The 60948-nt window shown below is 43.4% G+C and overlaps 1 pseudogene; it reads left to right on the plus strand.

The window, feature by feature from the left end:
* The first annotated feature begins 27456 nt into the window (after positions 1-27456).
* LOC113176657 (phytanoyl-CoA dioxygenase, peroxisomal-like) lies at positions 27457-49836 on the plus strand (annotated as a pseudogene).
* Positions 49837-60948: the final 11112 nt, after the last annotated feature.

Below are 60948 nucleotides of genomic sequence, written 5' to 3' on the forward strand. Positions count from 1 at the left end.
ATGTGATGTTTAAATTCTTGGTCAGTAATCATATCACCTCTGCCCCAAAGCTGGCCCACTGTCTGAGCCAATAATTATTGGGATAAACAATCTGGAATCATTTCCCAGACAAGCATCCTGGTTATCTCCCTAGCTTTTTCAGGGCGGGTGGGAAAGTCTTCCACCTAGTCAGAGTAGGAACACACAAAAACCAAAAGTTACTTATAGCCCCGTGATCATGGAAGTTCATTGAAGTCTACTTCCAAGTCTTCAAAAGGTGGTCCTCATATAGTTTGGATTCCTGGTGGGAGCTCTGGCCCCTGACAAGGATTGTTGTGAGAACAAATGTCACATTGTTTTCAAAATATCCAGGTGAATTTTGTGAGCCAGGAGACATAGAAATGTTGACTCAGAATTGTCTAATGTGCTGTATGTCCAAAGTGTTCTCCTGTGGAACTCTGATAAAGGCTGGGGCTAGAATCTCTGGGATGACTATGCCAGCCATCACAATATCTACATCATCCTCCTGGGTGAATTTTTTTTTTTCAGTTTACGTTCATGTTGGGAGTATATTGGCTCAAATTCTGTTACATAGTCGGCCATGCAGAAGGGCAGCCTTTAAACCTGGAACAGGATTTTCTTCTCAATCCTTGCAGACAGCTAACCTGGCCTCACTGTCAGCTCTCCAGGTGCCTTGAGAAACCACAGTATTTCCCTTTTGATTACCTTGGCAATATATAATCACAACCTTCCTGGGAGCCCACAGTGGATCCAAAAGTTTAAGAATTTCTTGCCTGTACATCATGCCTTTTTTTTTTCTCCTGAGTTAATGAGCCCCTTTTCCTTACATAAGGCCCTATGAACATGAAGGGTAGAGAATGCATATTTTGAGTCTATGTAAATATCCACACAGACTCCTGCTGTCAACTGAGGTACTTGAGTCAAAGCAATAAGTTTTGCTTTTTGTGCTGAAGTTCCTTGAGGCAGAGTTTCTGCCTCAACTGTGGAGTCCAGAGTAACCATGCATATCTAGCAAAACATACCCAATCTTTTATAAAACTGCTTCCATCTATGAAGTACTCCACATCAGGGTCCCTGAGGGCTGTTCTGCCAGGTGTGGTCTGCTGGAGAACATTTCATCTATGACTTTAATACAGTTGTGATCACGTTGCCCAGGTCCAATGGGCAGCAAGTTTGCTGGGTTCAGAGTCTGGATGACTTCCTCATAGATACATGTGTTTTCACATAATATGCCTTAGTATTGACCACTAGTCAACCAATGTTGTCCTTTGTACTCTAACAATATCAACACTGAATGAGGAACCCTAAAAACCAATTTTTGTCCCATAGCCAGTTTATTAGCTTCCAACACCAGAAGATCTATGGCTGCAAGGGCCCATAAACAAGGTGGCCAGTCTTGGGCTACAGAGCCCAGCTCTTTGGACAGATGTCCATGTCAAGGCTCCTACAGCCATTCCACACTGTTGCTGGACATAAAGAAAGTAAAGCTTTGTGAGATTAGGAAGCCTTAGTCCAGATGCACTGGGAGTGCTTGTTTAATGACCTCAAAGGTCATTTGCTTAGGTGGCCCACATATTAGAGGATCCCATTCTTCTTCCTTTGTGGCTTCACAGAGGGGTTTGCTATAACTGAAAGTTGAGGATCCATGTATAGCTGAATCTGGTAGCCCCAAAGAATTCTCTAGTCTGATGGCAGGTTGAAATGAATGAAATTGAGCAGATTTCCTGTTTTTGTTTTTTTTTTTTTAAAGCCCAGTGGCTATTATCTGTTCTGTTGCTGAGTCAGATGGTAACCAAATTACTTGAACTTTTTCTTGATACATATGGGCTTTTAAGTCAGAGTCCAGTACTGTTCCAAGGGTGGTGTCCTCCATCTCCTGGGGGGGAACTGTCATTTAGGTAAGGGGAGCATACATAGTTCCTCTGGCACTTTAACATACAGGGATATTTTGTTATCTCCCAGTATAGAATCTTGGCTGCTGGGATTCTCCAACTCTCAAATCTAATGTAAATCTTAGCAGAGATTTACTTCTGCCTCTAGGGGTGAGTCCACTCTACCCTGACTACAGCCATATACCAGCTCTACCTGATACCCAGGTAGGAGGGGTCTCCTGCCTAGAGAGGTGACTCCCCTCTACCCTGGATGAGGGTGTGTACCAGTTCTTCCTGGCACCCAGGTGGGAGGGGTCTCCTGCTTGGAGGTTGACTCCCTTCTACCCTGGCTGAGGGGTATACCAGCTCTCCCAGGCACCCAGGTAGGAGGGGCTCCTCCTTGGAGGGGGAGTCCCCTCTATTCTGGCTGCTGTGTTATATGAGCTCCCCACCACAACCCAGATGGGAGGGTTCTCCCACCTGAAGGGGCAAATCCTCTCTATCCTGGCTGCTACATTATATGAGCTCCCCCAACACCCTGGTGAGAGGGGTCTCTCGCCAGGAAGGCAAGAACCCTCTAACATGGCTGCTGTGGTATATGACTTCCCCTGACACCCAGGTGGGAGGAGATTTTGTCCTGGAGGGGCAAATCCCCTATACCCTGGCTAAGGTGTTATACAAGCTCCCCATGATACCAAGTTGGGAGGGGACTCCTCCCTGAATGGGTGAGTCCCCACTACCCTGGCTATAGTGGTATATGAGCTCCCCCACCCACACTCAGGTGATTTGGTCTCCCGCCTGGAAGGTGAGTCCCCTCTACCCTGACTGGGGCAGTATACCAACTCTCCCTGACACCCAGTCAGGAGGGGTCTCCCGCCAGGAGTGGTGAGTTTCCCCTACCCTTCCAGTGGCAGTATAACAGCCCCTTGGACACCAAGTTGGAAGGAGTCTTGCCCCTAGAGTGGCTCATCCCCTCTACCGTGGCTATGTTGGTATAAGAGCTCCCCCTGATACCCAGGTGGGAGAGATATCCTGCCTGCAGGGGCGAATCCCCTCTACCCTAGCTGTTCAGGGATAGAAGCTTCCTCAGACACCCAGGTGAAAGGAGTCTCCCGCCTGGAGGGGCAAGTCCCCTGTACCATGGCTTTGGTGGTATAGAAGCTCACCACAGCAGCCAGGTGGGAGTGTTCTCCGACTTGGAGTGCAGATCCCCTCTACTTTAGCTTTTGCCATATAAGAGCTCCCAGGACACCCACATGGGAGGCATCTCCTGACTGGAGGGGTGAGTCTCCTCTACACTGGCTGGGAGGTATAGGAGCTGCCCCAGACACCCAAGTGGGAGGTATTTACTGACTGGAGGGGTGAGTCCTCTCTAACCTGGCTGCCTGGTATTGGAGCTCCACTAACACACAAGTAGGAGGGGGTCTTTCGCCTGGAGGAGCAAATCCCTACAAACCTGGCTGTGGTGGTATACGAGCTCCCCTAACACCCAGGTGGGAGGGGTCTCCCGCCTCCAGTGGGAGTCCCCTCTACCCTGCCTGTGACAGTATATGAACTCCTCTGACAACCAGGTGGAAGGTATCTTCTCCTGGAGGGATGAGTTCCCACTCCGATGGCCCTGACAGTATAGCAGCTCCCCCCCGACACCCGGGTTATGGGGTCTTCTGACGGGTGCAACCCCTCTACAATGGCTGCAGAGGTATATGAGCTCCCCTTGGCACACAGGAGAGAGGGGTCACCCCTACCCTGGTTATGGCAGTATACATGCTCTCCCAGACACCCAGATAGGAGTTGTCTCCCCCCTGGAGGGGCAAGTTTTCTCTACCCTGGCTAAGGTGGTATACAAGTGCCCCGCTACACTCAGGTGGAAGTGGTCTTCTGCATGGAGGGCTAGTCCCCTCTTCCCTGGCTGTGGAAGTACAGGAGCTCCCACACACACACACAGGTGGGAGGGGCCTCCCACCTGGAGGGCAGAGTCCCCTCTACCCTGACTGTAGCAGTAATCAAGTCACCCTGGACACCCAGAGGGGAGAGGGTCCCCTCTACCCTTGCTGCGGAGGGATAGAAGCTCACTCAGACAAGCAGGAGGAAGGGGTCTCCTGACTGGAAGGGCAAGTCAGCTCTACCCTGGCTGCAGTGGTGTAGGAGCTTCCCAGGACACACAGGTGGAAGGGGTCTCCCTCCTGGCCTGGCTAAGGCGATATAGGAGTTACCCCCATTCCCAGGTGAGAGGTGTTTCTCCTCTGGCGGTGCAAGTCTCCTCTAACCTGGATGCTAGGGTACACCAAGTCCCCCTGACACCCAGGTTGGAGGGGTCTCCCACCTAGAGGGGTGACTCCCCTCTACCCTGGTAAGGTGGTGTGCCAGCTCTTTCAGACACCCAGGTGAGAGTGGTCTCCTGCTTGGAGGAGCGAGTCCCCTCTATCCTGGCTGCTGTGGTATATTAGCTTCCCCCATACCAAGATGGGAGGGACTGTGGCCTGGAGATGCAGGGCCCCTCTACCCTGCCAGCAGTGGTATATGAGGTCTCCCCCTTCACCCATGTGGAAGGGAGGGGTCTCCCACCTCCAGTGACGAGTTCCCTCTACTCTGCTTGTGGGAGTATATGAACACCCCTAACAACCAGGTGGAACAAATATTCTGCCTGAAGGGTCGAGTCCCCTCTCCCCTGACTCTGGTGATATAGGAGCTCCCCCAACACCCAGGTTATGGGGCCAAAAGACTGGAAGGGTGAGTCCCCTCTACCTGGGCTAAGGCGGTATAGGAATTACCCCCGTCCCCAAGGGGTAGATTCTCTCACCTGTAGGTGCAAATCGCCTCTACCCTGGCTGCTGGGGTATATGAGCTCACCTGACACCCAGGTGGGAGGGGTCTTCTGCCTAGAGGGTGAGTTGCCTCTACCCTGGCTAAGGCAGTACAGGAGTTACTCCCATACCCAGGTGGGAGGTACGAGTTGCCTCTACCCTGCCTGCTGGTCTATATGAGCTCCACCTGACACCCAGGTGGGAGGGGTATCCTGCCTGGAAGGGCGAGCCCCTCTACTTTAGCTCTTACTATATAAGAGCTCTCAGAACACCCAGGAGGGAGGGGTTTTCTGCCTGAAGGGGTCTGTTCCCTATACCTTGGCTATGCCAGTATAGGAGCTCCCCTGACACCCAGGTGAAATGTGTCTCCCGCTTTTAGGGATGAGTCCCCTCTACCCTGGCTGCTGCAGTAATGAAGCTCTCCCATACACCCAGGTGGGAGGAGTCTCCTGACTGTAAGGGCAAGTCATCTCTACCCTGGCTTCCGTGGTATAGGCACTCCCCCTTACACCCAGGTGGGAGGGTTCTTCCGCCTAGAGGACGGAGTCCTCTCTACCCTGACTTCAGCAGTATAGGAGATCCTCAGAACACCCAGGTGGAAGGGGTCTCCTTCCTGGAGGGATGAGTCTCCTGTACCTGGCTGTGGCTGTATAGGTTCTCCCCTACATACACCCAGGTGGGATCTCCCACCTGTATGAGCACGTCCCCTCAACACTTGCTGTTGCAGTATACAATATTCCCAAGACACACAGGTGGGAAGGGTCTCCCTACTGGAGTAGGGATTCCCCATTACCCTGGTTGTGGAAGTATAAAAGTTGCCCCAGATACCCTGGTGGGAGGGGTCTCCTGCCAGGAGGTGCAAGTACTTTCTACCATGGCTGGGGTGGTATATGAGCTCCAGATGACAGCCAGGTTGGAGGGGTCTCCCACCTGGATGGACAAGCCTCCTCTATCCTGTCTCAGGTGGTCTTCAAGTTCCCCACGACACCCTAGTGGGAGGGGTCTCCTGCCTGGAGGGGCGAGTCCCCACTACTCTGCCTGCAGCCATATAGGCACTCCCCTGCGACCCAGGTGAAATGGTCTCATGCCTGAAGGAACCAGTCCCCTCAACTCTGTTTTTGGAGGTATTAAAGCCCCCTCCTACCCCCAGGAGGAGGGGTCTCCAGCCTGGAGGGGTGCCACTGCTACCCAGGGTGCAGGTATATAGAATCCTCCTTCGCCAGACACCCATGTGGGAGGGGTCTTTCCCCTGGAGGGCCGAGTCCCCTCTAACCTTGCTAACGCAGTGGTATAGGAGTTAACACTATTCCCAGGTGGGAGGTGTCTCTTGACTGGAGGTGGGAGTCACCTCTATCCTAGATGCTGGTGTATATGAGCTCCACTGTGATACACAGGTGGGAAGGGAATTCTGCCTGGAGGGGCTAGTCCCCTCTAGCCTGGCTAAGGCTGAATAGGATTTATTCCCATTCCCAGGTTGTAGGTGTTTCTTTCCTGGAGATGTGAGTTGCCTCTACCCTGGCTGCTAGACTATATGAGCTCCACCTGACACCTAGGTGGGCGGGGTCTTCCATCTGGAGTGGCGATTTCCCCCTACCCTTCCTGTGGTTGTATAGAAGCTCCCCTGGACACCCAGGTGAAAGGAGCCTCCCGCCTGGAGGGGCATGCCCCCGTAATTTGGCTGTGGCTGTATAAGAGCTCCCCCTGACACCCAGGTGGGAGGGGTATCCTGCCTGGAAGGGCGAATCCCCTCTACCTGGGCTGTAGCAGGATAAAAGTTCCCCCTGACATCCTGGTAGGAAGGGACTCCCACCTAGAGCAGGGAATCCCCTCTACGCTAGCTGTGCAGGTATATAAGCTTCCCCAGACACCCAGTTGGGTGTGGTCTCCTAACTGGTGGGGCGAATCCCCTCTACCCTAGTTTTGGTGGTATACAAGCTATACAAGACCCCAGCACCCAGGTGGGAGGGGTCTCCCACCTGAATGGGTGAGTCCCCTCTAGTTTGGCTGGTGCCATACAAGAGCTCCCAGGACACCCATGTGGGAGGTGTCTCCCAACTGGAAGAGTGAGTCCCCTCTACCCTGGATGGGAGTTATAGGAGCTTCCCCAGTCACCCAGGTGGGAGGGGTTCCCCTGACTGGAGGTTTGAGTCCCTTCTAACCTGGCTGTAGGGTATAGGAGCTCCCCTGACACCCAGGTGGGAGGGATCTCTCGCCTGAAGGGGTGAGTCCCTGCTACCCTGACTCAGCGGTATAAGAGCCCCCCCCCCAGACACCCAGGTGGGAGGGGTCTCAAGCCTGGCAGGGCAAGTCCCCTGTAACCTGGCTGCAGTGGTATACAAGATCGTCACAACACTCACGTGAGAGGGGTCTCCCGCCTGGAGGTGCAAGTCCCCTCTACCCTGATTGGGGCGGTGTACTATATCCCCAGACACCCATTTGGGAGGCATCTCCTTCCTGGAGAGGCAAGTCCCCTCTACCCTTCCTGTGGAGGTATACGAGTTCCCCCCAGACACCCAGGTGAAAAGGGTATCCCTCCTGGAGGAGTGAGTTCCTGTTACCCTGCTGCAGCTCTATGGGAGCCCCCCCCATACAAACCCATGTGTGAGGGGTCTCTTGCCTAGAGGGATGAGTCCCTGCTCCTCTGGCTGTGCCTACATACGAGCTTCCCCTGACACCCAGGTGAAAGGGGTATGCCACCTGGAGGGGCAAGTGCCTGCTACCCTGGCTCTAGCTGTACACGAGCCCCCCTCCCCACTGGGCACCAAGCTTGAAGGGATCTCATGACTGTAGGGATGAGTCCCCTCTACATGGGCTGAAGCAGTATACAAAGTAGACTGGACACCAAGGTGGGAGTGGTCTTTTGCCCAGAGGAGCCAGTCCAATCCATCCAGGCTACAGAGGTATAAGAGCTTCCACAGATAACCATGTTCATTTTCATTCACCCAGGCCCAGATGCTAGCACTTGGCTCTCCATTACTGGGCCCAGCCCTTTCTTGAGCCCCTGGCTGCCCTTCTCCAGGACCTGTCCATTGGTTTCAGGCCCCTTTTACTGGCCCCCTCCTGTAACTCCTCCCTGATTCCCTCATGATGTGGTATCCTGGCAATGCCTGGACCCTCTGCCCCCCCCTACTTCTCCCTAGACTATGCTGCTCAGATGGGTCCTGGCAGCCCAACCCCCCTCACACACTTCCACATACCAGGTATCCCATCACTGTACCTGTTTGGCCCCAACTTTGGTTCTTTTCCCTCTCTTAGGATCTACTCACCTGGGACAGAGGAGCAGAATTGGCTTGCCTTTGCACCCTGAATGCTCCCTATGGGAAACAGTCCTTCCACTCGCCTGAGTCCTCTTCACAGCATGAAGCTTGAGGCCTGGTATTCAACATGGACTTGCTTCAACCCAACCCTGAGCAATCCCTACCCTTCTCTCCCCTGCCCTCTAGCCTTCCATGCTGCCACTACCACAACCCAGCTCTCTAAAACCCTGACCCATTGTACTCCAGTTCCTGGGCCTGGGCGTTTGCTTGAGCCCCTGACCATGTTCCTCATGGACCTTGGCATAGCAAGGAATCTCTTCGTGTTGGGGCTGACCTGGGGGCCCCTTGTTTGGGCCCTCTTGTGGGCTCCCCTAGGTGCCCCTTGGCTTCACCTGGTCTTCACGCATCCCATTCCTCCCATTCCCTTTGTGCCTTTCTCTGGCACTCACAGGTCTCCTACTCCTTGGGTCTCCCATCATCACTGATTGGGTGGATCCCTTGCCTGGGCACCTGGCTTGGTTCCTGGGTCTCGCCCCTATCACACCCACCCTGAAAACCTTGCATGCAATCACCTCATCCTCCTTCAGGCCCCCTTCCTTTTCCTGGCCTCCTTTGCCAGGACCCTGACCATAGGTTCTCATCTGATCCAGGGTACCTTATGGAAAACAATGCCATGGCCCTCACCTGGGCCTCTTGCTCTCCCTGGGTGCTTGGTCCTGCACCAGGAACCCTGAAACTGGAGGTGGCCCTGGGGCTGGAGCTGGATTGCCCCCTATTAGATCCCCTGCCTTCATTCCCAAATGTAATACACTGTCCTGAGCCCCATGCCCAAGCCCTAACCCTTGACTCTCTGTTCCCTAGCCTGGCTTCTCACTTGAGCATATGGTGGCCCTTCTTACTCACTGCTTTTCTGGGCATTTTCTGAGGGCCCCTCACTGGGGCTGCTTTCCTTCTCCCCTTGGCATTCCTGGACTGAAGTACCCTACTGCAGCCTTCCTTTCCTGGCCCAGCATTCCCTGCTATTTCCTGGCCTGGGCCCTCTTCTAAGTCCCTTGCCTGGGCTCATTGATGGGGTTCTGGTCCCCACCCCACCCACACCCATCCTGCAGCCCATCAGAGTGTGCCCTGTTTCGGCCCTCCTGTCCTTTCTGTCTCTGCCACACCCGCTTTCCTGATCCTCTTCCCAGGATGCTCACCGGGCTAGGCAACTTGATTTGGCCTCTTGGGCCTGGGGGCTCCCCTTGGAAAATATAGCCCTTCCCCTTGCCTGGGCCCTTTGGCCTCCTTCAGCCAGGGCCCTGCTTCAGATCCCTGACACCCTGCTGTGGATCTGGGCCTCAAGCTGTTCTCCCCCTGTGCCACTGATGCCACTTTCTCCCCTCCTGCTGCTCCCCCTCCATGTTTCTTGTCATTTACCCAGGCCCAGATGCTAGAACTTGGCTTTCCATTACTGGCCTGGCTCTTTGCTTGAGGCCCTGAACCGTTCTCCTCCTTATTGAGGACCCTTTCTCTTTCCCTTGATTTCAGGCCCCATGCCTTCCCCCTCCTTTGCCTCCCTTCTGATCCCTTCATGCTGTGATATGCTGGCACTGCATGGACCATCCGCTCCCCCAATTCTCCGTACCCTGTCCTGCTGGAATATGTCCTGCACTCTCCCCCACATCTGCACACCAGGTATACCCTCACAGTATCCTCTTCGGCACCCCCTGCTTTGGTCCAGGTCCCTCTCTGAGGATCTACTCACCTGGGGCAGAGGAGTGGAATTGGCTGGCCTCTTCACCCTGAATGCTCCCTATGGGAAACACAGCCCTGCCGCTTGAATGAGTCCCCCTCACTGCCTGAACCTTGAGGCCTGGCAGTTAACATGGACTTGCTCCAACCCAGCCCTGAGAGATCACGTCCCTTCCCTAGAGGCTTCCATGCTGCCTCTACCGCAACCCAACCCTCCCTAACCCTGACCCTTTTTGCTGAAGTCCCTGGGCCTGGTCATTCATCTGGGTCCCTGACCATGTTCCTCATGGCCCTTGGCATAGCAAGCTGTCTCTTCATGTTGGGTCTGACCAGGGGACCCCCTGCTTGGGCCCACCAGCGGGCTCCCCTAGGATCCCCTTGGCTTCTCCTTGTACTCACGCAGCCCCTTCCTCCAGTCTCCTTTTTCTGGCACTCGCAGGTTTCCTGCTCCTTGGAGCCTCCAACACCATTGATCGGATGGGTCCCTTGCCTGGGCGCCTGGCTTGGGTCCTGGGTCTCACCTCTATGCACACCCAACCCACCACATAGCAGGCCCTCCCATCGCCCTCCTTCTGGCCCCCTTCTTTTTCCTGGCCTCCTTTGCCAGGACCCTGCCCATAGTTTCTCATCTGATCCAGGGCACGTTATGGGATACAATGCCCTGGCCCTCGTGTGGGCCTATGGCTTTCCCTGGGTGCTTGGTCCAGCACTAGGAACCCTGAAACCTGGAGGTGGCCTTGGGCCTGGAACCTGACTGTCCCCTGATGGATCCCCTGCCTTCCTTCCTAAATGTAATCCACTGTCCTGAGACCCCTGCTCAAGCCCTGGCCCTTGGCTTTCTGTTCCCTGGCCTGGCTTCTCCTTTGAGCCTCTGGTGACCCTTCTTGCACACTGCTTTTCTGGATATTTTCTGAGGGCCCCTTGCTGGGGCCACTTCCCTGCTCCCCTTGGCATTCCAGTAGTGCAGCACCCCAATGCAGCCCTGCCTTCCTGGCTCGGCATTCCCTGCTCTCCCCTGGCCTGGGTCCTCGTCTATGTCCCTTGCCTGGGGTCCTTGCTGGGGTCCTGTCCCCCACCTCACCCATACCTGTCCTGCAGCCCTTCAGGCTGTGCCCTGCTTCTGCCCTCCTGTCCTTTCTGTCTTTGCCATGCCTGTTTTCCTGATCCCGTTCCCAGGATGCTCACCCAAGCCAGGCGACTTGATTTGGCCTCTTTGGCCTGAGGGCTCCCTTTGGAAAAAATAGCCCTGCCCCTTGCCTGGGCCCTTGGGCCTCCCTCAGCCGGGGCCCTGCTCCCAACACCTGACACCCTGTAGTGGATCTGGGCCTTGAGCCGTTCTCCCCCTGTGCCATGAACTCCACTATCTCCCTTCCCACTGCTCCCCCTCCATGTTTCTTTTCATTCACTCAGGCCCAGGTGCTAGCACTTGGCTCTCCATTAATGGGCCCAGCTGGTAGCTTCAGATCCTGAACTGTTCTGCCCCTTCTTGAGGACCCATTCATTGTCCTTAGTTTCAGGCCCCTGATGCCTGCCCCTGCTGTGCCTCCCTCTGATCCCCTCATGCATTGGTATGCTGGCACTGCCCGGACCCTCTGCTTTCCCAGGTTCTCCCAACCCTGTGCTGCTAGAATGGGTCCTGCAGCCCACCCTCCCCACTTCCACACACCAGGTATCCCCTCACAGTATCCTCTTTGGCTCCCCCTCCTTTGGTCCAGGTCCCTCTCTGAGGATCTACTCACCTGGGGCAGAGAAGTGGAATTGGCTGGCCTCTGCGCACTGAATGCTCCCTATGAGAAACACAGCCCTACCACTGGCCTGAGTTCCCCTCACTGCCTGAACCTTGGGCCTGGCAGTTAACATGGACTTTCTTCAACCCAGCCCTGAGTGATCCCCTTCCTTCTGTTCAGCCTTCTATGCTGCCCCTACCACAACCCTGCCCTCCCTAACCCTGACAGTTTATGCTCTGGTCCCTGGGCCTGGGAATTCACTTGATCCCTTGACCACATTCCTCATGGCCCTTGGGATAGCAAGGAGTCTCTTCGTGTTGGGTCTGACCTGGGGGCCCTTTGATTGGGCCCACCAGTGGGCTCCCCTTGGTGCCCCTTGGCCTCTCCTGGACCTCAGGCAGCCCCTTCCTCCCCTTCCCTTTGCGCCTTTTTCTGGCGCTCACAGGTCTCCTGCTCCTTGGGAACCCCATCACCATAGATCGGGTGGATGCCTTGCCTGGATGCCTGGATGCCTGGCTTGGGTCCTGGGTCTTGCTCATGTGTGCACCCATCCCGACCCCCTTGTGTGCCCTCCTGTCACCCTCCTTCTGGCCCCCTTCCTTTTCCTGGCCTCCTTTGCCAGGACCCTGGCCATAGGTTCTCATCTGATCCAGGGTGCCTTATGGGAAACAATGCCCTGGCCATCTCCTGGGGCCCTTGCTCTCCCTGTATGCTTGGTCCTCTACCAGGAACCCTGAAACTTGGAGGTGGCCCTCGGCTTGGAGCCTGATTGTCCTCTGCTGGATCCCCTTCCTTCCTTTTCACATGCAGCCCACTGTTCTGAGCCCCCTGCTAAAGCCCTGGCCCTTGGCTTTCCGTTCCCTGGCCTGGATTCTTGCTTTAGCCTCTGGTGGCCCTTCTTGCCCACTGCTTTTCTGGGCATTATCTGAGGGCCCCTCGCTGGGGCTGCTTCCTGCTCTCCCTGGCATTCCTGGACTGCAGTACCCTAGTTCAGCCCTGCCTTCCCTGCCTGGCATTCCCTGCTCTTCCCTGGCCTGGGCCCTCTTCTGGGTCCCTTGACTGGCCCCCACCCCACCCACACCTCTCCTGTGGCCCTTCGGGCTGTGCCCTGCTTTGGCCCTCCTATCCTTTCTGTCTCTGCCATGCCCACTTTCCTGATCCCCTTCCCAGGATACTCACCCAGGCCAGGCAACTTGATTTGGCCTCTTTGCCCTGGGGGCTCCCTTTGGAAAATGTAGCCCTTCCCATTTCCTATGCCCTCTGGCCTCCCTCAGCCAGGGCCCTGCTCCCGACCCCTGACACCCTGTAGTGGATCTGGGCCTTGAACCGTCCTCCCATTGTGCCACTGACTCCACTTTCTCCCCTTCCGCTGCTTCCCCTCCATCTTTCTTTTCATTCATCCATGCCCTGTTGCTAGCACTTGGCACTCCATTACTGGGCCCACCTCCTTGCTTGAGACCCTGAGCCATTCTCCCACTTCTTGAGGACCCTTTCCCTACACTTTCTTCCTGCCTTCCATGCTGCTCTTACCACATCCCAGCCCTCACTAACCTTGACCCTTTGTGCTCCAGTCCCTGGGCCTCAGCTTTTGCCTGAGCCCCTGACCGCATTCCTCATGGCCCTTGGCAAAGCAAGGAGGCTCTGTGTGTGGGGTCTGACCTGGGGGCCTCTTGCTTGGGCCCGCCAGTGGGCTCCCCTTGGTGCACCTTGGCTTCTCTTAGTCCTCACACAGCCCCTTCCTCCCCTTGCCCATGCGCCTTCTTTTTGGCACTTGCAGGTCTCCTGCTCCTTGGGTCCCCCATCCCCATTGATTGGCTGGGTCCCTTACCTGGGCACCTGCCTTGCATCCTGGGTCTTGCCCTGATGCACACCAACCCAACCCCCTTGCATGCCCTCCTGTCACCCTCCTAGTGGCCCACTTCCTTTTCCTGACCTCCTTTGCCAGGAACTTGGCTGTAGGTTGTCATCTGTTCCAGGGAGTCTTATGGGGAAAAATGACTTGGCCCTTACCTTTTTCCCTTGCTCTCCCTGGGTGCTTGGTTCTGCACCAGGAACACTGAAACCTGGAAGTGGCTCTGGGCCTGGAACCTAACTGCCCCTGATAGATCCCCTGCCTTCTTTCCCAAATGTAATCCACTCTCCTGAGCCCCCTGCGCAAACCCGGGCCCTTGGCTCTCTGTTCTCAGGCCTGGATCCTTGCTTCAGCCTCTGGTGGCCCTTCTTGCTCATGGCTTTTCTTGGCATTGTTTTGCACAAGGTGCCCAGGCTCATATTTGAATCCAGGGCCAGGGAACTGCAAGGGAGGCCAGACAAGGGAAGGGGGCCAGGAGGAGTGGGATGAAAGGGCTCCATGGGGGGTTGTGGCAGGTACACTGTAGGGTGAGAAACATGTTCCATAAAAGGTCCCCAGGCAAGTGACCACCCAAACAACTGTGATGAGAGACCCAAGGAGCAGGAGACCTGCACGCACCAGGAAAAAGCACAATGAGAAGGGAGGTAGGGTCTGCATGAGGACCAGGAGACAGAGGGAAGCACAAGGGGCACAGAGGTGAGAATGCTGGGGGGCCCAAGTAAGGGGCCCCCAGGTCAGACCCAACATGAGGAGACTCCATGCTATGTCAAGGGACATGTGGAACATGGTCAGGTATCTAGGCAAACACCCAGCCCGGAGACTGGAGCACAAAGGTTCAGGGTTAGGGAGGGCTGAGTTAGGGTACGGGCAGCATGCAAGGCCAGAGGGCAGGAGAAGGAATAGTGGAGATTGCTCAGGGCTGGGTTGAAGCAAGTCTCATGTTAACTGACATGCTTCAAGGTACAGGTGTTGAAGGGGACTCAGGTGATTGGCAGGGCTGTGTTTCCCATAGGGAGCATTCATGGTGCAGAGGCTAGCCAAATCCGCTCCTCTGCCCCAGGTGAGTAGATCCTCAGAGAGGGACCTGGACTAATGAGGGGCAAAAGAGGGTAAACCTGTCATGTGGAAGTTGGGGGTTCAGTGGGCTGTAGGACCCATTTGAGTATCCTAGGCTAGAGCAAAACAGGGATAGCAGAGGCTCCCAGCAATGTCAGGACACCACAGCATGAGGGGAACAGAGGAGAGGCACAGGAGGGGGCTTGCAAAAGGGGCCTGAAACCAAGGGAGAGGGACAGGGTACTCTAGAAGGGCAGCCAATGACTCAAGCAAGGAGCCATGCCTAGTAATGGAGAGCCAAGTGCTAGCACATGGGACTGGGTGAATGAAAAGAAACATGGATAGGAAGGGGCAAGAGGGGAGAAAGGGGAGGAGCTGGCATAGGGGGAGAAGGGTTCAAAGCCTGGGTCCACTGCAGGGTGTCAGGGTTCTCGAGAAGGGCCCAGCTGAGGGAGACCAAAGGGTCCAGGCAAGGGGCAGCACTACGTTTTCCCAAAGGGAGCCCCCAGGGCCAAGAGGCCAGGCCAAGTCTCCTGACACTGGTGAGCATCTTGGGAAGGGGATCAGGAAACAGGCATGGAAGAGACAGAAAGGACTGGAGGGCTGAAGGAGGGCATAGCCTGAAGGACCACAGGATAAGTATAGATGTGCTGGGGGTCAGGACCCCAGCAAGGAGCCCAGGAAGGGACCTAGAGTAGGGCCCAGGCCAGAGGAGAGCAGGGAATGCAGGCTGGGAAGGCAGGGCTGCACTAGGGTACTGAGGTACAGGAAAGCCAAGGGGAGCAGGGATGCAGCCCCAGCAAGGGGGCCCTCAGACAATGCCCAGAAAAGTAATGAGCAAGAAGGGCCACTAGAGGCTCAAGCAAAGAGCCAGGCCTGAGAACAGAGAGCCAAGAGCCAGGGCTTGGGCAGGAGCTCAGGACAATGGACAAGATTTGGGAGGGAAGGAAAGGGATCCAGCAGGGGTCAGTCAGGCTCCAAGTCCTGGGCTACCTCCAGGTGTCAAGATTCCTGGTGGAGGATCAAGTTCCTGGTGGAGGACCAATGGGCCCAGACAAGGGGCCTCCAGGACAGACCCAACATGAGAAGACTCCATGCTATGTCAAAGGACTTGAGGAACATGGTCAGGGGCCTAGATGAGCGCACAGGCCCAGAGACTGGAGCACAAAGGGTCAGGGTTAGGGAGGGCTGGATTGGGATAAGGGAAGCATGCAAGTCCAGAGAGCAGGGGAGGGAAGGGAGGAGATCACTCACGGCTGGGTTGCAGCAAGTCCTATGTTAACTGACAGGCCTCAAAGTACAGGCACTGAAGGGAACTCAGGTGATGGTAGGGTTGTGTTTCCCATAGGGAGCATTCAGGGTGCACAGACCAGCCAAATCCACTCTTCTGCCCCAGGTGAGTAGATCCTAGAGAGGGACCTGGACCAGTGATGGTCAAAAGAGGGTACTATGAGAGGATACCTAGTGTGCATAAGTTGGGGGGTCCGTTGGCTGCAGAACACATTTGAGGAGCCTAGGCTAGAGTGAAGCAGTGGTATCAGAGGCTCCAGGCAGTGCCAGGATACCACAGCATGAGGGGATCAGAGGGGAGGTGAAGGAGGGGGCTGGCAAAAGGGGCCTAAAACCAAGGGACAGGGTCCTCAAGAAGTGCAGCCAGGAGCTCAAGCAAGGAGCTGGGCCCAGTAATGGAGAGCCAAGTGCTATCACCTTGTTCTGGGTGAATAAAAAAAAAAACATGGTTGTCTGTGAGAGCTACCTCTGTAGCCTGGGTAGAGAGGACTGGCTCCTCCATGAAAGAGAACCCTCCCACCTTGGTGTCCATGCTAGCTTGTATTCTGCCTCAGCCTGCATTCAGGGGACTCACCACTACAGGCATGAGATCCCTTCCACCTGGATACCCCGTGGGGAGGGGGCTCCTGTATAGCTGCAGTTAGGGTAGCAGGGATTTGTGCCCCAGGCAGGATACCCATTTCACCTGGGTGTCAGGGGAAGCTGGTATCTAGGCACAGCCAGAGTAACAGGGACTTGCCCCTCCAGGCAAGAGACCCCTCCCACATGGGTTTGTATGGATGGCTCCCATAGAGCTGCAGCTAGTGTAACAGGTAATTGCCCTTCCAGGTGGGAGACTCTTTCACCTGAATGTCTAGGTGAACTCTTATAACTCTGCCAGCATGGTAGTGGGGACTCACCCCTCCAGGCAGGAGACGCCACCCAACTGGGTGTTGGGGGAGCTAGTACACTTCCAAAAACAGGGTAGAGGGATTCGTGCCTCCAGGCGGGAGACCCCGCCCACCTGAGTGTTGGGGGGATCTTATATACAACTGCAACCAGGTTAGAGGGCCCTCGCCTCTCCAGGTGAAGACCCCTCCAACCTGGCTTTCGAGGGGAGATCATATACCACCGCAGCCAAGGTAGAGGGCACTCACCCTGCCAGGCTGGAGACCCCTCCCATCTGGGTGTCTTGGGGGGCTCTTATACCTCATAGTCAGTGTAGCAGGGACTCACCCCACTGCCGGGTTTCTGTTCTCTCGAATAAAAGGCTCAGGGATCACTCTAGTTAAACTGGGCTAACTGGGCTGCACAAAATAACCACACAAAAGACACAAATACCTTTTTCTTTGGGGTTGCTGTGACCGCTCCTCTGACCTTAAGGGTCCCCAGAAAGAGAGATAGAGAGGACGAGCTGACCCCTTTTATTGAGAAGAAGCTATTCAAATGAGGCAAGGGGTCAGGTTTCAGGGGGCTGAGTCTATCTTCATGATGTCCACTGTCAGCAGGTTGACTGACACCTGGGTAGGCCACACCCAAGGGTACAGTAAGAGAAGGGGACACACACAAGGCACTTCCATGGAAGATTCTATCCTAAACAGGGCAAGGGGTTATATTACAAAGGAACAGGTGAGCATAGCTTCACCCATGGGGCTGTAGCAAGACACACCCATTTCTGTGACTGAGCGCCTCAGCACCCAGCTGGGGAGTGTAACTCAGTCACCAGTAAGGTTGGCCTCCCACATATTTCCCCTTTCTTAATATAAAAAAAAGAATGTAACTGGGAAATTTTCTTTCAGTCACTTGGCTCTTGGTCCAAGGTCATCACAATCTGATATTGAAACACAAAAAGAATTAGTAGAAAACATATTATCTTCATAACAGTCAACACAATAATCTGGATTATTATTACCTTGCCAAACATTCATCAGAAGATTCTTAATCTTTTTCCAATTTTATTGGGATGCATTGTTTTTGGCCATAGTAACAGACATTTTCATTGCCATGGCATTTAGGCCTCTCCATAAACCGTAGAGCAAAGGGCTCACTCACATTATTCATTATATTGTCTTCTAGAACATCATTACTTAGTTCCCATCCTTCCATCAGCACTTATCTGACCATGAAGGAAGTTGGATGTAATTTAAGTCAAACATTAAGAAAATCCATACATTGTAAGTTTTAAGATATAGCCACAGAGGCTGAAATTGAATAAGCAAGGAATAATATTTAAAGTAGTTACTTTAGGGATTATGAGACCAGCAGTTTGTCTAGGTCTGGTTAATAGACATACACCTGTTTCAAAGCTTGAATATTAACTTCAGCATATTATAGTTCTGAAATATTAGCTGGCAATAATTAATGAGGCAATAAGTTGTATTCTTATACGCTACAGGATATTTATCATTTTCTTATCTTCACTCTCATATTTAAGGAGTTAATTAGGTCTGTCAGTAATACAAATACCCTTGGAAAAATTTATTTTAATAATCTTTCCAACAATTGTCCATAAAGGTAAATGTAGTCTTAGTCACTAAAGTCCAGCAAAATTGACTGGCTTGACTTTTTTAATCTGCTGTCTAGCATAAGTTTCTGTCACTGGTGTGGTCAATTTGTTGCTCTGCTATTTGGCTACCTCAGTCCCGGGAGCTGGTGATAATTGGCTAGTGACAAACCTCAAGTCAATGTCCAGTAGCTCAGTTTCTTTTTGGAATGTACACAACTGTTATAGGGTTTGAGTGGGGCGTGCCTGTCAATCTACATAAGCAAGATAATATCCATAAGCCAATCATCTTCTGCCTAATGTAATCATATTGTGAGACAACTCTATATGCTCCTAGCTGTTAGTTGCAACTGAAGGCTATTCTAACATTTTCTCCTCTTCTATTAAATTTATTGTCAAAGGAGAACCCTGATGAGAAAAGAAAGGAAAAGAAAAGGCATAGAAAAAAAAAAATGAGTACCAAGAAAGAGAAAAGCATCCAGACATGGGCCATTCCTGTAGCTGCATTTGTCTCCTGCTGTGGTGAGCAGGCAGTCACTGTTGACTAGGTCTCTGTCAGTAGGGTTCTGATCTGAGCTGGATGTGGGGAGCAAAGCAACCATGGGGCAAGAGACCTCTCTCAGAAGGGGAGAAGAATTAGACCTTTGCACCAGTGGGGGGGGTGACGTTCTTTGCCTCACCTTTGTTGGCCCCCAAATTTTCTCCTGATGGCCCCTCTGTGACTGTGCCTGTCTTAGGTTGTCCCTCCCTTGAGGAATCTTACCCGTCATTGGCTAACCAGCCATTCTCCCGGGCCAAACAGGGTGATGTGGAGTGTGCATGGCATCGTCCCCAAGAGGGCTTTCTGTCTCCTTGATAGATAATGCCCCCGTGGCCTCCACGCCAGCATTTACCCTAGGATCAGCAAACTCAGGTTTCTTCTCCATGGAGGGCCCAGCTCACAGCACTGGGCTGGTGGGGATGCGTTCAGGAAGGAAGGAGACAGGCCATAGAAAGACAAACAGTAATATAGTGACAAAGCTGAGAGAGAGAGATGAAGAGGAGATCCCTCATACACAACTGGCCCTTAATTGGTGTTACTCACATCTGGTCCATAGCTGCTATCCATACAGATGCAGAACAATCCGTTATTTCAACACTGTCTTTTTCTCAAAAGATACTTCCAGACAGTCTGTTTACCATAGAATCAATATATAGGTATAACTGACCATTACAGTCAGGACAATTAATTTAGTTTCATGGGTGAACTTTCCAGTCCACACTGCAAGACACATTAAAGGTGGACCTGTGAAATGGGTCCATACAAGTCTTTTCATAATTTTTATTTACCTGACAAGCCCGTGAAGCTGCATGGCTATAAACTCTGTAGCTGGAAATTTACCTTCCTGTGCCAGGTTTCTCAGTCATTATAATAATGACTGGTTTAAACTCTCCTTTGATATCAGATTTAATTTACTGAATCATGTTTAGTAACATTAAGACTCTCAATATTACAATTGAAGAAAAAACTTTTAAAGTATTTTGTAAAATCTAGTGTCTCTCTGTGATCCTCTATCCCCCCTTTTCCTTATTTAATAAAATTGAGTAAAGGCTTGGCATAAGTCATAGTATTATTAGTTTAAGTTATAGATAATAGAACAAGTATTTAATTGGAATTTTAATAGGAATTGCATTAAATCTCTATAAGAGTTTTGGTAGTATTTTGACAATATTATTTCTACCTATCCAAGAGCATAGGAGATCTTTTTATTTTCTATGGTCTCCTTCAATTGCCTTCTTTAGTGTTCTGTAGTTTTCATTGTAGAGGTCTTTCACCTCTTTTGTTAAGTTGATTCCCAAGTATTTTATATTTTTTAGGCTATTTTGAATGGGGAAGTTTTCTTAATTTCTCTTTCAGTGGATTAATCACTTCAGTACAGAAATGCATTTGATTTATTGGTATTGATTTTATATCCTGCTACTTCGCTGAATTCATATATTAGTTCTAGAAGTTTTCTGGTGGAATTTTCTGAATCTTCTAAATATAGAATCATGTCGTCAACAAACAGTGATAGTTTGAGTTCTTCTTTTCCTAAGCATATCCCTTTAAATTCTTTTTTAAAATGTTCATTTCTTTAGTTTTAGGTGGACACAATATCTTTATTTCACATTTATGTGGTGCTGAGAATCGAACCCAGTGCCTGACGCACATTAAGTGAGTGCACTACCACTTGAGCTACATCCCCAGCCCTCCCTTTAATTTCTTTTGTTTGATTGCTCTGGCTTGAATTTCAAGAACTATGTTGAATAGACGTGGTTAAAGGGGGCATCCCTATCTTGTTCCGGTTTTTAGAAGGAATGTTTCCAATTTTTCTCCATTTAGAATGATGTTGACCTTAAGCTTATCATAGATAGCTTTTACAGTGTTGAGGTATGATCCTGCTATTCCCAGTTTTTCTAATGTTTTGAACATGAAGAATTGCTGTATTTTATCTAATGCTTTTTCAGCACCTGTTGAGATAATCATATGATTTGACTTTAAATCTAGTGATGTGATGCATTACATTTATTACTTTCCGTATGTTGAACCAAACTTGCATCCCTGGGATGAACCCCACTTGATCGTGGTGCACTATCTTTTTGATAGATTTTTGTATGTGATTGGCCAAGATTTTATTGAGAATTTTGTGTCTATGTTCATCAGGGATATTGGTCTGAAGTTTTCTTTCCTTGATGTGTCTTTTTCTGGTTTTGGTATCAGGGTGATGCTAGCCTCATAGAATTGAGTTTGGAAGGGTTCCCTCCTTTTATATTTCATGGATTAAATTGAGGAGTATAGCTATTAGTTCTTCTTTGAAGGTGTTGTAGAACTCAGCTGAGAATCTTTCTGGTCCTGAGCTTTTCTTGGTTGGTAAGCTTTTGATGGTGTCTTCTATTTCTTTGCTTGTAATTGATCTGTTTAAATTGTGTATGTCCTCCTGATTCAGTTTGGATAGATCATGTGTTTCTAGAAATTTGTTGGTATCATAGACATTTTATGTTTTATTGGAGTATAAATTTTCAAAATAGTTTCAAATTATCTTCTGTATTTCAATAGTGTCCACCCTGATATTTCCTTTTTCATCATGAATTTTAGTAATTGGAGTTTTTCTTTCTCTTCATTAGTGTGACTAACTAAGGGTTTATCAATTTTATTTATTTTTTTAAAGAGCCAAGTTTTCATTTTGTCAATTTTTTGAATTGTTTATTTTGTTTTAATTTCTTTGATTTCAGCTCTGATTTTAATTATTTCCTGTTTCTATTACTTTTAGTGTTGGTTTATTCTTTTTTGAGGGCTTTGGGATGTAATGTTAGGTCATTTATTTGTTTTTTTTTTTTTTTAAGAGAGAGTGAGAGAGGAGAGAGAGAGAATTTTTAATATTTATTTTTTAGTTCTCGGCGGACACAACATCTTTGTTTGTATGTGGTGCTGAGGATCGAACCCGGGCCGCACGCATGCCAGGCGAGCGCGCTACCGCTTGAGCCACATCCCCAGCCAGAAGGTCATTTATTTGTTAACTTTTTATTCTTTTAATGAATGAGCTCAATGCAACAAACTTTCCTCTTAGCACTGCCTTCATAGTGTCCCAGATATTTTGAAATGATGTATCAGTGTTCTCATTTATCTCTAAGAATTTTTCTTATCTTCTGTCTGATGTCTTCTACTATCCATTGTTCACTCAATATCATATTATTTAGTCTCCAGGTGTTGGAGTAGCTTCTACTTTGTGTTTTATCATTGATTTCTAGTTTATTCCATTATGACATGATAGAATGCAGGGTAGTATCTCTATTTTTTTTATGTTGCTGAGAGTTGCTTTGTGGTATAATATATGATCTATTTTAGAAAAGGATCCCTGTGCTGTTGAGAAGAAAGTGTGTTTGCTCAATGATGGGTGAAATATTCTATATATGTCTGTAAATTCTAAATCATTGATTGTATTATTGAGTTCTATAGTTTTTTTTTTTTGTTGTTGTTGTTGTTTATCAGATATATCCAGTGGTGAGAGTGTGAATTAAAGTCACCCAGTATTATTGTTTTGTGATCTATTTGCTTCTTGAAATTGAGAAGGGTTTGTTTGATATACATAGATGCTCCATTGTTTGGGGCATAGATATTTATGATTGTTATGTCTTGTTGACATATGGTCCCCTAAAGCAGTATGAAATGTCCTTCTTTATCTCTTCTAACTTTTGTTTGAAGTTCCCTTTATCTGATGTAAAGAGAAAAACCCCTTCTTGTTTACATGGCCCAGGTGAGTGAGTGATTTTTTTTTCCCATTCTTTCACCTTCAGTCTGTGGATTTCTTTTTCTATGGGATGAATCTCTTGAAGGCAGCATATTGTTGGATCTCTTTTTAAAATCCAATCTGACAGTCTATGTCTTTTTTTTTTAGAGAGATAGAGGGAGAGAGATTTTTTAATATTTATTTTTTAGTTTTTGGTGGACACAACAACTTTATTTTATTTTAAAAATAAAGCATAGCAGCATGCTTTCCTGACATGTGTGGGGTGCTGGGTTCGATCCTAGCACCACATAAAAATATCAGTTGTTCACTCTGCAGAGACAATCCCCTGCCATTTCTCCAATGCCAATTGCCACTACATTGACATGAATGGAACCAGTCAAGAAAATATTGAAGAAGAAATTATAGAAAGAGCTGATTCAATTCTCCAGTGCTGAAAGTAGTATAGACTAGAAGGTACACTTGCATGAGATAACCAAGCAAAGATTTCTGAAGTTTCTTGTCTTCACATGCTTAATTAATTCCTGATTTAATTTGAAATGAAGGACATGGATCCTTTTGAAGGCACAGGAGCAAATACAAAGGTCTGAGACTTCAATAGGCCTCTTTTCTTGATAAAGAATATTTCCATGCCGCCCAGGTTCGATCCTCAGCACCACATACAAACAAAGATGTTGTGTCCGCTGAAAACTAAAAAAAAATAAATATTAAGTTCTCTCTCTCTCTCTCTCTCTCTCTCTCTCTCTCTCTCTCTCTCTCTCTCTCTCCTCTCTTTCAAGAAAAAATAAAAAAGAATCAGCCAGTTTCTTTCATGTCATTCTGCTCAGCACACCCATGTGTTTCCATGGGTGTTAGTTTATTGAGGGGGACACCCTTTTATTCTTAGCCCCAGCAGGAAATGAGCAAAGGCAAAAGAATAATTAAGAGGGCCTAGGGAAACTGGTCCTAGAATGATATGAACTAAATGTAAATAAAGGAAAGCCAGGGCAGACAGCATGCAGAGAGCACTGCTTTGATCTAGAACCTGTTTCAAACTACTTCCAACCTGGATTTGCTTCCCCTGCTTGGGCCTCCCAAGTTTCTGTGATTAAAGATGTACACCCCTGTGACCAACTCTTCCTGATTAGAAAAACCAAACTTCAGGCTGGGTTTGTGACTCAGTGGCAGAGCGCTTACCTAGCATGTGTGAAGCACTCAGTTCGAGTCTCAGCACCACATATAAATAAATAAAATAAAGGTCCATAGACAATTTAAAAAAAGAAAGAAAGAAAAACCAAACGTCACCAAGGAAAATGGCACAATTGTGAGTCTCAATGTGCATCTGTGAGTGAAAGCTAACTCTTCTGTCAGGAACATGCATTTCTCATCTCATCTGTGTCCCTTCTCTCCATTAGTTCACATAGCAATTTGCAGGCACCCAGTCTGTAGTGGGAAGGGGAATGACTAGGGCAGGAAAACTAGGGCTGCTTTTCACCCGTGTGCACCCTCCTTGTGAAGGGTGGGAGCAAACCTCTGCTGGAACATGAAGAGGTGGTACAGGAGGAGAAGGCTGGCTACTCAGTGGAAAGGGATCTGTTTGAATGGGGGTTAATTTCACCAGACAGTCATCTAAAAGTTTATGCTCAAAGCACAAAATGAAACAATAATTCCTTCTAAGAATTTTGGGACTCAGAGTTGAGGAAAGCCAGAGACCTTTGCTCACATAAATGTTCTTGGAGCTCCCCCACTTTACTCCTGTGTTCTCTTGAATATATAAAATTGAGATAAAAATATCTATACAATAAAATTACCCATCTTACGGTTTTGTCTGTTTGTGTTTTTTTCATCAAGGGAGGTTGAACCAATTCTTACAAACATCCCCCACTTTTTGCATTCTTTGTTTTAAAATATGGTCTCACTAAATTGCACAGGCTGACCTGGAACTTGCAATCCTCCTGCCTCTGCCTCTGTCTCTCCAGTCACTGGGTTTTAAAGCATGTGCTCCCACACCTGGCCATCTTGTCTATTTTTAAGTGAGTAGAGCAGTGACATTAAGTACATTCACACTGCTTTGCAGCCATCATCATCTATTGACAGAACTCTCTTCACTTTACTAAACTGACACTCAGCCCCAGTCAATGCCAATTCTCCTTTCCCATTCCCCTAACCAGGGCCACCACATTCTACCTCCTGGTTCTATGAATTTGGTTACTTTAGGGACACTCAGATACAAAGTATTTGTCTTTTCCTGACAGGTTATTTCACTTAGCACAGTGTCCTAGGTTCTTCCATGCTGTGGCATGTGTCAGAATGTCCATCCTTTTAAAAATTGAATAATATTCCATGGTATGTCTATATGGCCCTCTGCTCACTGACTTCTCCATTGTGGGTTCCTTTTCTCCTTTCAGTGATGGTGAACAGTGGGGCTGTGAACATGGATGTACACATATCTCTTAGAAAACCTGCTTTCAATTCTTGTAGTATCTTTTGCCTTTTAATTCCAGAAGCCAAATTACTGGATCATATGGAAGTTCTTTCCCCCCTCCCCCAGGGGTGGTAGGGTGGTGCAATTGAGTTCATTGGCACTTAATCACTGGGCCATATCCCCAGTCCTTTCTCTGTATTTCATTTAGAGACAGGATCTTACCGAGTTGCTGAGAGCCTCACTAAGTTACTGAGGCTGGCTTATAGCTCATGAGCTGGGATTACATTCGTGGGTCACTGCCTCCTTTTCATATGGGATTTCTATTTTTAATTTGTGAGGAATTGCCATACTGTTTTATCTAGTGTCTGCAACATTTCAAATTCCCACCTATTGGTGAAGCAGGCTTCCAGAGTCTCCATATCTTTCCAGCCACTGGTGACTTTCTATTTGTTTATAGTAACCATTTTACCCATCCCCCACCACATTGGGACCTCAACCAAGGATGTTTTCTTGTAAACAAAGTCTGGGACAATCATCTCACCTCCCCAAAGGGCAGATGATCCTGCATGTGGTTGCTTTGGCTGGGAGTGTTTCCATGGAAAGGTGAAAGGCTATTGCATTCTGGCTCTGCCACTTCCTAGCAAATTAACTTCTCTGAGCCTGTTTCCTCCTCTAGGAAACAGCAATAATTGGGCTACATGCTAGGATGATTGTAGGAAATCAACAGCACAATATGCTAAATAGATGAATAAATAAATGGAGGAGAGGAGAAAACCTCCTTTACAGAAGAATATTTGCATAGTCCATATTCCTTTCAGGAAAAAAGAATATATTCTCAGTGGCTGGAGATGCTGTTGGTAGATAGCCTTTAGGTGTGGCCTTGGCTTCCAAGCTGCCCTCCTGGCTATGAGTGTCATAATTTCTCCAAATTTCACAAGAAAGCAGGAGCTGAATCTCCAAACCTCAGTCCTTGTGTTCCACCACCAGCAATAACAAAAAAAAAAAACCTTAAAATTCAGGCAGCAAAAGTGAAACAAGGGAAATTTACTATGTGAAAGTGAGGTGAGAGTAGCAATGCTGTCTCCACATTTACTCCTGTTTGATGTTTACCAGGAGAACTGGGGACCTTCTCCACTCTTTGTCAATCAGGTGTTCAACTCTTGCTTCACAGGTGGCAGTAGAAGTTTTGACCTTAGTTAGTCCTCTCCAGAACTATCATGGTGGCCATCCTATTTAGGTGGGCTTCATCTACAAGTTAATACCATCTTTCTTTTTTTGGTGCTGGGGACTGAACTCAGGGGCCCTCGGCCACTAACCCACATCTCCAGCCCTATTTTGTATTTTATTTAGAGACAGGGTCTCACTGAGTTGCTTAGTGCATCGCCATTGCTGAGGCTGGCTGTGAACTCATGATTCTCCTGTCTCAACCTTCTGAGCCTCTGGGATTACAGATGAGCACCACTGCACCCGGCTTGCTTTCCCGTTTCTTAAGGATCTACAGGAAATATTTAGAATTTTTCTACAAAGGAGGTTTTCTCCTCTCCTCCGTGTATTTATTCATCTATTTACATAATTCATTGACTGAATCCATTCATTTAATCCTGTTTTTGTATTTGTAAGGACTCAGGGATATATATTTTACACTTGGGATCACAACACACTTTTAAATTTTTTTATATTTTCCAGTGCAAGGGATTCCACTCAGGGCCAGGAGCGTACTAGGCAGGTGCCTACCCATTGAACTACATTCCCAGCTCCCTCCCTTCTTTTGTGTGAACTTTTTTTGTCTGACTTTAGATTCTCTTCTATGTGTATTCCAGACCTGAATTTTGGAGCTTCAGCTCACCACTCTCCTGTAACACTGGTTTCTTCTGTGAGCAGGACTTTAGACTCTGGGACACAGTTGAAGAATATCATGGGAAAGGCATAAAGAACCCAAAGGTGAAGGACTAAGGGTAGGCCATTTTCCAGTGGCTGATGTTCCCTCTGAACAAACAGATAATATCTTATGGGCTGATGGTCACCATGTACTATGGCACTGTCACCAAATTACATAAAGACTCCATTAAAGACATGATAGCAAGTTTACAAGGAACAAAATTCTGGAAGTAACTCCATGCTAAAGAACCAATGAGAAAATGAGGGGAAGGAGAGAGCAGATGCAATGCCAATCATCTGCAGGTCTTACAGCAAGATGTTACAAAGAGATCTTTAAAAAGAACTTTAAAAAAAAAAAGTTCTGTAAAAAAAAGAAAAAAAATCAAATTTTGCTAGACCATATCACAATTTCCTGAGAGTCATTTATTTAATACATTTTAAAAAAGGGGGGGGGTGGGAACCAGCCAAACTAATGTTTTGGGCTGGATTCACACTAAATTAAATCTCTTTGGAACAGCACGATGAATTTTTAGGGGTAAACCTTTGGAATTTACTGGTTTAGCAGTGGAGAGAAGGACTGAAGCTATGAAGTTAAGAGGGTTGCTCTGGTCATCCAGGGAGGGTCCCTGTGGATTAGAAACAGCGCGCAGGAGAAGAAGGAGCCCAGGTGCCAGGGGACCCAGCTGACCCGGGGGCCCTGGGAGTCTCTCCGCCTGGCCCAGGAGGCGGAGCCCTGGAGTCGCGCAGGGCCGCTGCGCCTTCCCTCTCTCCCCAGGAGGCGGGGCGGCCCGGAAATGAAGTGGAGCCTGGCCCTGCAGGTGGGTGTCCTCGCAGCCTCCATGGAGCAGCAGTGCGCCTCAGCTCGCCTGGATTGTTCTGGGGGCACCTCTGCGGCCCTTCAGCTGGGGCCTTGGTATCCTTTGGGCTGGGCTAGGTCCAGATGGAGCACAGCAGCCTAGTCTTTGGGGGTGGCCCGGGCCTAGGTGGTGGCCTCCAGGGCGCAGGAGGGACACTCCACTTGCCCTTTTTGATCCTCTGAGCTGCTATCCCTGCAAACGTTATGTCTCAAAACAGGCCCCCGGGAGCGAGGTGGAGGCTGGATCTCCATGTTCTGGTGGCCCCCACCCCCTTAAAGGCTTCTTTCATGGCGATTGGGTACAGGACCATCCTGGTTTCCCTGGCAGCTATAGGTTCCCTCCACCTTTCTTGTCCTTCCTAGGGCTGGAGGTGGGTCCCAAAAGAGGCCTTGCCATAGTCAGCTGCCTTGTCAATTTCTGCACTGAGTGTGCACCATGTCTGCCAGGGAATGTCTGGAGACCAAGAAATGCCCCAGGACAATCACACTGTAAATAGAAGCATAGAGCTGACTGGAAGGGGCTTAGAGGACAGGTCACTAGAATCCCCTCTAGAGAGGACACAAGTTCTCTGAGGGGGTGGGAGCTGGACACACTGGTGCTGCTCTGAACCACCATCTGGAGGTGAAGCCCTCTCTCAGCCTGTGCTTCTGGTTACTCCCCTTGCTAGTGGAGCTCTGTGCTCTGTGGCAGCCTCTGGTGACCTGGGGACCCTGGCAGAGTATGCACTGATGTCTGGAAAAGGACTTAGAATCCAGCGCCTGGGTTGTCCTTGAGTCTTCAGAAGTGAATGCCAGCCAAGGTGTGTGTGCCAGGCTTGTAGAGGAGGAACAACCCAGAAATGTGGCAGTGTGAATAGGATCCACAATTCAAATCGGTTTCTTGAACTGCTTTTGCCTGCTCAGCTTAAGCCTTCTCATTAAGAAAGTGCTTTGGGAAGCTCTGTAGGAACTGCTTGGAGTTTTTCTTTAGGCCAGTAGCCTCTCTTCTGCTTTTTGTTAACATCCTGACATCTCTCCTAAGGTTGAGTCTAATAGCTGTGTCTTGGACTTTCAGTGTTGCTCTTCCCAGTGGGTTTCCAAGCAGCAACATGGAAGAACATTGCCAGTTTAAACTTTGTCCATAGGACTGTAAAGTGGTAAAGAGACTCCAGGAGAGGATGTCAGCTCATTTTACAGTGAGAAACAGAGAACAGAAGAGATTAAAAATTTGAACTATTTAACTATACCAGTGTTTGTCATAGTGTGGTCCATAGACCAGTGGCATCTGGGTCCCCTGGGAATTTGTTAGAAGAACTTGTTAGAAGAGGACTTTGCTGCGCAGGTGTAGCTCAGAGGGTTTAATTCAGTGGTAGAGGGCTTACCTAATACTGCAGGGCCCTGATTTTCATCCCAGAAGTGGTGGGGAATGCAAATTCTAAGGCTCAATTCAGCTCAGACTGCAGAATCAGAATCTACAGGTGTGGCCCTGAACTAAATTGTGGGAGACCAACCTCACATGTGATTGAGTCATGAGAACAGAAACCTGGCACTATATGCTGAGAGCTGTGATACACTGGGAATGGATATATTTAGGTGTATAATTGGGATTTCTTGGTTCAGCCTCTCATTGCTTTGTTTTTCATCTCTGTCATTCTGGGGATGGAATCCAAGGTGTGGTGCATGTTAGGCAAGTGTTCTACCAATAAGCTAAATCCCAGCCCTCTTAATATTTTTTAATTGGATTTTCTGTCCCGGCTATTGCTGAGCTTAGAGATTAGTTTTTTGACAGGTGTTTTTTCCATATCAGCACAGTTGAGTTTGGCTTTCTGTGATGAAATATTTCATGCCTGGATTGTGCAATATAGTAGCCCCAGCCACATGTGGCTATTGAGCTGTTGAAATAGGTCAAATTAGGATGAGTTGCAGGTGAGGGACTGCATTTTGGCATTCAATTAATTTCAGCTTAAATAGCCAGAAGTGCCTGGTGGCTTTGATCTTGGACAACACTAGACAAGATTTATAGTGAATATTTCCTTTAGTCTTAGACTTCTTAAAGATTCGTGACAGTTTTTCTCCAGCTTTCATTGTTTCTTAGAATGATAGATTTTGGAATAGGACTAATTATTTTTGAAGTGTAAGATGTCAAGTTTTTTTTTTTTTTTAACATGAAGACAAGTAGAGATGGGAAATTAAATACATGTAAGTCATTATTCCACCATTGACAAATCTTAAACTTGCTGGTGTTTTCCTTTCCTATGCATAGTATTAAAACCCAGGAATATTTGTGCATGCATTGTTTTCACCTAACCTTAGCTTATAAACATTTCTATAGCATAAAAATTTCCCCAAGAACAACAATGACAAAGAAAACATGCTACAGGAATTCAGGAGAGGCAACAAGACCATTGGTCTAGAGTCTGAGATCTGAGTGTCTTGGCAATGACAATTTGCTGAGAGTCATTGACCCAGGCAGGGTGTTAACCCCTCTGCCTCTGAGAGAGCAGACAGGAGCTCATAATTCTGACTCTTGGCTTGCATTCTTCCTGGATTATGACATTGTCATCACATTTGATAGAGATGTCACTTAAGAAATGTTAACCTGTTCATGAGAAGTGATACTCTGAAAGGAACTCTTTTAACTAAAGAAACAATGAGAAAATAATAGAAATAATGAGATACTGTGTCAATAATCTCTAGTTACAGTTTGGAAAATAGATTTTAGAAAAAGAATTTTTAGTTCTTACACATATTTAAAATTAGACTAGACTGTGGGATATAAATGAAAGGACTTAAAGCACCAGTGTACTTGTCAGGGTGATGTGGGAAACCTGAGCATCTGGTGTCTGTTTAGGGAACTCCTTTCCTGAGAGAACCACTCCAGAGCAGGCAGTTGTTTCTAGACAAGGTTGACTCCCAAATTTTACTTTGTTTGCCTTAATTCACATGCTAGGTAGCTACTCATACTTCAGGGCCTATTGCCCCTGCCAGTTTCCATCCTCAGCAATTCCAGTAAGTAGATGTCATTTTAAGTGGTAACTCTACTATGTATATAAATGCTTTTCTAGTGGTAATGTAGATCTGATATAAAGTATATATTGCCTGTTTGAATTCATTATACAAATGCTTTGTTTGTAGGATTTGTTCTAATTAATTAGAATTGTGGATGCTTTTGAAGATCTTGACTTTAATTTTTCTATATTTTTTCTAAACTTCAGAAAAAAAGGAAAAATACCAGAAAATATATAATCTGAGTTTTGAAAATGCTAGCATGGGGGCTGGTGATATAGCCCAGTTGGTAGAGTGCTTGCCTCACATGCACAAGGCCCCGGGTTCAATCCAGAGCACCACACACACACACACACACACACACACAAAAAAAGTAAGTATGTTTTATTACAACTAAATTAGCTTGTTCTTTGGTAAAATTTAATATATTAGCTAGAATTTTTTGTTTTCATTATATTTTTTTCTCTTTGTCTTTTTTTTTGGATTTCACTAAGTTGCCCAAATTGGTATTGAACTCCTGAGCTTAAGCAATGTTTCTGTTTCAGCTTCTTGAGTTGCTGAAATTATAAACATAAGTTAATTACTGTTTTTTTTTTTTTTAACTGATGGGGACTGAACCCAAAGGATAGTTCAACATTGCATTCCCAGTACTTTTTAATATTTATCTTGAGACAGGATCTGGCTAAGTTCCTTAGGACCTCACTAAGTTGCTGATGTTAACCTGGAACATGCAACTCTGCCTCAGCCTCCTGCATCTCTGAGATTATAAGTGTTTAGTACTGTGCCAGACAAGTTTTATTCTGATGTCACCTTAGGGGAAAACCTTGACCTACATAAATATTGTTGCAGCCATAATTTCAGAGAGGTGTTGGGTGATTTCATTTGCTGATATCCTTTTTAATATTGTGATTTCTCTTTGTTGTTTTTGTTCTAATTAGTTATGCATGACAGTAAAATGCACTTTGACACATCATACATAAATGGAGTATAACTTCTCATTCATGTGGTGGTACATGTTGTAGAGTTACACAGGTCATGTAATCATATTACACATAGGGTAATAATGTCTGATTCATTCTTCCATCATTCCTACCCTCATGCCTCTGCCCTTCCCTGCATCCCCCTCTGTCTAGTCTAAAATACCTCTATTCTTCCCCCTCTCCCTTATTGTGAATTAGCATCCATATATCAGAGAAAACATTTATTCTTTGTTTCTTTGGGATTGGCTTATTTTGCTTAGCATAATATTCCCCAGTTCCATCCTTTTACTGGAAAATGCCATAATTTCATTCTTCTTTTAGGTTGAGTAATATTCCGTTGTGTGTATATACCACAGTTTCTTTATCTATTCATCTGTTGAAGGGAAGGTTGGTTCCATAGTTTAGCTATTGTGAATCCGGCTGCTGTAAACATTGATGTGGCTGCATCACTGTAGTATGCTGATTTTAAGTCCTTTGGGTATAAACCTAGGATTGGGTTGACTAGGTCAAATGGTGGTTTCATTCCAAGTTTTCTGAGGAATCTCCATACTGTTTTCCATAGTAGTTGCACATATTTGCAGTTCCACCTCATTTGCTGATATGTTGTATATTTATTTGGATTTTGTTATTTTGATTATTTCTGAGAATGTATTGATTGAATTGAAAACAAGAGATTACTTTAATTAATTTCCCAACTGAAAACCATATACATGCACCCAGAAAAAATTTAAAAATCAGAGAAAAGGAGGGAATTCAAAAAATCACCCATAATTGCATTATTGAAAGGCAATCACTGTTAAAAATATTTTTGGTGTATTTCTCAGCAGTCTCCTTTGCACAAGTACTGTCATATTTATATCATTGTAGTCATATTTTATTATAATGGCCATTTTCCACACGTTCATTTCCTTCAGTTTTAATGCCTGAGTCATGTTCCACTGAGTGGATATAATGTGATGAGTTAATATTTTTCCCATTAATGTACATTTTGTGACCACTATTAATGTTTTGGACATGAAGTTTTTCAAACATTTTAAGATCATTTTCTTAAAGACCTACAATCAGAAGTATTGGATATAGGATATCTCATTTCTTGAATTCTTGGTACATAATGGTAGGTTGTAATTAAGTTTGGACTTATTTAGTGCCTTTTTGTCCTGTAGGTATACTTTGGATAATAATGTGCTAAGCCTGGAACAGAGAAAATTTTATGAAGAAAATGAATTTCTTGTTATTAAAAATCTAATATATGTTGCTGATATTGAACACTTTAGGTAAAGTAAAACTCTTGGTTATTTTACAAAATGTGTATTATGGCAATTATGTCATTTGCAGGAAAATGGATGAAACTGGACAACATCATGTTAAGATCAATAGGCCGACTCAGAGTCAAGGGTTATTGTGTTCGCTCACATGGAAAGTAGAGAGAAGAAAGGGGTAAAAAGAGGTCTCATGAAAATAGAAGGGAGATCAATAGAGTACATCAACTGGTTCTGTGGGAGGGAGAAGAGGAGAGAGAAAGGGGAGATGACCCAAGAATACTATGTACAAATATGAATATACCACAATAATATAATTATTAGGTGTAATTATAATGCATGAATAAAAATTGATATACTATGTATTATATGTATGTAATGGGAATACAAGTTAGATTAGCCTCTGCAAGTTCATGTATTTTTGAGTGATGTGTTTTGTTGGGATGTATTTAGGAGAATGCCAGACTTTCTGTCCTTAATCTCAGTTCTACCTCTTAATATGGTGTGTCCCACACAGCTAGCATGTCCCACACAGTCACCTTAATTTTCCATACCTGTGTGTACTCCTCTGTAAAATGTCCATAATAATAGTACTGATCTCCTAGCATTACTGATAGGACAAAAAAGGTAAAATATGTGGAGAGTACCATGAAAAGGGCCTGGCATCAGGTATTTGTTACAGGAGTATTTGCTATTACAGGCCAAGCATCCTTAACATGAAAATTCCATATCCAAATCATTGAGCACCAAGATGATGTCACAAGAGGAAAATTCTGCACTTGACCCCATGTGATGGTCATGGTCACAACACATACACACTAAAACTATAGTATAAAATTACCTTCAAGCTATGTATATATGGCATATAGAAAACATAAATTATGTGATGAGCCGTGGGTCCCATCTTTAGGGTATCTCATTATTATTTTATCATCATCATCATCTTCTTCATTATCATTATTTTCAGTCCTGGGGATTGAACCCAGGGGAGTTTTACCACAGAAGTCCATCCCAGACCTTTTCATATATATATTTTTTAAAACAGAGACTTGCTTAATTGATTAGGCTGGCTTCACACTTATATCCTGCAGCCTCCTGTCCTGAGTCTCTATGATTAGAGACCTGAGCCACCACAATCAGCTCATTATGTATAAGCCAATATAACAAAATCAAAAAAAAAAAATCTGAAATACTTCAAAGTATTTCAGATAAGGGATACTTAGCCTGTATTATTACAATGTAATTATGAAACAATTTCCCCACTGGTGTGTTAAGCCAAGCAATATTTTCATCCTGGTAGTGGATTCCAGCTAGGAGGTCACGATTTCTGAGTTGGCCATTTTCTTTTCCCTCCCATCAAAATTATTCTACTAGGCCTGACGGCTTACAAAGTAGAGAGAAACTACTCCTGTACCTGCCAATCTTTGCACAGGTCCAGGCCAACCAGGGGCTTGGCTCAGAGGTCATGACATTGTTTGTAATTTAATTTTCTAGGGTTGAATTTGAAAAAATCTGCAAAAAGGAGTCGAAACCAGCAGGACTAATGGTCATGAGAGATGTGTCCCTTGCAAAATCAGAATACATTCCAAGTGAGAAAACAATCGTGAAGGTTCAGAATTTACATGATGATAAGGAGCTCTTCAGATACTGCACTCTCCCAGAGGTTATAGACTGATCTTATTTTGGTTTCTCCTTCATAGCCAGCCTGCAGGTCTTCCCCAAGACCTGGTGATTATACTGAATTTAACCCTTTTCCACACATGGTACTAGAGTGATGTTCTCAGCTGGAGGGAATTTTGTCTTCCAGTGGATACTGTCAATGTCTTAAGACTTTCCTTATTTCTAGGATTTTCTGGTAGTTACAACAGTGGGGAAGTATGCAATAGTGGCTTCTAGTGGGTAGTGGCCAGAGATGCTGGCAATAGGACCCAAGATCCTATGATGCACAAAAGAACTCTCTCCCCAAGAATGATCCCAACCAAGATACCAATAGCACCAAGACTGAGAAACACCACTATGGATTGTGTTAATTATCTTTTGTTAAGAAAAACAGGAATTAAACAGCAAGGGCTCTATTAAAAGTAAATATCAATAGGTATGAAACTAGTGTAAATCTATTCATTCATTCATTCTTCTATTTGTTTTATGAAGCTTGTCAGTTGAGTTATGAATTTGCTTTCATTTATTTATTTTATTTAATCTTTTTAGTTATATATGACAGTAGAATGTACTTTGACATATCGTACATATATGGAGTTTAATTTCCCATTCTCGAGGTTATATATGATGTAGAGTTACACTGGTTATGTATACATATATGAACATAGGAAAGTTCTGTCCAGTTCATTCTATTGTTTTCCCATTCCTATCTCCTTCTTTTACCCACATTCCTCTTAGTCCCAATCCAGGGAACCTCCATTCTTCCTTCCCCCGCCTATTGTGACTCAGCATCAGCATATCATAACGAACATGAATTTGCTTTTAAATTTAAATTATGTTTTATGTTATCTTGTTTATATGTAGGATTAAGGATTAAACTCTGTGGCACTTTATTACTGAACTATACCCTCAATCATTTTATTGTTTGATTTGAGATATCAGTCATGCTGTGGTTGAGGTTGACTTTGAACTTATGATTTTCTTGCCTCAGCCTCCTGAGTAACTGGGATAACAGGCATACATCACTATGGCTCACTTAAATTAATTTTTAAAAATTATTTTTCTTTGAGAGTTATTCATATTTCATGGATGGAGAATATCATGCTAAGCAAAGTAAGCCAATCCCAAAAAAACCAAGGGCCGTATGTTCTCTCTGATAAGTGGGTGCTGATCCATAATGGAGGGGGGGAGGCATGGGAAGAACATAGGAACTTTGGGCAAATGGGAGGGAGTATGGGGGCAGGAAAGTTGGTGGGATAAGAGGGACATCATTACCCTAGGTACATGTATAAGTGCACCTATGGTACAACTCTAAATCGGGTACAACAAGAGAAATGAAAAGTTGTTCTCTATTTGTGTATGATGAATCAAAATGCATTCTGCTGTCATATTTACCCAATTAGAATAAATACATAAACAAAAAAGAATAATTCGTATTTCAAGAGAATTTAAGTAATTCATATTTCAAGTAGATCAGGAGAGTACAACATGAGAAGAAGTCTCTCTCTACCCAGCCTCACTTGCTGTGAGCTCTTTGTGCATTCTTCAGGAATTAGCGCCTACATCCTCAAGTTTGTTCATACATACATTCCCACCTTTGAGCACCATGGTTTCTTAACCATTTGTTTAAAATGATTTGAAAGAGACATTCTATATAGCACTTATGAAAAACCATCACCAAATGCCGTCAGAGTGTTTGACTCCTGAAGACAGACTGTGTTGGGAGTCACAGGAGCTCCAAAGACTAACTTCCCTATCCCCCAAGATCCTGCTGTTCAATGGTGAGCCCTGCTGGCTTACATGATTTTTACCCACCAATCAAAAAGCACTCCATGCCATCTGTCAAACCCTTTAACCATTAAACTGTCATAACTGTCAAACTACCCCCAGCTCTATAAATATGTAGAGCTTTTCCTCAAAAAAAGGGCATTTTCTCTGAAGGCAAGCCTTGATCGTTCTTTCAGACTGCACAGGTAAATCACCTGTGATGTCCTGTTCAGCCCATGGAGAGAAAGCCCAGGCGAAATGATCCCCAACCATCAGTGCTTCAATCTCCAGTGCTGTGATGGGAATGATGTCTGCAAGTGCTCACAGAACTTGAAGCCATAGGCAACTCTTGGTGGATGAAGTACTACCATCCTTGACTTTCAGATTTTTTATTTTTCTTTCTCCTGAGACTCAAACTCCATGGGGACAGAGACCTCCTTTTTTTGTTCACTTTTGAGCCCCCTACTGGCCAATACTCTGCCTGGTCCATGGACCTTAGGGAAGAATTGTTGAGGGAGTGGCCACATATATTGAAAGTGGTCCTCTGACAGCCCCAAGTCATGATTGAACCTTCTTATGCAGAGTCTCCCAGGAGGAGGGAGACACTGCCTTCTGCCTGGGCCACCCTCTGTAGCTTTGGTTAGCAGAAGAGCTGATCCTGGGCTTCCTAGTTGATACCTCCTAGATACCCTTATCTTTTTTTGTAGGGCAAAAGAGAAAGGTTACACTTCAAGCTTGCTCAAAAAGTTCCCATTGAATGCTGAGTATTGGAGATCTGGAATGATTTCTAACTCCAAGATTTTCATGTTTTGCTGCAGTGTTGTGAAACACCAATTAATGTTTAAATTGTTGCCATTTTGTTTCTTGTGTGGACATTTTATGCCTCTTGTCTGCATTTCTGATTTCCAATGAGTTTGTTTTTCCTTCTCCTTTTCTCAGATTCTGAAGTATGTGAAGTGCTTCACTGGACCCAATATTATGGCTGTGCACACAATGCTGATAAACAAACCTCCAGATATGGGTAAAAGGCTCTTATTTGTTAAAGAGAGGAAAGACAAAAAGATAGTTTAATTAACACAGGTAAATGTGATGTTCTAGAAGCATTCATGTGTATAACTGTCAAACTTTGGATTGAGTAAATGTGAATGCTGCTAAGTCTTATTATAGCTCATGTTATATCAACGTTAAAGTAAAAATGATTTAAGGTGTTGCTTTTAGGGTTATTGTAACTCTTCCAATGAATGGTTCTCTGAAATGACAGTTTAAGAAATGTGACTGTTCTTATATCATAGACTCCTTCTATTCAACATCTCTAATCTTCACCAGCCATTCTTAGCCTGTTGGATTCTGCATTCCTGATATGAAGACATCAATATTAGTAACAGGACAAAAGCTGTGACTATAAGTCACACTCAAGTCCTGGTGGTGCCTTATGTTGGGAGTCTCCCTGAGAACTCCCCGGGCCTTTCAAACATGGTGGTGGGCAAATTGCCAGTAGGCAGCTAGAACTCCATGGGCCTTTCGGATAAGGAGCCCCTAATGCAACATGGTGGCAGGCAAGTTGCCAGTGGGTGAATAACAAGTTGTTTTGAAAATTTTCTAATTGGTCCTCCCATCTTCCGTGATCGTGGACAGATCGTGCCCCCTATGAATCTTATGCAGGGTGGATGTTCATGCACAGTAGGTGATGACCTGACCTTTATTATGATTGGCCCCGGGAGCTTCCTGGTTTAAGATAACTGACTCTTACTTTCTATATAAGCTAGCACCAGCTTGCAGTAAAGTGCTTCATCTTTGTCACTGCTATCTGTGTGCGTGCATTTTAATCTCCAACGATGAACCTTGTCCTTTCATTGGTGCCGAAACCCAGGAGAGGGTTAAATCCCACTTTTGGGTCCCTTTTCCTTCTGAAGTGCCACTCACCAGATGACCTGATCTCTTGGTCACTCCGAGTGTTGTGGTCACTTTCCTTTCACCTGATGCTCGCCAAATCCTAGATTCTAAATTCTCACAGTGACACTGATTCTGGAAGTAGATCCCAGGTTTCTGCCTTTTAATACCCACCTCCAGAGATTCTACTGCAGCTGGCTCTTGGAACACACCAAGAGATCCTTTTACAACACAGCTGAAATCAGCCATGAGAAGGTTTTATCCCTGTGTACTTTTTCTTCCTTCTGACAGTGGGGAGAAGATTAAGTGATAGGATGTCTTCCTCCATGATGTCCTTCCTTTTGAGGGGAGGTGGTCTGGAAACCAAGTGCCTAGAACAAAGCTGGGAAAATGTCCATGTGGTTAGTGTTTCTGACTGGACCTTGACTGGACACAGGATGACTATTGCTCTGTGAAGTGGGACCTCTAAGGGAACTGTTTTTGGTATCAGCCCCATAGAAGTGGACCTCAGCTGGGCTCTGTATTGCACTTTGTAATCCTAGCACTTGGGAGGCTGAAGCAGGATAAGCTCAGATCCAAAGCCAGCTTCAGCAACTTAGCAAGCCTCTAACTAACTTAGCAAGATCCTGTTTCTAAATAAAAAATAAAAGTGGCTGGGGATGTGGCCCACTAGTTAAGCATCCCTGGGTTCAATCCCACATACTCATTGACACTATTCTTATGAGACTGAAACTCAGACCCGTGCCAAAAAAAAAAAAAAAAAAACAACAACAACAAAAAAATGAAGGAAAAAAAATAAAGAAACTTCAAACATAATTGTAACAGTCTGTTTAATTTAATTTAACTAGTCCAGCGTTTTTAACAAAATAATTACTGCATGCTACATCTGCGCCAAATATAGACTGATAAAGGAATAAAGCAAAACAGAGATGATGGTGTATAGTTCTCTAGAGAAGAGGGTAAGCACCCAGCAACTAGAAATTTAGAAGATAAGTGTAGATTCCTAGCACATCTTGACTGCTATTTCAGTGTGGAACTTGTCCTTTCAGACATAGTTTTCACAGTGTTTGATGTGGTTATTTTTTTCAGGAGAAGGTCAATGTGCTGTTTATTCAGGCAAAGAATAATAAGTATGAGGCTTGAACCCCTTTTGACAGTAGGCTCATTTCAGACAAGAAGACTTCCTGGCACCCCATGCACCAGGATCTGCACTATTTCCCCTTCAGGCCCAGCAATCTCATTGTTTGCACTTGGACCGCCATGGAACACACTGACCGGAACAATGGCTGTCTGGCTGTCCTCCCAGGCACCCACAAACTTCCCTTGAAGCCACATGACTACCCCCAGTGGGAAGTAGGTCTGTCTTACCACTGAGTCTGGATCAGAATCACTTTCCCTGTTGTAATTTCATGTCAAAAACTTGGAAAAGAGACTGTTTTCCTTTCTCAGCAAATCATTGTCCTGAAATTTGCAATTGGGATCAGGAGGAGTTCAAGGATATCAGATCAAATATTCATTATATTTGTTCTTTCATCATATGTGTGAAGGCCAGCCAGTGTGGACACTTGGGTAGGAGCTGCCTAGGATCTGAAACGGCGAGGCCTGATGGCAGAGGTCAGGCATCAACCTTTCAACTCTGGTGTTTGTGACATGCCCAGTGACTGAAGACTCTTAGAGTAGAGGAAGGGAGGGAGGGATTGTCTCCTTGCCCCTGTGAGGACCAGCAGAGGCTCAGGGGTGGAGGTGGAGATTGAGCTGAGCCTTGAAGGACAAGGTAGAATTTCCTACCCCAGAAATTCTCTGTGGAGGCATCAAGTCAAGGGCAAGTGTGAACCTGGCTAAGGAGGAGGAAAGATGGAAGATGCTCATGTTCCAGATAGGCTGGGTGCTAGTGGCACATTTTGGGACTTCGAAGGGGAGAAGAGCCTAAAAATGTACATTAGGATCTGATTAAGAAGGATTTTAGCAGTGAGTCTTGAGGTTATAATGGAGAATGGGCTGCTTCCTTTTTAGGAAGCTGGAAGAACTTTTATTTTTTAACTAAAGCGTTTTTCAGCAATAAGTCTCATGTAAGAAATGTACATATTTTGAGTATATAATTTGAGGATATTGCCATACAAACCTGGTCTCACAATCAAAAGAATCCATTGAAACCCTCCACAAGCAACCACTGAGTTACTTTCCATTCCTGTCATTTAGTTTGAATTTTATAAAATGTTATATAAGTATAATCCTATGGCATACACCTTTTGGGGGTGTGTGGCTTCTGTTGCTCAGCATAGTTATTTTGAAGTTCACCAAAGCTGACATGTCTCTCAATAGCTTGTTCTTTGTTCCTTTCCATTGCTGAGTAGTATTCTGTTGCATGACTTAACAATAGTTTGTATATGCATTCAAATGTTGATGCTGGGGAGCTATTAAGGTGCCTCTGCACCCATGAATGGTGAGGTCCAATTCATTCTTCACAAACGTGTTCTCACTGTTTGAGGTCTAGAAGCCTAGAGGTAGAGAGGAGATTCTTGGGATTTACTGTGCAAGATCAGAAGAACCTGAAATCCCTGATGAATCACTGGCAGTATCTGCTTTGAAGTGAAAGGGCAGGCTGATGGCCTCAGAGAATCACAGCAGCCATTTGGTGCTGTTTGTTCTTCCAACTTTATTGTATTTCAATTTTTTTAGTTGTAAATGGACACAATATCTTTACTTTATTTGCTTATTTTTTTATGTGTTGCTGAGTATCGAACCCAGTGCCTCGCACATGTGAGAAAAGGGCTACAACCCCAGCCCTGTTCTTCCAACTTTAATCCCATCCAAGCCACCATCCTATTAGACAGTGATGCTTAGGAAGCATTACTTGGCAAATGAGAGTCTCCACCTCTCTCGCCATCCCACATATCAATCATCCCTAGACACACCATCATAGACCAGAAGCCCCTTTATTTTTGGCATGTCTTAATCCAATCAAACCAACAATGTATACATTATACTGGGTCAAAGTTACAATGTTCTGCAGTAGGACAATGGTCATTTTTCAAAAGAATACTTTTAGCATGAGAAATGGGACACTTCTGCCCAGATGCTTAAAGGCTCATCATCTATAGTCACTTCTCACTTTAATTTCTTTAATAAGGATATAATACATTTTCTTTAGTTATTACTACCTTTGGAAATAGTTATCAATAAACAATATTTAAACTTACTATTCTCTTTGTGCACTGAATATGACATAAGTCCTTTGAGCTCAGAAAAATTGAGCCTTTTCACCATTCTATTTTGGGGGAATAATTAGGCTAAGATACCTTAAGTAATACAAGAATGATGTGAACAAAATTCTAGGTGAGGTGAATGTCAGGCTGGGGCAAAGATGTTAAGATTGAGGCTGGAAATGCCTAAGAGAAAAGTGTTCACCTGCGTTCATCACAAGAGGCAAAGCTGCTCGCAATTACTTATAATTCAATGAAAAAGTGTAGGTAAAATTCAAAATTTTCATTTGGTCAAAAAATGAGTGAATTTATTATTAATGGGTGACCTTAATTTTTTGCATTGCTGGGGTTTCAAACTCAAAGCCTTGCACATGCTAGGCAAGCCCTCCACCACTGAGCTACATCCTCATCTCTTTGTAAAAAATATTTTTGAGACAGGATCTTGGTGAATTTACTTAAGCTGTCCTGACCTTGGGATGCCTGACTTCAGCCTTCCTAGTAGCTGGGATCACAGGTGTGCACCACTGTACCCTACGATCTGTGACTTTCAAAAACCAAATGTATGACAGACTCATGCATATTTTATAATTTTAGAATTTAACTTAGATAAGTTTTCCTCTTGGTAGAAGTCAAAGAACCCTTGCTTTTCCTGTGGAGTCATGCACAAAGTGTTCATTTTGTGCTTCCTCCAGTGTAGACTGTGCCTGTCTCATGTGTTCTAGGGTAGAGTTAACACCATGTACCATGGGATCCAGGACTATGACCAAGACCATGCCCGAGTGCACCTTGTGATGGAGAAGGGAGACACTGTCTTTTTTCATCCTTTTCTCATCCATGGATCTGGCCAGAACTGAACTCAAGGATTCAGGAAAGTATGCATTCACATTAGTCCAGTTTTGAAAGGTGAATGGGTTCAAAATAGAAATTATACGTATAGTAACATGCAAAAGATTTATGACTTTTAACTAAACTGGATTGTATTTTCCAGTTTACATACCAGACAGGATATTTCCCTTTTTTTGTTTTGTTTTGTTTTGTTTCCTCTACTTAGTTAGAAGCCAGGTGTCCTCAGGATCCTAAACCTGTTCCTCTTGAATCTTGGGGTCATATGTGGAATTGTTTCAGAGCAGTATCTCACCTTGTAATGCACAGCTTCTGCTTTCTGAGGCAAAAACAAGGGCTGAAATACTCACATAATCACATTTGGGGTTAGGGTTCTAGCTCAGTTGGTGGAGTACTTGCCTAGCATGTGTGAGGCAGAGGGTTGGATCCTCAGCAGCACATAAAGTAAAATGAAGACATTATGCCTACCTATAACTAAAAAATAAATTTAAAAAATATAAAGATTGTTTATTTAGGCAATTATGCCATTGTCTTATATATACCTTTTAAAAAAAATAATCATAGCTAGGTAAAAGTTTTTTATAGTTCCTTAATTAGCATTTAGCCTAGGGGGCAAGAGGGAGAGGCTGACCTACAAGGTAGACATATTTAGGATGCCAGGGAGGGGGGGCTTGCAGTTTAGAAGTCAAATCTCTGTGTAATAATTACTTTCTGCAAGGAAAACTCCTTGCGTGGTTGTTGACATTTATGAGATGCTTTTCTCCATTAACAATGTTCACTCTGCACAGGCAATTTCCTGCCATTTTGTCAGTGCTGATTGCCACTACATTGACATGAAAGGCACCAGTCAAGAAAAAAAAAAAAAAGAAGTTGTAGAAACAGTAAGAAAATTCTATGGAAATGCAAATACCACATATTTGAAGGTATACTTGCATGAAATGACCAAGTAAAAATGTTTCAAATTTTTTTCCTCATATACTTAATTAATCCCTGATTAAATTTGAGTGTAGGATATGAATCCTTCTAGGACATTTAAACAAACATAAAGGTTTGGGATTTAATCAGATCTCCTTTCTTGATAAAGAATATTTCCATTAGAAAATCTGATAAGACTCCAGAGTGCAATTCTGGGATCAATATTCCTTTCAGTAAATTTGCATGTGGTGTTAATGAGAGGCATAATGTGCGTGGAGCAGAGATGAAACACCTCTAAGGGGGCAGTAGACAGTGTTTCAAGTGCTTTCCTAATTGATGCACATCACTTGGAAAGTGTTTGTTAAGAAGTGGATATTCAATGAAGCTGATAAGGAATAGACAAATTAGCAATCACGGCAATTAAATAAACCTCTTCACTTTATAGAAAACACACATTTTAGTCTCTGAACCAAGAAGTTATTCCTATTGTATTTCATTTGCATGAGATAATGAATAGCACAGGCATGTCCCTTCCCCCAAGAGACTGAGTGTGATGATAACTCTGGGTTATCCTGGATGCTGTAGGTCAACACATAGTGCCTTTGGGAACCATCAGAACACCTTCTTAGGATGGAGAATCTTGCTTCTCCCTTTAGAACCTACAAATGTGTCTCTTTTTTGAAAATGCTCCATGATTGGGGATTCAATCAACTGAAATGTTGGAAAATATTCAGGATATCTAAAAATATTTGAAGGAAATTGCATCTGTACTGAACATATACAGACATTTTTTTTTCTCATCCTTATTCCCTAAACAATAGTGTATGTAATCTGGATATTGTTTTTATTATACCAGGTGCTATAACTAATCTAGAAGTAATTTGAAGAATATGGGAGGATGTACAGAGATTATTTTATTCAAGGGATAGAGCATCCATGGACTTTAGTATCTGTTGGGGGTCCTGGACTGTACATCACATTTCAAGCTTGTGAAGGTTGTCTTGAATCAACACTACCCTGATTTATTTTAGGTACTTTATAAGTTAGAGTTTGTCATGCACATTTAGAATAACAATAGAATAATAAAATAACAATGGCAAATTATATAATTCTAAATTATAAAAACACTTTCATGGGCTGGGGATGTGGCTCAAGCGGTAGCGCGCTCGCCTGGCATGCGTGCGGCCCGGGTTCGATCCTCAGCACCACATACCAACAAAGATGTTGTGTCCGCCGAGAACTAAAAATAAATATTAAAAATTCTCTCTCTCTCTCTCTCTCTCTCTCTCTCTCTCTCTCCTCTCTCTCTCTTTCTCTCTCCTCTCTCACTCTCTCTTTAAAAAAAAAAAAAAAAAAAACACTTTCATGTCCCTTTTCTAATTTCTTCACCAGAACCAGGTGGTGCTATACAGTCTATGTAAAGAGGAATTAGAGTCCCAGAGATTGGTCTAAGTAACAGAGCTATATTTCAGAGTAAAGCTAATTCTGACATTATTCTTTTCACCATACCCTGCTGTTTCCTCAAGAATAAAAAAGAAATAATATCATCTTTGTTGCTTTATTAATAATGGTGCAGGATGCATTGTGGCACATGCCTATAATCCCAGCTACTTCATAGCTTGGCTGAGGCAGGAGGATTGCAAGTGAGGACAGCTTCAGCAACTTGGCAAGAAACTGAAAAAATAAAAATGGCTCAGATGTAGATTAGTGGAGAGTGTCCCCTGGGTTCCATCTCTCATCTCTAGTAAAGCACAAGAAAAAAGAAAAAAGGAGAAAACCTAAGGAAACTGTTAACAGTGGCACCACATTCACTACTATGATTTCATCAGATATGCGCCCTCAAAGTAGTGCAGACAAGTAAAGATAAGCTGAGAGAAGGGTAGTGAACGACTGTGACTTAGCATCACATCTCCCCAATGCATCACTTGCAATCAACAAGGCTGACAGGTTGGGGATCCATTCATGCAATTAGCACTGTTTTAAATGTTGGCAAGAGAATTATTTGGAGTTCCAGAATCTGCTTTATTTACTAATCAATATAATGGTCATAGCTTTTTTTTTCTTTTTTTCCCATTTAACCATTTCTAGAGGCTAGAAATCTCATTTCTTATGGGGAATAGACCAATGGAAGTCTTCCATACACTAACTATGTTTGGTATTATTTCCAGGATTTTATGATGTCTCAAGCACAATTTGTGAAAGGAGAAAAAAACCAACCTTTGAAACAGTCCTTAATTATAACTCTTTTAAAAGAAATTGAAGGAAACAAGGATTCTGAGGAGAATATTTTTGTATTGGAATAGTGTAATCTATGAAATGGGGGTCTCATTCCATAGAGTTGATTTTGCAGTGGAATGATGCTATGTAAAATGCTAGTGTTTTTTAGAAAAACTGATTTGGGATGAAACCTAATAAAGATGATGTATGATTTAAGTATATTCAATCAGTTCCTTGCACTGAATTTGCTCTTTGAAATTATACACACAGGTGCTATAACTAATTAGAAGTGAATTGAAGTAAATGGGAGGATGTACAGAGATTATATTATTCTTTGATTATTTACTTATTCTTTGAAATGCAGTGTGCACTGAGATGACCATCTCTGTCCTAGTAAACACTCCACTTCCTAATTTCACTTCATGAAAGATTTCCAATCTAGGACCATGCATAGTACATTTACATTTGGTGAAGGGCATACAAAGGATATCACATGATCCAAATAAGAATGGGTCCTCATTCCAGCTACCCTCCTTCAAAAACAAAATATCTTCTCCAATCTTTTCCTTTGTTTCTAAGGAATGTAGACAAGGACACCTTCCCTTAAGCTTCTCCCTAAGCAGGGCAACTGAAAGCCTTCAGAATTTATGAATGAAACCTAAGCTGTTTTGAGGAAAAGGGACATTTTAAGATACTTTAGCCTAAATGAGGAGTGAGCCTGAACTGGGATTTATTTCAACACAGCACTCCATTTCTATTCATGTTGAGGGCAGCAAGGAGCCCTGGTCCTTATTTTGTGGCTTCATTAAGAAAGAATCAACCAGTTCCTTTCTTGTCATTCTGCTCAGCACACCCATGTGTTTCCATGGGTGTTAGTTTATTGAGGGGGCACCCATTTAATCTTAGCCCCAGTAGGAAGGAGCAAAGGCAAGAAAATCATTAGGAGGGCCTAGGGAAACTTGTCCTAAAATGATATGAACTAAATGTAAATAAGGAAAGCCAGAGCAAACAGCATGCAGAGCGCACTGCTTTGATCTAGAACCTGTTTCAAACTACTTCCAACCTAGATTTGCTTCCCCTGCTTGGGCCTCACAAGTTGCTCTGATTAAAGGTGTACACCCCTGTGACCCGCTCTTCCTGATTTGAAAAACCAAACTTCAGGCTGGGGTTGTGACTCAGTGGCAGAGCGCTTACCTAGCATATGTGAAGCACTCAGTCCGAGTGTCAGCACCACATATAAATAAATTAAATAAAGGTCCATATACAACTTTAAAAAAGAAAGAAAAACCAAACTTCACCATGGAAAATGGCACAATTTTGAGTCTCCATGTGCATCTGTGAGTGAAAGCCAACTCTTCTGTCAGGAACATGCATTTCTCATCTCATCTGTGTTACTTCACTCCATTAGTTCACATAGCAATTTGCAGGCACCCAGTCTGTAGTGGGAAGGGGAATGATAGCAGGATGATTAGGGCTGCTTTTCATCCATGTGCATCCTCCTTGTGAAGGGTGGGAACAAACTTCTGCTGGAACATGAAGAGGTGGTACAGGAGGAGAAGGCTGGCTACTCAGTGGAAAGGGATCTGTTTGAATGGGGGTTAATTTCACCAGACAGTAATCTAAAAGTTTATGCTCAAAGCACAAAATGAAACAATAATTCCTTCTAAGAATCTTGGGACTCAGAGTTGAGGAAAGCCAGAGACCTTTGCTTACATAATTGTTCTTGGAGCTCCCCCACTTTACTCCTGTGTTCTCTTGAATATATAAAATTGAGATAAAATTATCTATATAATAATAATACACATCTTACAGTTTTGTTTGTGTGTTTTTGTCATGGGAGATTGAACCAATACTTACCACTTACAAACATTCCCTACCTTTTGCATTCTTTGTTTTGAGACATGGTCTCACTAAATTGCCAAGACTGACCTGGAACTTGCAATCCTCCTGCCTCTGCCTCTGCCTCTCCAGTCACTGGGTTTAAAAGCAGATGCTCCCATGCCTGGCCATCTTAGCCATTTTTAAGTGGGTATAGCAGTGACATTAAGTACATTCACACTGCTGTGCAGCCATCATCACCATCCATTGACAGAACTCGTTTTAACTTACTAAACTGACACATCATCCCCAGTCAATGCCAATTCTCCTTTCCCGTTTCCCCTAGCCAGGGCCACCACATTCTACCTCCTGACTGAATTTGATTAGTTTAGGGACACTCAGATACAAAGTATTTGTTTTTTTCTGACAGGTTATTTCACTTAGCACAGTGTCCTAAGTTCTTCCATGCTGTGGCATGTGTCAGAATGTCCATCCCTTTAAAAACTGAATAATATTCCATGGTATGTCTATATGGCCCCCTGCTCATTGACTTCTCCATTGTGGGTTGCTTTCCTCCTTTCAGTGATGGTGAACAGTGCTGCTGTGAACATGGATGTACACATATCTCTTTGAGAACCTCCTTTCCATTCTTGTAGTATCTTTTGGCTTTCAATTATAGAAACGGAATTACTGGATCATATGGAAATTCTTCTTTTTTTTTTTCCTTGGTGATTGGTGAGGTGGTGGAATTGAATTAAGGGGCACTTAATCACTGAGCCATATCTCCAGTCCTTTTTATTTCATTTAGAGAGAGGGTCTCACTGAGTTGCTGAGAGCCTCACTAAGTTGCTGAGGCTGGCTTATATCTCCTGAGCCACTGGGATTAAAGGTGTGGGTCACTGCATCTGTTCATATGGGATTTCTATTTTTAATTTGTGAGGAATTGCCATACTGATTTATCTAGTGTCTACAACATTTTATATTCCCACCTATTGGTGAAGCAGGCTTCCAGAGTCTCCATATCTTTCCAGCCACTGGTGACTTTCTATTTGTTTATAGTAGCCATTTTATCCACCCCCCACCACATTGAGGCCTCTACTAAGGATGCAGCAGTTGCTAGAAAAGATCTCTTAACTATGAGGGACTTTTGCAGATCCTCCCTACCATTAATGCTTCTAAACTTTGAGACAGGGCTTGCTAAATTGCCCAGGCTAGCTTTGAATTTGGGATGCGCCTACCCTAGCCTCCCAGGGAGCCTGGATTACAGGGGTGTGCCATGCCCAGCAGTAGCCTTCTTGCTGAGTGTGAGATCCTCTGGGTTTAATAATTTGACCAAAACAACATCCTAAGCCCTGACTCTCACAGACAATGGAAAGGTGACCTTGACTTCACAATAACTTGGTGATGGAATCTGTTTCTCGCACGGATTTAAGCCTGGAGGTTTGGATAGGCCTAGGACTGACCTGGTTGTATGAGTGGGAGACAATCCATTATATATCTGCCTTCCATGGGTATAAGGGCCACAGTTGGGACAAAGAAGGCAGGGTTTTGTTTCTCTAAGGGGAATGCCTTGTATACAAAGTCTGGGACATCATACGTCATCATCATACCTCCCCAAAGGGCAGATGATCCTCCATGTGGTTGCTTTGGATCGGAGTGTTTCCTTGGAAGGGTGAAAGGCTGCTGCATTCTGGCTCTGCCTTTTCCTAGCCAATTAACTTCTCTGAGCCTGTTTCCTCCTCTATGAAACAGCAACAATTGGGCTATGTGCTAGCATGATTATAGGGAATCAACAGCACAATATGCTGTGTTGGGCATATTTGCATAGCCCAGGTTCCTTTCAGGAAAAAAGAATATATTCTCAGTGGCTGGAAGTGCTATTGGTAGATAGCCTTTAGGTGTGGCCACTGCTTCAGTACTTCCTAGGTACCTCTGAAGTTTTTATTTCATGAGAAATGGCCATAATGTTAGCCATGCCAGTGGTTTTTCCAAATTTTCATGTTTTTGATGACATGGACAGTTTTGAGGCCTGCTCAGGTGTTCTCTGTGAATTCTTCTGATTCCAGTGTTCCTGTCCGTGAATTCTTCTGATGTTTTCTGCATGATTAAATCAGGATAGAAAAAGAAAAGAGAAAGACATTTAAAAATAAAACCAGGGTTGTAAGTTTTGGGAAGGAGACCCAGGGAAAAGTGGTAATGTCACAAACATTATTTGTTTAACTTGGCTTATCACTATTGATTTTGACATTGATCACTTAACTTAGGTAGAGTTTCAGTCTCTTCCTGTAAATGTACTACCCAGTCTCCATACTATATCCCTTGGCAGGAATCACTAAGCAATGAGGGTTTATGTTCCCCTTCCTTAAAGATGAAATATCTACAGGAAATATTTGGAATTCTTCTGTAAAGGAGGTTTGTCTCCTCTCCTCCATTTTTTATTCATCTATTTTATTGACTTAATTCATTCATTTAATTATTTATAAGGATCCAGGGATATTTATATTTAAAAATTGTGATTATTACACACTTTTGAGTTTTTAAATATTTTCTGGTACAGGGGACTCTACTCAAGGCCAGGAGCATGCTAGGCAGATGCTTGGCCATTGAGTTACATTCCCAGCTCCCTCCCCACCTTTTTGTGACATGGTCTGTCTGACTTTAGATTTTCTTCTATGTGTACCCCAAACCTTCAGCTCCCCTCCTCTCCAGTGACCCTGGGTCCTTCGATGAGCAGGACTCTGGACTCTGGGACATAGATGAAGAATGTCATAGGAAAGGCATAAAAAACCCAAAGTTGAAAAAGTCTAAAGGATGGGCCATGAGCTAATGGTTCTTGTTCTCTCTGGAAAAATAGGATGTATCCAGCTCTTAGTAGATCTAATTTAAATGGTCACTACTATGTACACAATTGCTTTTCCACTTGTGTCTTGGATATTATATACAATATAATATGTTGCCTGGTTAGAATTCATTATATAAATCCTGTATTTCATGGGATTGTTCTAATTCATAGAACTGTGGAAACTTTTGAAGACCCTAATTTTATTTTTCTATATTTATTGTCATTTTCTTCCCTGTTTTTTTTTTTATTACTTGCTCATGACATTACAATGATCTTGAAATGTACATTTGAATCAAATGGGGTATAATTTCTCATTATAACCAATGTGATTCTGCAACCTGTACACTTGGAAAAATGATAAATTATATTTATTCTTATCTTAAGTAAGAAGGGGACTGGTGCCATGGTGCATGCCTTTAATCCCATCAGCTTGGGAGGCTGAGGTAGGAGGATCACAAGTTCAAGGCCAACCTTAGCAAAATCAAAGCATTAAGCAACTCATGGAGACCCTATCTTTAAATAAAATACAAAATAGGACTAGAGATGTAGCTCAGAGGCTGAGTTCCCTGAGTTCAATCCTCGGTACCTCACCACTCACCAAAAAAATAAAAGAAAGAAGAAAAAATACCAGAATATTATTAATCTGAGTTTTGAAAAGCCAATCATGATTTATCACATTTAAATTAGCTTGTTGTTTGTCTAAATCAACATATTAGCTAGTCCTTTGGGTTTAGCTTCATATGTATATATAACATTTTTCTCTTTTTTTTTTTTTTTGAGATTGGATCTCACTATGTTGCCCAAGTGGGTATTAAACTCCTGGGTTGAAGTAATCTTCCTGCTTCAGCCTCTTGAGTAGGTGGAATTATAGGTAAGTACTGTCACATCTGGAAGGTTTATTCTCTCTCTCTCTCTCTCTCTCTTTCTTTTTTTATTTTAAAAATACTTTTATTAGTATTGATGGGTCTTTATTTATTTATATGTGGTGGTCATAATAGAACCCAGTGCCTCACACATGCTAGGCAAGCACTCTACCACTGAGCCACAACCCAGCCCTCTCTCTTTCTTTTTAATGGCACAGAGCATTGAGTCCAGGTGTGGTTCACCACTGACCTTCACCTCCAGTTCTTTTTCTTTTTTGATGTTGATACAGAGATTCACTAATTTACTGAGACTGGCCTGGAACTCATCACCCTCCTGACTTGGTCTCCTGAGTCTCTAAGATCATAATCCTGCACCACTATTCCTGGTCAGGTTTATTATCTTAAATCACCTTAAAGGGGAAGACTTTGACCTTCATAAGTATTTGTATAGCCACAGTCAGTCATAAGAAATGGATTGGGTGATTTGCATTGGCTGATACGATGTACTTTTATTTGTTTTTTGTTACACTGATTACTTCTGATTAAATTGAAAATGTAAACTGAATTAGTTTTCCATCTGAAATATCATATACACTCTAAAATATTTAAAAATTAGAGAATAGAGGGTATTTTCAAAAATCATCACTAATTCCATTATTAAAAGGCAATCACTATTTTAAAAAATATATATTTTTATTTGTTCTAATTAGTTACACATGATAGTAGAAAGCACTTGGACACATCATACATAAATGAATTTTCTGCTATATTTCTCCAAAGTTTCCTTTTCACAATTAGTGTCTTGTTTTTAATCCTTCTAATTGTATTTTTTTACAGAATTTTTTTATATGTTGTTCAAAACATTACAAAGCTCTTGACATATCATATTTCATACATTAGATTCAAGTGGATTATGAACTCCCATTTTTACCCCAAATACAGTTTGCAGAATCACATAGGTTACACATCCACATTTTTACATAATGCCCTATTAGTAACTGTTGTATTCTGCTACCTTTCCTATCCTCTACTATCCCACCTCCCCTCCCCTCCCATCTTCTCTCTATACCCCATCTACTATAATTAATTTCTCTCCTTGTTTATTTTCCCATTCCCCTCACAACTTCTTATATGTAATTTTGTATAATAATGAGGGTCTCCCTCCATTTCCATGCAATTTCCCTTTTCTCTCCCTTTCCCTTCCACCTCATGTCTCTGTTTAATGTTAATCTTTTCTTCCTGCTCTTCCTCCCTGCTCTATTCTTAGTTGCTCTCATTATATCAAAGAATACATTTGGTATTTGTTTTTTTAGGGATTGGCTAGCTTCACTAAGCATAATCTGCTCTAATACCATCCATTTCCCTGCAAATTCCATGATTTTGTCATTTTTAGTGCTGCATAATACTCCATGGTGTATAAATGCAACTTTTTTTATCCATTCATCTATTGAAGGGCATCTGGGTTGGTTCCACAGTCTAGCTCTTGTGAATTGTGCTGCTATGAACATCGATGTGGCAGTATCCCTGTAGTGTGCTCTTTTAAGGTCTTCAGGGAATAGTCCCAGAAGGGCAATAGCTGGGTCAAATGGTGGTTCCATTCCCAGCTTTCCCAGGAATCTCCATACTGCTTTCCAAATTGGCCTCACCAATTTGCAGTCCCACCAGCAACGTACAAGAGTACTCTTTTCCCCACATCCTCACCAGCACTTGTTGTTGTTTGACTTCATAATGGCTGCCAATCTTACTGGAGTGAGATGGTATCTTAGGGTGGTTTTGATTTGCATTTCCCTGACTGCTAGAGATGGTGAGCATTTTTTCATGGACTTGTTGATTGATTGTATGTCCTCCTCTGAGAAGTGTCTGTTCAGGTCCTTGGCCCATTTGTTGATTGGGTTATTTGTTATCTTATTGTCTAACTTTTTGAGTTTTATGTATACTCTGGATATTAGGGCTCTATCTGAAGTGTAAGGGGTAAAAATTTGTTCCCATGATGTAGGCTCCCTATTTACCTCTATTATTATTTCTCTTGCTGAGAAAAAACTTTTTAGTTTAAGTAAGTCCCATTTGTTGATTCTTGTTATTAACTCTCGTGCTATGGGTGTCCTATTAAGGAATTTGGAGCCCGACCCCACAATATGGAGATCGGAGCCAACTTTTTCTTCTATCAGATGCAGAGTCTCTGATTTGATATCAAGCTCCTTGATCCACTTTGAGCTAACTTTTGTGCATGGCGAGAGGAGGGGATTCAGTTTCATTTTGTTGCATATGGATTTTCCAGTTTTCCCAACACCATTTGTTGAAGATGCTATCCTTCCTCCATTGCATGCTTTTAGACCTTTATCAAATATAAGATAGTTGTAACATTGTGGATTAGTCTCTGTGTCCTCTATTCTATACCATTGGTCCACCCGCCTTTTTTGGAACCAGTACCATCCTGTTTTTTTTTTAATATTGCTCTGTAATATAGTTTGAAATCTGGTATTGCTACACCTCCTGATTCACACTTCCTGCTTAGAATTGCTTTTGCTATTCTGGGTCTTTTATTTTTCCACATGAATTTCATGATTGCTTTATCTATTTCTACAGGAAATGCCGTTGGGATTTTAATTGACATTGCATTAAACCTATAGAGAACTTTTGGTAATATCACCATTTTGATGATGTTAGTTCTGCCTATCCATGAACAGGGTATATTTTTCCATCTTTTAAGATCTTCTTCTACTTCTCTATTTAGGGTTCTGTTTTCATTGTATAAATCTTTCACCTCTTTTGTTAGGTTGATTCCCAAGTATTGTATTTTTTTTGAGGATATTGTGAATGGAGTGCCTTTCCTCATTTCCATTTCAGAAGTTTTGTTGCTGATATACAGAAACGCCTTTTGATTTATGTGTGTTGATTTTATATCCTGCCACTTTGCTGAATTCATTTATTAGTTCTAGTAGTTTTTTTGTAGACCCTTTTGGGTCTTGTAGGTATAGAATCATGTCATCTGCAAATAGTGATAATTTAAGTTCTTCTTTTCCTATTTTATGCCTTTAATTGCTTTTATCTGTCTAATTGCTCTGGCCAGTGTTTCGAGAACTATATTGAATAGAAGTGGTGAGAGAGGGCATCCCTGTATTGTTCCAGATTTTAGAGGGAATGCCTTCAATTTTTCTCCATTCAGAATGATGCTAGCCTGAGGCTTAGCATAGATAGCTTTTACAATGTTGAGGTAATTGTATTTTATTTAAAAAAAAGCATTGTCTGTGTTCTGTGTACTTTAGTTTTAATGACTGAGTCATATTCCATAGAATGAATATAAGTCATTAGTTAATTTTTCTTCCATTAATGTATGTTTTCTTTTTTTTCAGTAGAAAAATTCCCATTTATTAAATTTTTTTGTTTTTTTTTTATTGGTTGTTCAAAACATTACAAAGCTCATGATATATCATCTTTCATATATTTGACTCAATTGGGTTATGAACTCCCATTTTTACCCCAAATACAAATTGCAGAATCACATCAGTTACACACTCACATTTATACATAATGGCATATTAGTGACTGTTGTATTCTGCTACTTTTCCTATCCCCTACTATCCCCCCTCTCCTTCCCTCCCATCTTCCCTCTCTGCCTCCTCTGCTGTTGTTCAATTCTCTCCCTTGTTCCCCCCCTTTCCCCTCACATCCTCTTCTATGTAATTTTGTGTAACATTGAGGGTCTCCTACCATTTCCATATGCTTTCCCTTCTCTCTCCCTTTCTCTCCCCCCACTCGTCTTTGTTTAATGTTAGTCTTTTCCTCATGCTCTTCCTTCCTGTTCTGTTCTTAGTTGCTCTCTTTATATCAAAGAAGACATTTGGTATTTGTTTTTTAAGGATTGGCTAGCTTCACTTAGCATAATCTGCTCTAATGCCATCCATTTCCCTGCAAATTCTATGATTTTGTCATTTTTTAGTGCTGCATAATACTCCATTGTGTATAGATGCCACATTTTTTTTATCCATTCATCTATTGAAGGGCATCTAGGTTGGTTCCACAGTCTAGCTATTGTGAATTGTGCCGCTATGATCATTGATGTGGCAGTATCCCCATAGTACACTCTTTTAAGATCCTCAGGGAATAGTCTGAGAAGGGCGATAGCTGGGTCAAATGGTGGTTCCATTCCCAGCTTTCCCAGGAATCTCCATACTGCTTTCCATATTGGCCTCACCAATTTGCAGTCCCACCAGCAGTGTACAAGTGTACCCTTTTCCCCACATCGTCGCCAACACTTATTGTTGTTTGACTTCATAATGGCTGCCAATCTTACTGGAGTGAGATGGTATCTTAGGGTGGTTTTGATTTGCATTTCCCTGACTGCTAGAGATGGTGAGCATTTTTTTATGGAGTTGTTGATTGATTGTATGTCCTCCTCTGTGAAGTGTCTGTTCAGGTCCTTGGCCCATTGTTGATTGGGTTATTTGTTATCTTATTGTTTAATTTTTTGAGTTCTTTGTATATTCTGGATATTAGGGCTCTATCTGAAGTGTGAGGGGTAAAAATTTGTTCACAGGATGTAGGCTCTCTATTTACCTCTCTTATTGTTTCCCTTGCTGAGACAAAAAACTTTTTAGTTTAAGTAAGTCCCATTTGTTTATTCTTGTTATTAACTCTTGGGCAATGGGCGTCCTATTCAGGAATTTGGAGCCCAACCCCACAGTATGTAGATCGTAGCCGACTTTTTCTTCTATCAGACGCAGTGTCTCTGATTTGATATCTAGCTCCTTGATCCATTTTGAGTTAACTTTTGTGCATGGTGAGAGAAAGGGATTCAGTTTCATTTTGTTGCATATGGATTTCCAATTTTCCCAGCCCCATTTGTTGAAGATGCTATCCTTCCTCCATTGCATGCTTTTAGCCCCTTTATCAAATATAAGAAAGTTGTAATTTTGTGGATTGGTTTCTGTGTCCTCTATTCTGTACCTTTGGTCCACTTGCCTGTTTTGATACCAGTACCACGCTGTTTTTGTTACTATTGCTTTGTAGTACAGTTTGAACTCTGGTATCGCTATACCTCCAGATTCACACTTCCTGTTTAGAATTTCTTTTGCTATTCTGGGTCTTTTGTTTTTCCATATGAATTTTATGATTGCTTTATCTATTTCTACAAGAAATGCCGTTGGGATTTTAATTGGCATCACATTAAACTTGTAGAGAACTTTGGGTAATATCGCCATTTTGATGATGTTAGTTCTGCCTATCCATGAACAGGGTATATTTTTCCATCTTCTAAAATCTTCTTCTATCTCTCTCTTTAGGGTTATGTAGTTTTCATTATATAAATCTTTCACGTCTTTTGTTAGGTTGATTCCCAAGTATCTTATTTTCTTTGAGGATATTGTAAATGGAGTGGTTTTCCTCATTTCCATTTCATAAGTTTTGTTGCTGATATACAGGAATGCCTTTGATTTATGCGTGTTGATTTTATATCCTGCCACTTTGTTGAATTCATTTATTAACTCTAGCAGTTTTTTTGTAGACCCTTTTGGTTCTGTTAAATATATTATCATGTCGTCCACAAATAGTGATAATTTAAGTTCTTCTTTTCCTACTTTTATGCCTTTAATTTCTTTTGTCTGTCTAATTGCTCTGGCTAGTATTTCAAGTACTAAGTTGAATTGATGTGGTGATAGAGGCCATCCCTGTCTTGTTCCAGATTTTAGAGGGAATACCAGTTTTTCTCCATTTAGGATGATGCTAGCTTGAGGTTTAGCATATATAGCTTTTACAATGTTGAGGTAAGTTCCTGTTATCCCTAGTTTTTCTAGTGTTTTGAACATAAAGGGATGCTGTACTTTGTTGAATGCTTTTTCTGCATCTATTGAGATGATCATACGTTTCTTGTCTTTAAGTCTATTGATGTGGTAAATAGCATTTATTGATTTCCGTATATTGAATCAGCCTTGCATCTCAGGGATGAATCCTACTTGTCATGGTGCACAATTTTTTTGATATGCTTTTGTATTCAATTCGCCAGGATTTTATTGAGAATTTTTGCATCCAAGTTCATTAGAGATATTGGTCTGTAGTTTTCTTTCTTTGAAGTGTCTTTGTCTGGTTTCAAGATCAGGGTGATGTTGGCCTCATAGAATGAATTTGGAAGAGCTCCTTCTTTTTCTATGTCTTGAAATAGCTTGAAAAGTATTGGTATTAATTCTCCTTTGAAGGTTTTGTAGAACTCCGCTGTATACCCATTCGGTCCAGGGCTCTTTTTGGTTGGTAGTCTTTTGATGGCTTCTTCTATTTCTTCCTTTGTTATTGATCTGTTTAAATTATGTGTGTCTTCCTGACTCAATCTGGGCAGATCGTATGACTTAATAAATTTATCGATATCTTCACTATCTTCTATTTTATTGGAATATAGGGTTTCAAAATACTTTCTAATTATCTTCTGTATTTCTGTAGTGTCTGTTGTGATATTGCCTTTTTCATCCTGTATGTTAGTAATTTGAGTTCTCTCTCTTCTTCTCTACATTAGCATGGCTAAGGGACTGTCAATCTTATTTATTTTTTTCAAAGAACCAACTTTTAGTTTTATCAATTTTTTTCAATTTTTTTTGTTTCAATTTCGTTGATTTCTTCTCTAATTTTAATTATTTCTTGTCTTCTACTACATTTTCTGTTGTTTTGCTCTTCCTTTTCTAGGTTTTTGAGGTGTAGTGTGAGTTCATTTATTTGTTGTTTTTTTCTTTTTTTGAGGAAAGTACTCCAAGAAATGAATTTCCCTCTTAAAACTGCTTTCATTGTGTCCCATAGATTCTGGTATGTTGTGTCTGTATTGTCATTTGTCTCTAAGAATTTTTTTATCTCCTCCTTTATGTCTTCTGTATCCCATTGATCATTCAGTAACATATTGTTCATTTTCCAGGTGATGTAGGATTTTTCCTTCCTTCTTTTATCATTGATTTCCAGTTTCATTCCATTATGATCAGATATGGTGCATGGTATTATCTCCACACCTGACTTTTTCCCCCTGTTATGATACTTCGGATAATAATGTGCTAAAACTGGAACAGAGACATTGTTATGAAGAATATAGATTTCTTATTATTAAAAATCTCGTATCTTCAATGCTTTAGGTGCAGCAATACTTTGGGTTATTTTATATAAAAAATATGTGTTATGGCATTATGTCACTTGGAGGAAAATGGGTGGAACTGGAGGACATCATGTTAAGTGCAATAAGCCAACTCAGAGTCAATATTGTGTATTTTCTCTCCTATGTGGAACTAGAGAGAAACAAGGGGTGGGGGTGGGAAGAGAGATCAACAGAATACAGGAGTGGGTTCTGTGGAAGGGAGAAGAGGAGATAAGGGGAGGTGACCAAATGATGCTCTGTGAAGGTATGAATATATCACAATGAATCCTACTATTATGTATAATTGTAATGCATAAATAAAAATTTATAAACTGTGCATTATATGTATGTAATGGTAATACAAGCTAGATTAGCTTCTGCATGTGCAGGTATTTTGAGTGATGTGGTTTGTTGGGATATGTTTAGGAGCATGGGCTCTAGAGCCAGATATTCTGGCCTTATCTCAGCTATACCATTTAATGTGGTGTGTCCCACACAGTCACCTTCCATACATGTGTGTGCTCTGTAAAATATCCATAGTACTAGTACAGAACTCCTAGCATTGTTGTTGGAACAAAATGAGTTAAAATATATGGACAGTGCCTGGTATAAGGTACAGGAGTATTTGCAGATTACTGGCCAAGCGTCCCTAACCCAAAAATTCAATATCCAAACAATTGAGCACCCAGATGATGTCACAAGAGGAAAATTCCACAACTGGTCTCATGTGATGATCATGGTCACATCACAAACACACTTAAACTATTGTATAAACTCACCTTCAACTATATATATAAGGTATGCAGGAAAATAAATAAATGAATTCTATAATGAACTTAGGTTCCCATCTCCAAGATATCTCATTATTATTTTTGTTATTATTCTTTTTTTCAGTACTGGGGATTGAACCTAGGTGAGATTTACCATGGAGCTCCTTTCTCAGACCTTTCTATATTTATTTATATGAGACAGGGTCTTTTAAATTGCATAACCTGGCCTCAAACTTACATCCTGCAGCCTTACCTTCTGAGTCTCTGGGATTACAGGAATGCACCACCATAACCAGCTTATTATATCAAAATTCCAAAATTAATATTCCAAGATACCTGAAATCTGAAACATTTATAGTTCTAAGTATTTCAGATAAAAGATACTCAGTCTGTATTGTTACAATATAATCATGAAAATATTTCCTCACTAGTGTGTTAAGTCAAGCAGCATTTTCATTTTGATGGTGGATTGCAGATAGGAGGCCGGGACTTCTGAGTTGGCCATTGTTTCCTCCCTCCTTTCAGAATTATTCTACTAAGCCTGAGGGCTGACTTATGATAAACTGTCCCTGAATCTGCAGGTCAAGGTCATCCAGGTGCTTGGAGCAAATGTAATAATATTGTTTGTAAATTTAATTTTCTAGGGTTGAATTTGAAAAAAAAAATCTACAGAGAGGAATTGAAACCAGCAGGACTAATGGTCATGAGAGATGTGTCCATTGGAAAATCAGAATACATTCCAAGTGAGAAAACTATCTTGAAGGTCACAATTTTCAAGTAATAAGGTGCTCTTGAGATACTGCACTCTCCCAGAGGTTAGAGACTGCTCTTGTTTTGGTTTCACCTTCATAGCCAGCCTGAAGGTCTTCCCCAAGATCTGCTTCTTGTCCTGTATTTAACCCATTTCTACCCATGGTGCTAGAGTGGTTGGTCTCAGCTGGAGGTGATTTTTCCCTCAGTGGGTATTGACAATGTCTCAAGACTTTCTTGGTGGTGACAACAGCAGGGTTGGTGAGCTAGTGGCTTCTAGTAAGTAGGGGCCATGGTAATGGGGTCCAAATCCTATAATGCCCTCTCTCCAAAGAATTATCTCACACAAGATATGAATAGAACCAAGACTAAGAAACACAGCTTTGGGGAGAGCTAATTATCTTTTTATAAGGAAGACAGGATCCACCATGCGAGCAGCGCACTGGTTTCATTAATGAGGTTCTTGGCATAATAGATAGCTAGCGAGATCAAAATAAAACACACAGACTCAGTTACCTTTTTCTAAGACCAGGTCCGAGAGGGCTCCCCTCTCTGGTTCCCACCTCGAACCACCCGGTAGGGCAGCAAGGATTACTCAGGGCTAGCAGGAGAGAAAGAGAGGGAGCACGCCAGGGAGTAGCCTTTTATTGGGGAACAAGAAATTCAGGGGAAAATTCCATCCAATGAAGGTTGAGGGGGGGCGCACTCCAAGGTCAGGGTCAGTGATTGGCCCCCGGGGTCAGTGGTCAGTCACACCGCCACACGGACAGGCTCTCTCATCAGGAGAGGGCTGGGAAAGCTCCAACACAGTTAGCCAGAGCGCCTCAGACTCAAACTGGGAGTTGCCCAGTCACGTGTGAGAATGGCTTCCCACAACAGGAATTCTGTGTTAAAGAGAAAGAGCCCTTCTAAGACTGAATATCATCAGAGAAGAAATGGTGAGGCTGTTATTTGTAAATCCATTGACTTTTTTCCCCTTTGTTTCTCATCAGTGGAGGTATGAATTTTCTTTTACATTTAAATTATTTTGATTTAATCTATTTGTCATACTAAGGATTGAACTTTAGAGCCCTTTATCACTGAACTATACTCTGAACCCTTTTTATTCTTTGTTTTAAGAAAATTGAGGCTGGCCTTGAACTTATGATTTTCCTGCCTCAGCCTTTAGTTTATCACACAAAGATTTTCTAACCCAGAATCACTTTCTTTTTCTTCTAATGAATATAGTTTTTATACCAATAACCTCCTAATTTCCCTTTCCCATATGTTAACACCTTTTTCTGTTCACATAATGAAATAATCCTTATAAATTTCTGAATTTAGGCAAATTATGCCATTTTAATGAGAAGAAATATTTTGTTATTTATAGTATTCTAATCAAAAATTAAAGTATTGTATAAAATACCTTCAACTATATGTATAAGTCATGGTCACAACACAGTCACTAATTAAAACACAGTTGAAACTTTTGGGCCCCTTTGTATACGGAATCACATCTGTTTACCATTTTATGAAAACATAAACATTATTTAAGTATATAGAATTATACCTGTTGGGACTTTAAAAACTTAATAACCTTATTTTCACAGAAGACAAAACAATTTAATTTTTT

The sequence above is a fragment of the Urocitellus parryii genome, chromosome 9 (assembly GCF_045843805.1).
Source record: "Urocitellus parryii isolate mUroPar1 chromosome 9, mUroPar1.hap1, whole genome shotgun sequence".
NCBI lineage: Eukaryota > Metazoa > Chordata > Mammalia > Rodentia > Sciuridae > Urocitellus > Urocitellus parryii.